The 72089-nt window shown below is 37.2% G+C and overlaps 4 protein-coding genes across 6 annotated transcripts; 3 read left to right on the top strand and 1 right to left on the bottom strand.

Moving 5' to 3' along the window:
* Positions 1-29962: 29962 nt before the first annotated feature.
* On the top strand, positions 29963-35910 carry psmc6 (proteasome 26S subunit, ATPase 6). The gene is made up of 14 exons (XM_084090607.1): positions 29963-30100; positions 30490-30569; positions 30672-30711; positions 30798-30850; positions 31798-31865; positions 32007-32121; positions 32358-32445; positions 32565-32626; positions 32737-32860; positions 32945-33006; positions 33149-33269; positions 33355-33435; positions 33539-33610; positions 35432-35910. Exons 1-14 carry the CDS (start codon positions 30016-30018, stop codon positions 35548-35550), a joined length of 1170 nt encoding a protein of 389 aa, XP_083946733.1. The 5' UTR covers positions 29963-30015; the 3' UTR covers positions 35551-35910.
* cgrrf1 (cell growth regulator with ring finger domain 1) lies at positions 34993-42044 on the bottom strand. The gene is made up of 6 exons (XM_084090608.1): positions 41774-42044; positions 41459-41595; positions 41182-41359; positions 38980-39127; positions 38792-38899; positions 34993-36559 (listed from the first exon to the last, which is right to left on the bottom strand). The coding sequence occupies exons 1-6, from the start codon at positions 41875-41877 to the stop codon at positions 36221-36223; spliced, it is 1014 nt and encodes a 337-aa protein (XP_083946734.1). The 5' UTR covers positions 41878-42044; the 3' UTR covers positions 34993-36220.
* A 1073-nt stretch (positions 42045-43117) lies between these two features.
* ddhd1b (DDHD domain containing 1b) lies at positions 43118-61454 on the top strand. Of its 2 annotated transcripts, none has more exons than XM_084090299.1 (13): positions 43118-44210; positions 45805-46011; positions 46360-46488; positions 48972-49119; positions 49197-49306; positions 49414-49520; positions 49771-50018; positions 52721-52796; positions 52886-53035; positions 54394-54458; positions 54573-54751; positions 57718-57966; positions 59444-61454. In XM_084090299.1, exons 1-13 carry the CDS (start codon positions 43442-43444, stop codon positions 59623-59625), a joined length of 2619 nt encoding a protein of 872 aa, XP_083946425.1. In that variant the 5' UTR covers positions 43118-43441; the 3' UTR covers positions 59626-61454. The 2 variants fall into 2 exon arrangements, with proteins under 2 accessions (XP_083946425.1, XP_083946426.1); XM_084090300.1 differs by having other exon boundaries at positions 43135-44210; positions 45835-46011.
* Positions 61455-63331: 1877 nt separating this feature from the next.
* stxbp6l (syntaxin binding protein 6 (amisyn), like) lies at positions 63332-69968 on the top strand. 2 transcript variants are annotated; one of them, XM_084091924.1, is made up of 7 exons: positions 63332-63651; positions 64375-64542; positions 64662-64792; positions 64867-65110; positions 65205-65303; positions 67655-67851; positions 68446-69968. In XM_084091924.1, exons 2-7 carry the CDS (start codon positions 64386-64388, stop codon positions 68464-68466), a joined length of 849 nt encoding a protein of 282 aa, XP_083948050.1. In that variant the 5' UTR covers positions 63332-63651; positions 64375-64385; the 3' UTR covers positions 68467-69968. The 2 variants fall into 2 exon arrangements, with proteins under 2 accessions (XP_083948050.1, XP_083948049.1); XM_084091923.1 differs by having other exon boundaries at positions 63524-63651; positions 67652-67851.
* The last annotated feature ends 2121 nt before the right edge of the window (positions 69969-72089 follow it).

Below are 72089 nucleotides of genomic sequence, written 5' to 3'. Positions count from 1 at the left end.
TAATGAAAGGGGAGAGCGCGCACTTTATTACAGTTCATTGAGTCGTTTTACGGATATAAAGTTTACCAATTTATCAAGCACCCCCTGAAAAGGTGTGTATATGTTTGTTTACTGTTAGTTGTAACAAGTGTTTTGTGCAATTTTCTGTGTATGTTGATGATAATCAAAGGGAGAGAGAGAGAGAGAGAGAGAGAGAGAGAGAGAGAGAGAGAGGGAGAGGGAGAAAGAGAGAGAGAGAGAGAGAGAGTTTATGGATAAGACTTTAATTTGCACTTCTTATACTGTGTTTATTCAGCTCTTACAGTGATTTTCTGGAGTAAAACTAACGCTTCATCTTTTATGTGATGTACAATAAACTTCATTGAACTTATCAGTATATTTTTGGCCATCAAATAAACACAGCTACTGTTTTGATATTATCATTCCGTGAGTTGAGATTGTCAGACATCCTGGCTCTGAGCGCGAGCTCGTGAGGCTCAGCCCTATGTGCTGGCATGCAGCAGCTCATTTGCATTTAAAGGGATACACACTAAAATGGGGCGTTTTTCTGAGCCCCAAAAAGTGACAATTTAAACATGCTGTAAAAAAATGATCTGTTGGGTATTTTGAGCTACAATTTCACATACACACTCTGGGGACATCAAGAGACTTATTTTACATCTTGTGAAAAGGGGCATAATAGGTGCCTTTTAACAGTGCTTATGCACAGCCAACACCAGAAAAAAGACAAATTAACTGATGGCAATATATACACAGATAACTTTTGATTTAAACAAGGAAAAGGTGGATGAAATCAATGAAACAATGAGTCACCAAGACAATAAATGAAGACATACTCACCAAGACAACCAAGGAAACACAAAGGAAAAACAGGAAACAAACTAAAAATCAATGAAAATTAAACTGAAACAACAACTGAAGGTGGCATTCGATTGAAAATAATTTAATTAAATCCAGTTCCAAGTTGAGTTGATACTAGTAAATCTCAGTTCTTTCTTATGCATATCATATAATGATATATTCAAACAATTCTCACAAATATAAAAAAAATATATTTTCATGCATCACAGTTTTCAATTTTCAATGAATTTCTCTATTTTTTAATAAATAAAAAGGGTTAAATGTAGTAATAATGTGTTAACACATTATGTTTTAACACAGCCAAGGTCCAGGAACTAGTGATGTTACATTTGACACTGAAGCAGAACAGGAAATTACATAAAAGACAGGAGATAAACAGGGGAACACAGGCTGGGATCATGACAATAACAGTTTTGTTAACAGTGGCGGAGCCAGGATTTTTTCATAGGGGTGGCCAGGCAAGGGCCAGCAACCAGTTTGGGGTGGCACAGAAATCTTAATTATTTTTTCATAAAAAATAATTTGACTATAATGTATTGGACTGTTTTAGTGCCTAGTGCCTACACAACTGAATAAAGTTAATTTGTACTTAATTGTACTTGAGTTAGTAGTGAATTAGGAATCATGGAATACTGAGTGAATTTTATATATTTTTTATTACCCACCACCTCATATTAAAATTAATTAAATAGTAATAAAAGGGCACACACTATAGCTAAAGTTCAACTTGCTCAGTTAGCTTGGTTCTGGTTCTCAAAATCTCCAATAGCTTGTTCTACATTGTTGCATCTTCATGGATGAGATAACATGCAGATAAATACTGTAGTCCAAAGATTATTCAACCTTCAATGCGTTTTTTTATAATCAATGAACTATTCAACCAATTCTGAGTTTGTCAAAAAAAGTTTAACTTTCTATATTAGTTGTCAAAATAAATAATTGCAACAGTTCTATCATACCTAAATTAAAAAGGAAAACAAAAGTTCTCTTTTGAATCCCCATGTGCAAGAATGTGAACAAGGCGGAAGTCAACAGCACATAATGTAAAATGTTATGTTTTTCATAATGTAATGTGAATGTAAAATTAGTTATTTTATGGATTTAAAAATTATCCATTTTTGTTTGTCCTTTACAAATTAACGCAAAATGAATGCATATCTTCTAGTACAAATGCACAGTGCTCACATTTATTTGGACATTAAAACATTACATATCAGTTTGTGCCTTATATTGTGATCTCACATAGCAGAATATTTTAATCCAGACACATGTGACGCATAGTATAACAAATACATGCATGCAGTTTTGACAGCTTTAATCGCCTTTTTGATTCTTACATGAGTTAATTAACGACAACTACGGCTACAGCACGCCGCATTTGCGCGTAATGTGCAAGCACAGTATAACGGCTGTCAGCCGTGTGACAGAAGTTAGTTTTACTGACATTTGGCCTGATAACATCTCATCTTACCGAAGATAGCCAACTGAATAAGGACAACGCCCTTTTCTCAGCATCTGACAGAAGTGTCACAAGCTTTCACACACATCTTCTAAAATAAAAGTAGGATCAGAAAAAAAGAACTACGTTTGTTGTTGACTGCACACTATTCGACTTACTCAAAACGTTCTTGCAACCCACCAGTTGAGAAAGACTGACTCTATATTTACTATGTGCATATCACTGTCTGATGTTCTGCTGAAGCTCATTCTGAGGTGAAGTTGGTGTGCGTCTGAAAAGTCTCACGTTTTTTGTGGTCTTAAAGAGACGGTTCAGCGTTTTAAAAAAACACAATTTTTGTCAATAAAAAAAGAGACAGAAACAGCAGTTGTGAGAGGGGTGGCCAAAGGGGTGGCCAAGCTAAGACCAAGGGTGGCCACGGTCACCCCCTAGCTCCGCCAGTGTTTGTTAACATGAAATTGTGACAATTTGCAAAGACAATATAGTTGTTGTTGTGCTTTCTTACATCTCAGTATTGGATGTACTTTTCAACTTATTGTCAATCAAACTACCAAGATAAAAGATTCCACAACTTAAACAACCTGCCCCTTAGTAATGGTACTCTAAGGAACAGATGGCTTGTCTAAAATCAATGAACATTTTTCATTGTTTAATTACTTTCGACTTTTCATTTCATAAATATGACTTACTGTGTTATTTTTTTACTTTTTGTGTCATATGGTTTTCAAAAGCATGATTCTTTTTTCTTATGTCGCAGAAATGGGCTTCCATATCTATGATATATATATATATATATATGATAAATCAAATGCTAGCTATGAAATTAGCCTGTGCACGACAAAGTCAGCCAATTTATTCCAAAAATGCTTAAAATGTAATTTACGCAGCAGTCATTTCAATCACAGAATTTTATTGGTCAGTTTTTGGGTGTAGAGGGAGGAGGCAAAGTGAAATGAAAAAAGCAAAACAAAAACAAACAAAAAACTACCTGGTTGGGGAAAACACAGTCAGCAGGGCTAGGATATAAAGGGAGCACACACTCCAGAACCATTAGGTAATGATCAGACAAGACGGAGAACACAGGGAGAATAAATGGGGAAGGTAATAAAGAGGGTTACAAGGGAAGACAAGTTTTTGAAAACAATACCGTTATCGTCTCCGTGTAAGCTACAAAAACTTGATTTTGTGAAAACGGTGACGTCATGTGCATGCATTTTACATGTTCAGTCTAATAGGCGCGTAGTGTTTCTTTACAAAGTGACATCACCAACTACTGGCCTGGCATGAATAATACAGCATTTTTGATAGTTTTTGTGGATCCGTATGAGCGGGGATTATTTTGACAATGTTTTCGTCTGTACGTTAATAACACAAAGGAAAAACATTCCAGTCTTTAGTACATTGTTGTCATGTAAACGTACTTTGTAAATAAGACCAACCCGAGACAGTTACTCTTGGGAAAAAAAGTTCTAATAAAACACATAACACATTGTGCTCCTCCTTCATGGCATATTTAATCATTTTGATGACTATTTTGCTGTCATGACCGAAAATACTCACACATTTAGCCACAGATTTCTCAGAGCTCAACACTTTGATCTTTAACACAACCTCAGCATTACTGGATGCACATTGTGGTCATAAATTTGAAAAGTTTGAAGAAACATATGTTGTAATTTATATGAGAAAGAGATAAATGTGAAGGAGATAAACTTTGTTTAGTGAAAAGTGAGAAATAAAAAAATATCTCTCAAGGAGGATACACATTATCATTTGTGTTTCCTGCATGGCTCACCACTGTAAACATGTTCTTTTACTCTCATTGAAACTAATATAAACAGTAGACAACATCCGTAAAAATGCTTTCCAGCAAACATGCTTTCTCGTTTCAAATAGATAAACAAAACACAAGTAGGCCTGTTATTTAGCATTTAATCATACTCATGAGATAAGATAACCTAAATAATAAATAGAGCTTTATGCTTCACATGGTTGTTTGGAAAGGAAGTGTGAAATCTGGAATATGTCAATGGACTCCAGGCCAGTTCTTGCTCAGAATGCTGCCTAAGGTACATTCCTTTAAATGGCTTCATCTTGCAAAGCAATGAACTGTGATTAGCACAGGCATTGCTGATTGTCAGACTGTCTAAACAAAACAAAGCCACACGTTCTTTGAGCCTTAAATCACTGGCACTGCAGGACACAATATTAGGCCTGTTCACACCAATGACAATAACGATAAAGATACAGTGCAATGCATAAGTGAATACACCCATGCTAAAGTTGACTAAAAAGAGGAATAAAAAATCATATTTTGGAAATTGAACTTAATGCCTTCATTTAAAAAATTAGGAAAAATCCAACCTTTTAGGACACCAATTTTCTTTGTGAATGAATAATGTATCATAAATAAATAAATGTTCTTCCTTAAAATACATGGTGCATAAGTGTGTACACCCCTATGTTAAATTCCCATAGAGGCAGGCAGATTTTTATTTTTAAGTTTTTTTTTTATTTATACATTTTTAGGATACTATGCATCCTGATAAAGTTCCCTTGGCCTTTGGAATTAAAATAGCCCCACATCATCACATAGCATTCACCATACCTAGAGATTACTGTGAAAAAAAAAGAAGTTCCTAATGAAAAAGATGTATTATCCGAGTTTTAAATTTTTCCTGTGTTAGATGATGTTTCAGGAATGTTTTTAAGCTCTGGAAAATCCCTGTCTTAATTTTTTTTCAAGTACTGGTAATTTTTTTAATAAAGCTTGTGTTCTGGTTTTTAACAAAAAATTGCTTGACAAGAGGGTTGATACACCATGGCGTAATGTTTTAAAACTATGTGATGATGATAAACCAGAATGGAGATCACTGTATAAGCCACCTTTAAGTAAAAGAGTTGGGGACATACATGCCCTTTTTGTTTAAAGAGAGAAACTGTTTTTCATGCTTATATGGATTGTTTTAGACTAAAACGGTTGTTTAGTTTATTACATAATTTATTTTATAGTTTTAATGAATCTTTTTCTACAGACATATTTATTATTGGTTTTAAATATGTTAGAAGAAATATGCGGAGCCCCTAAAGGGACGTGGTGGTGGAATTTTTTTTAGGATGGGAGATTTTTTTTTATTTTTTTAAATCTTTTGCGTTCCCACGTAAAACTTTTGCGTTCCCTCGCAAAGTTATTTGCGTTCCCACGCAAAACTTTTGCGTTCCCTCGCAAAGATATTTGCGTTCCCACGCAAAACCTGTTTTGAGCTCGGACAGACACTTCCTGTTGTAATGTCCCGCTGGCAGTGTTTCAGAGCTCCGTACGTTAATGGAGCGTTTCATAGTGTTTGAACTTGGACTCAAATATAAAGAAATGCGGTCAGTGCTTATAAGGAGTTCAGTGAAGTTGGCAATATTCACATAGGCTATTCGAACTTCCCTATTCTTGAGCTAAACGTTGTTAAAACACAAACAACACCTATTTACAATCACAGTAACCTAGACAACGAGCTACAACCCAATTCTCATCAAGACGAGCTTTATAGGCTAATATTAATTTCTCTAACCAGACGAATGAGAGACAAGTCCAAATAAGGGGCCGTCTGTAAAGTGCAAATCTCAAAACCCTTCTGCACATTTTATAGCCTATTATTAAACATATTCAGTAGCTTCACTGTGCTTCACTGTGACACACTGTAGGACTGTCAGTACAGTGTGTCACAGTGAAGCTATTGAATATGTTTAATAATATAAAATGTGCAGAATTGTCACCAAATTCAGTTCACACATCACTGCTCTCCTGCTGGTTATACTACATTACTTAGTTTGATAAAAAATGCAGAATTTTTATGATTATTTATTATGAAATAAAAGCAATAACTTCACCCTTTTTAGAAATAAATATTAAATAACTTCACACTGTGTGAAGTGTAGGCTTACATACAGTGTACAGTGTAATGCCATCAAATTCAGTAAGCAAATATAATGCAAAAGCTGCATAGCCTACAGTACCAATATCATTTGTGTAAAGAATAGGCCTACTTATTTTTATGTGCAATTACTTCCCTAACTAACTGTTGCAACATTAGAGCAGTGATGTGTCATGTGTGAACTAAATTTGGTGTGTTACAGTGAAGTTATTGAATTTTTTCATAATATAAAATGTGCAAAAGTAGTGTAGTATGACCAGTGGGCCACCATTGATGTGTAAACTGAATTGGGTGGCACTACAGTTTGTAACATTGAAGTTAATGACTATTTGACTGTGAGTTAAAGCTGTAGTCGTTTTTGGGTTATATTGCATTTTGCAGACGGTCCCTCTCAGCCGCCTGCTCATAGAGATCAATTTAGCCTATTATAAAGCTTGTTTTGATGAGAATCGGGTTGTAGCTCGTTGTCTAGGTTACTGTGATTGTAAATAGGTGTTGTTTGTGTTTTAACAACGTTTAGCTCAAGAATAGGGAAGTTCGAATAGCCCATGTGAATATTGCCAACTTCACTGAACTTCTTATAAGCACTGACCGCATTTCTTTATATTTGAGTCCAAGTTCAAACACTATGAAACGATCCATTAACGTACGGAGCTCTGAAACACTGCCAGCGGGACATTAAACAGGAAGTGTCTGTCCGAGCTCAAAACAGGTTTTGCGTGGGAACGCAAATATCTTTGCGAGGGAACGCAAAAGTTTTGCGTGGGAACGCAAATAACTTTGCGAGGGAACGCAAAGTTTCTCGGGGGAACGCAAAAGATTTAAAAAAAAAAAAATCTCCCAACCTAAAAAAATTTCCACCAACCACGTCCCTTTAGGGGCTCCGTAGTAATAGGTTTATTTGTCAGTGTTTAAATTTTCTTATAGGTCAAGCAAAGCTGGCAATCTATGTGAGTAGAAAAAACAAGATAGAAATGGGTGCAGATCAAGATATTAATATTCTGGTTTTAGCCACAGTTAAGTCCAGAATACTCATTGATTTTCGTTTTTATAGTTCCATGCAGGGACGTCGTTAGGCCTATTTTAGGGGGGCTGAAGCTACCCCAAAATGTTCCTAAGCCCCCCTAAATGATAATAAGAACAACAATAACAATTCGATTTATCAATAACCGTATATTTAGATGCAACAAATGATATATATCTACAAAAACTTTCTCAGCTACAATAGCTACAAAAAATAGCCGAAAAGTCGGAAGTTGGACAGTACAAAGAGTCGTGCTGCCAACTCTCACGCATTCACCGTGAGACACACGCAATTGACACTTTTCACACGCTCTCACGCCACACATCCATTTTCTCACACACAGAAAAATCGCGAAGCAAATGAGGACACGGAGACCGACAGACTAGACAGAGCAGGTTACTTTATGAAAAGAATCTCAGCTCTCAGATTCTGTCACTTTTATTACGAAATTCTAACAATAAATACCGCTTTGGCGCTTGTAAATGTTACATGAACTAGCGCACGTGAACCGATCATCTACTAGTAAAAAAACACGAACACTGTTGAAAGATACAGTAGTAGGCTACAACTTACCGAAATGTACACTGCTCAAAAAAATTAAAGGAACACTTTGAAAACACATCAGATCTCAATGGGGAAAAAAATCATGCTGGATATCTATACTAATATGGACTGGGTAATGTGTTATGAACGAAAGGATGCCACATCGTTTGATGGAAATGAAAATAATCAACCTACAGAGGATTGAATTCAAAGACACCCCGGAAATCTAAGTGAAAAAGGCTTGTCAATTTTGCTGAAATTTCATTGCAGCAACTCAAAATGGTTCTCAGTAGTTTGTATGGCCCCCACGTGCTTGTATGCATGCCTGACAACGTCGGGACATGCTCCTACTGAGACGACGGATGGTGTCCTGGGGTATTTCCTCCCAGATCTGGACCAGCGCATCACTGAGCTCCTGGACAGTCTGAGGTGCAACCAGGTGATGTCAGATGGACCGAAACACAATGTCCCAGAGGTGTTCTATTGGATGTAGGTCAGGTGAGCGTGGTGGCCCTTCAATGGTATCATTCCTTCATCCTCGAGGAACTGCCTGCATGCTCTCGCCACATGAGGCCGGGCATTGTTGTGCACCAGGAGGAACCCAGGACCCACTGCACCAGCATAGGGTCTGACAATGGATCCAAGGATTTCATCCCGATACCTAATGGCAGTCAGGGTGCCATTGTCTAGCCTGCAGAGGTCTGTGCGTCCCTCCATGGATATGCCTCCCCAGACCCTCACTGACCCACCACCAAACCGGTCATGCTGAACGATGTTACAGGCAGCATAACATTCTCCACAGCTTCTCCAGACCCTTTCCTGTCTGTCACGTGCTCAGGGTGAACCTGCTCTCATTTGTGAAAACCACAGGGCACCAGTGGCAGACCTGCCAATTCTGGTGTTCAATGGGAAATGCCAAGCGAGCTCCCTGGTGCTGGGCAGTGAGCAAAGGGCCCACTAGAAGACGTCGGGCCCTCAGGCCACCCTCATGAAGTCTGTTTCTGATTGTTTGGTCAGAGACATTCACACCAGTGGCCTGCTGGAGGTCATTTTGTAGGGTTCTGGCAGTGCTCATCATGTTCCTCCTCGCACAAAGGAGCAGATACCGGTCCTGCTGATGGGTTAAGGACCTTCTACGGCCCTGTCCAGCTCTCCTAGAGTAGCTGTCTGTCTTCCTGGAATCTCCTCCATGCTCTTGAGACTGTGCTGGGAGACACAGCAAACCTTCTGGCAATGGCACGTATTGATGAGCCATCCTGAAGGAGCTGGACTGCCTGCGCAACCTCTGGTAGGGTCCAGGTATCGCCTCATGCTACCAGTAGTGACACTGACCCTAGCCAAATGCAAAACTGGTGAAAAACAGTCTGAAAAGATGAGTAGGGAAAAAATGTCAGTGGCCTCCACCTGTAAAACCATTCCTGTTTTGGGGGTTGTCTCACTGTTGCCCATCTAGTGCACCTGCTGTTAATTTCATTAACACTAAAGCAGTTGAAACTGATTACCAACCCCCTCTGTTACTTAACTGACCAGATCAATATCCCAGGAGTTTAACTGACTTGATGCTATTCTCTGATTAAAAAGTGTTCCCTTTATTTTTTTGAGCAGTGTATATTCCTCATACATAATATCGATCAATTAGTGTTTTTTATAAGCGTGAAGAGGTCAGTAACATAGCTGGAGAACAATTATGTCACATTTACCTCAGGAAAGCCATTTAATGAACATAATATAGGCTATTGCACGTAGTTGGCAAGAATTTTTTTTGCTAAATAGGTGTTCTATATTACATATTTATTATATTTTATATCATTAAATAAAGTTGTTATTATAATAAAAAAAGCATTATATTTAATTTGAGTTATTTTTAACCTTAAATAATACTACCAGCTGATAAGGCTCTCTGCATCTCTGAGTTGTTTTATTCTTGAGAAAAATTAATGCCTATCTTGAAAATCAAATCACAATAATTGAATTGAAATAATAAAAAGGCGTAGCTTACCAGAAATTGTACCATGCACCATAAAATGTACAATAATTTTACACTTATGCTATACTAAAGCCTGAAATGGGCACTTTTTGTGACAGCAACCCTATCATTTTTGATCAAAGATGTGGCTTAACTTCCGAATTTGAACTAAAATCAGTATTCTTATGATTGCTCTGAACATTTCTGACTAAGTTCAACAAACATTAAATTACTTATTCATAAACTTAAAAAAATAATTAATAAAAATGTAGGTGTGACGGGGTTGAGACTATACAGGGTTGAAGATGGTAACGGGGTTGAAGAGACAAATACAGCTAAACATATACATAGTTGTTTTTTTACTCAAATTCACTGTAAGATTTTCTATAAACGCAAGTTACAAATACCCTGGGGGCTAAGCCCCCCCGTCTTCCAATCCTAGTGACGTCCCTGGTTCCATGGATGACGTTGTCACTTTTGAAATGAAATGGTGTAAAAATGAGGCTCTGTGCTCTGTTATTGATGGAAAAATATGTTTTTCTCTTTTGCTAATGTAGACATTTTTTTTTGTGTCTACTTTGGTTTTGTTTTATTTTGGTTTTCTTTGTGGTATAAAAGGTAAATGTAAAATGGTAAATGTTGTTTTGGTGAAAAAATGGTTCATGTGAAAAAATTGTAATAAAGTCTCTTTCAAAATTCAAATTCTCTCTCTCTCTCTCTCTCTCTCTCTCTCTCTCTCTCTCTCTCTCTCAAAAACTCAGTTTATTCTTATATTGCACACAACTGGGAAAAAACAGTCAACAGAAAAATGTCGCTGATGACCCAAGGTGTGTAACAGTGTAAGTATATTTTTTTCTGCATAGCAATAATTGAATCTTTGCTGACTAAATAAGTGCAAATCACCTTTATTCCACAAGGTGGAAAATGTCTGATACACAATGATGAAGTGACGTTTCACTCATAGTTACTGCAGGCAGAAAACAAAAGAATAGGAAGTATCATCAGCAAAAATTCAAATGACGCAATCAAGTAGTGTCACTGTCACTTGATGGTGGATCTGGTGAAGAAACTGTCAGTGATCAAAATATTGATTTTGATGTTGAAAATTATAGTTTTGAGAACATGTTTGAGATGGCGAATATGAGCCAGATGCTGAATGTACTGGGAAATGAGCTCTGACGAGGACAGTGATGATGGTATAAAACATCTGCTCAAACTGAGCCTTTCCAAGCTCCAAAAGATAACAAAATATGCTTTATTTTATTCTTCTGTAATTGTTACTCTAATATCAGGAGAGTTTTATATTATTGGGAAAGGTAGAGATCCATCCGTGTTAGATATAGATCCGGGTCGCTATAAGACCCGAAAATGTAATAACAATTAGCGAAACATTAATGCATTAAGGGTTAATTACAGTATTTTTCTAAATGTCAGGAAGAACATGTCATGTGTTTAATCCCCCATTTATCATCATCTCTGATGCCAGCTTTTCAGCTTCATATACAGTGTGTGCGTCATTTTAATGACCTGCCATAACAAACACAACACAGCACCTTACTCTCTCGGTAGGTTGTAACTCAAAGATAGACTTAAGATCTGATAATGTTGTCTGGCTCATCAATATTGAGACAACATGTAATGTTTCATTCACCAACCTCGCTACCCATAATTGACTCTAACAACAACAACCAAAAATCTACCCATTCTCTCTAAGGAGACTCTTATCTATAAGAAGGCCAGATGTCTTGTCTCTATGTCAGTTGTATAATGTTCCCAGGCTCCTTTGCATGAGCAAGATAATTAATGAGAATTAGGTCAGTTATCTCTTAGCTTTTAGTCCCTATAAACCAACTAAACAATCTACCAAAAAAAAAAGTAGTTCATGCACTTAAACTGATTACATTATAAAAGTTAAGAGGAAGTGAAACTGAGTCAGGATTGGCTGTTGTGACATTCGTGGTGAACTGAATTCAAGTGTTTCCCACTGTACATATTTCCTGGATCTGACGAGGACGTAGACATGGCGTCAGACTTCCCATTAAAAGAATGGTTAATGCTGCTGTCAGTGCAATATTCACTGATATCAAGTAAAATTACTGCAGTATGTCAAGCTGCTGAGATAGCAAAGATTTGAGTCGTGGAGATTTACTGATATTGTCTGTTCAAACAGACCGAGGATTAAATAATAGATTGTAAATCCCCCTTGTGGATGTGGTCTTATTCTTATAAATAAAATAATGCCCCTTTAATTGTATTTTTCATTTGTTTTAGTACACTGAATTTACACTAAATCCATTGTCCACCACAGAATGTTCTTTCAAACCTCTCTGGAACCACAGAGTTCTCGGACATAATCACAGATGGAGCCATGATGACGAAGAATCAACTTTCTGCTGCTTATTGAAGGAAAGGTTGCCCAACAATGAAAATTCTGTCATTATTTACTCATATGCTGTTAGTTAAAAAAAAAAAAAAACACATGTTGTTTTGCCACATGAAAGTTCATAGTGACCACATCTGTCCAGCTTGAAAATAGAACAATATAAAAGATCCATAAAATCGTCCATATAATAATTTTCTGTGAGGTAAATAAATAAATAAAGTCATAATTCAACTGTAATATACATGTTTATGCATATTCTTGAATGTTTCCTAACCATCATGATGATTGCTTTGTGGAAAAGACACGTGAAGATAAAAAAAAAAAAAAGTGTTCCCCAGAAAATAAAAACACAAATGATTGCATGACATGACATTAAGCATAACTGACATTTTTGACAAAGTAATGCTGTAAACAGTTTTTTTTTTCTCTGTGGGGAAAATGGGTCAAATGTTCACCAAAAGGAAGTGATAAAATGCAGAATCGTGGTTTTAAGCCCACATTGAGAACATTTGTCTTTGACATCAACTTTTAGTCACACTGTTTACCAAATTATTTACTTTTTCAGTAATTATTTACATGTACTGCATCCACAAACTCATGTTTTGTTGTGATGTGAGCTAAGTTAAAACTTTTTCTTTTGTTTCTATACAAAATATAAAAGCTCAACATATCCAGATTGTGGGTTCTTTCAAAGTAACTCAAATGCATGAGATTATTATTCACTGTTAGACACAGTTTTCTCTTTCATTTATTTTGAAATATAAATGGCTGTACTGCCACTATGTGGTTAAGCTGCCTTGGTTGCACAAGTTTTACAGGGAGGAGGGAGTCATGGTCAATTAGAGTTGTTGAGCGATGTACAAATATGCATATCCTGGTGCCTCTGAGCAAATATGGAACCAGCTTCAGACACACATCACCAGAAATCTGCAATAATAAAACATACACCTGCAATCCTGAAAGTTATGGATGTGGTCAATGACAAAGAATGAACAACATGATGAGAAGGAAATCCAATAATTCTAATATTTATTTTTAAAGGGAGAAAAAACATTTAGACATTTTCATCAAAAATGTATGTAGTACAGTAGTGGTCCGAATTATTGGCACCTTTGGTAAATATGAGCTGTAAAAATAAATGAGTTGTTTGTCCTTTGATCTTTTATTATAAAAAACAAAAATCACAAAAATCTATTATTACTTCACAAGCTAATTTAATCAGTTCATTGAATCAGTTGTTTGTGATGGACAAATTAAAAGGACCATTTATTGAAAAGGACCCTTTAATAAAACAGTCAACAGGAAACATTTCTACACTAACTTACATACATTAAACACATTTGATTCCATGGGGTCTTTATTTGACAAATATGTGAAATTACATTAAAGTCTGCACACAAACAATAATATATAATAATGATTGTGGACACTTATGTCTAGAGATGTCTTTTATCTGTCTTTAAGTCAAGTCTGACGTCTTTTACCTGGGCTTTAAGCTGGAGTCCGAGTCAAGTCTGAAGTCTTTGAACTAGTCGGTCAAGTCTTAAGTCTTTAAACTGCAGTCTGAGTCAAGTCTGAAGTCTTTGAACTAGTCAGTCAAGTCTTAAGTCTTTAAACTGGAATCTGAGTCAATTCTGAAGTCTTTGAACAGTCAAGTCTGAAGTCTTTAAACTGGAATCTAAGTCAATTCTGAAGTCTTTAAAATAGTCAGTCAAGTCTGAGTCAAGTTTGAAGTCTTTAAACTGAAGTCTGAGACAAGTCTAAAGTCTTTGAACTGAAGTCAAGTCTAAAGTCTTGAAGAGAAAAGTCCAGTGTATTTGGCCTGTACTTGTACTCAATCCTTTGATCGAGATATACTTAAAAGTATAATTAAAGGAATATTTGAATCAATATTTTCAAACAATGTAAGTTTCATAAGACTGTATATGAAAAACTATGAAAAAAAGTATATTTAATAGGCTACTCGATCAAAAGAGTTAACACAACTACAAGCCAAGTATACTTTGAATACTTTTTTTAGGCAAATTTTTGTGTAGGCTAGTCTGGTAGTGGACTAAAGGCTACTTTTCCCCACCATTGACTGAATTTTCCAGCTATCCATGTTTTCACTGTTATACGGTAGGGGGCGCTATATGACATCTTCTAGTATAGAATCTCCGGATCAAAACACAGGAGAAGAAGAAGCTGAAACAAGTGATAGAAGATTGCTCACTCAAATGTAAAATAATGTGATCATCAAACATTAAACAGTGTGTAAATCAAAACTGCTTAATATTACCAAATGAAATGAAGCATAACCCATGAAGAGAAAACGACTGTGAAGCTTTGGGGGGGTTGGACTCGATCTACTCCATCTGTGTTTTGATCATTGTTCTGAATCGGATCAAGGCGTGTGTAGTCTTTGACAAAAATGTTTTCTCAACTTTTTTGTTTAAAATGTTGCCTTTCTTTATGAAACGTTCCAACATTCAAGTGTTGATAAAAAAGGATGCAAATGTTTTTAAAATTAAAGTAGCCTACAGTTAAAGGTATTTTTCAAGTATAAAATATAATATCTACATTTGAACATAGTAGTATACTGCAAGTGCAATATATATATATATATATATATATATATATATATATATATATATATATATAGTCAACTTTATGTTCACTTAAAGAACAATTACAAGTATACTTGCAGTATAGAGCTGGTAAGTCCCGCCCCTTCCGCTAACCCCACTGGACCTCTAGGTTGAAAAATTGTCAATGCAAGTGAAAATAATTATTTTCTGGTCCCGTTTGAATTGTGCCATGAATGTGAACATATGTTGTCTGTGAATTTTTTATATAATTTTTCATGTTACGAGTTTGACAGTATATTGTATGATTCTTTGGCTAGCAGTTGTGGAAAAGACATAACGAGAAAGACTACATGTCGCCTATGTGACGTCACCCCATAACACATTTTCCCTCCACTTGTCAAATCACGGTGCTAATGCTGCGATAATCTATGGAGACGGATCGAGATGTCTGTGTGTTTTGTACTCAAATGTCACCATTCAAACAAAATGGGCTGTTCTTTCTTCAGATTCCCGTCTGATGTAATCGAAAGCAGCGAAGAGTTGTAGTCCACAAAGTGCTCTCACACAAAGTCTAACCGTATCAAACTTCTACCCGCTAAATTGTAGCATTGTTCACACGAAAAATTATATTAAAAATTCACAGACAACATATGTTCACATTCATGGCAAAATTTAAACGGGACCAGAAAATAATCACTTGCATTGACGATTTTTCAACCTAGAGGTCCAGTGGGGTTAGCGGAAGGGGCGGGACTTACTAGCTCTATAAACTACTAAACTAGTAGTTTACTGAGAGTACACTTAAGTGTGTAATTTCATCAACTAAAAAATGTACTACATCAGCTAAGTAGTTTACTACTCTTACACTTATAGTACACTTAAACGTATACATTTATATACTAAAAGTGGGCCAATTTAGTCCCAAGCAGTATTGAAATAGTACACTTACAAGTTTACAAGTACACATTGATATTAGTATACTTACTACATAAAGTATACTTAAAAATATACTTGAACATTACTTCATTAGTCTTTAAACTGGAGTCCAAGTCTTTAAACTGGATTCTGAGTCAAGTCTGAAGTCTTTAAACTGGAGTCCGCGTCAATTCTTTAAACTGGATTCTAAGTCAAGTCTAAAGTCTTTAAACTGAAGTCTGAGTCAAATCTGAAGTCTTGAAACTAGTCAAGTCTACATTCTTTAAACTGGATTCTAAGTCAAGTCTGAAGTCTTTAAACTGGAGTCCAAGTCTTTAAACTGGATTCTGAGTCAAGTCTGAAGTCTTTAAACTGGAGTCTGCGTCAAGTCTTTAAACTGGAGTCTGCGTCAAGTCTTTAAACTGACTTGGTTCTAGTTCTAAAATGGAACCTTTTATCATCATGTTAACATTTTCGTGATGCCTCGACTAAAAGTGTCCCCAAGCAAATTGATAGCCTGATAGCTTTTTTTTTTTTTACCTCTTGTGTTCCTGTCACAGTGCCAGTTCGTTCGTTGTGTTTGATGAGTTTTTGTCTGGTCTCCATTCCCTGTTGTTCTGCCCAGTATTTTGTTTCTCCACAGATCTGGATCACAGACTGTGTTGCAGTGCCTTGAACTGTGGATTTCTTGTCTGTAACCTGTTGCTCGTGGATTCATCATGGACTGTGCGTTCCCGCTTGCAGATACCGAACTGCTTCTCAGTTGTTAATTTTCTTTTGCCTACATGAGTTTGTTCAATAAACATTTTGTTCTCTGCATCTCTCCTTCCTAATTTTCCTAATAGAATGAACTGGTTAATATAAATATGGACCCACCAGAGTTAAGGTATTGATGAGGATCTTCAAAAACAAGGTGAATTGATTGGACATCAACAGACTCAGCTCAATCAGATTTTACACACTTCAAAAAATGTCTGAACAGATAGCCGAATTAACTGGACAATTACATCATTTCAACGTTTGTCCTGATAGCAATCCTACTGACATGACTCAAGTGTCATCAGTTGCTCCCACAGCCAACCTCCCGACTCCTCCACTCAGCAGAGTCTCTGAACCTTGTCTTAATCATCCGGAAGTTTATTTAGGAGAGCCTAAGACTTGTAGTTCATTCCTGTCCCAGTGCTCTCTTTATATGACATTGACCATCTGCATTTCCTAATGATGAGTCAAAGGTTGCTTTTGTTATCTCCCTTCTATCCAGTCGGGCTCGTGAGTCGGGTACTTATGAACCTGGAGGTTTTTGACAGAAGTGCAACAGGTGCTGCAGCGTTCATTAAACTCCCTGATCTACAGCAAGGCAGTTTACTCAGAAAATCCTCCAGCACCAAAACTCCTCTCCATGATAGATTCTGATTGGAAGATTCCCACCACAAGACTTAAGGAATCTATCCTCACTAGTACACTTTGTGGTACTATGTTGACTATGGCTCCTGTGTTACTTACTCAATATAGGACTGCTTAAATTTTGGCATTCACTGAAACATGGCTGAATAAGAAAGATGATGATGAACTGATGTTTTTTTTTTTTTTTTTTTTTTGTGTAAATGCGCACTGGTGCTCAAAGATTGTCATAAGGGAAAAGTTGAGCACCTCTGACATTGAACTTTTGGCCGTGTGTCTACGCCATTTATATCTTTCTAGGGAATTTCCACTTAAGGTTTTTTTTTTTTTTTTTTTTGGTTTATTTTTTATCCCAGAGCACAGCTATAAAGCATATTCTGAACGCCTTAGATAGACTGGAATTCATATTTGCTAAATTTATTTTGGGTGATTTCAACCACTGCTTGGCAGAAACCAACTTTGAAAGGTTTGTTTCAGTATGTCACATGCACTACTTGTTTGAGGAAAATATTAGATAAATGCTATGGCTCAATTCCAGGTGCATATTGATCTGTCGCTTTCCCCCCACTTGGTTCTGCTGATCACCATATGGTATTGTTTGCACCAGTATATTTACCGGTTATAAAGAGGACAGAGAAGGTTGATCAAGTTTTTAAACAGTGAACTAATGACATAATTGACAGGTTACAAGGGATGCTTTGAAACAACTAATTGGAATACGCTCATAGCTTCATCTATAATGAGCAAGTAGACACAGTGACATCGTATATCTCCTTCTGTGTGGACAATATCATTGCTTACAAAAGGGTTACCATCTTTCCCAACAACAAGCCCTGGATGACTATAGAACTCAAGGAAATTTTAAATAAGTTTGAAAAAAGGAGGTCAACAGAGAGCAAGACAAACTTCTAAACTGAAATACAAGAACAAGATTGAGCAAACATTTAAAGCCTCCATACAGCAGTTAATATTGCTCCCACTTCTTGTAAACACAAATTATTTCTACAATAATTTCTGACTCTGCCCTCACCAGAGAAGGTGGTGCGAGTAGTAAGCGGGTGTCAGGCTCTGTTTCAGAACTCTTTGGCCAGTGTTGTAGTCCCTCAGCTGTGGAAACATTCCACAGTTATTCCAATACCAAAAAAAGAGCTCCATCAAAGCCCTAAACGATCTCAGGCCTGTTGCTCCCACCTCTCTTGTGATAAAGGCAATGGAGAGGATTAATAAAACTTATATCACTAAAGTAATTGACCCACAGTTAGACCCACTTCAGTTTGCCTATAGCACAGGCAGAGGGGTCGATGACGCAAAGGTTTTTATCACAGACATTGTTCATGAGAATCTTGAGTCTACTAACTCCACAGCCAGACTTTTGTTTGCTGATTTTTCTTATTCAATACCCTACAATAGGTCGAACTGCAAATGCTTAGGTTGGCTGGAAGGATTTTACAAGACCCTTCAGATGTCATGTTTTCTGAGTGGCTCCCCTCAAGGTGACAGCTGTCCAGCTGTAGGACACAAAGGAGGAAGCCAACCTTTGTTACTACTAAAGGTACTTTGTTACCTTTGTGATGTAGCTTTTAAGTTCCTCTGACCCCATGTTTACCATGCTGTTACTTTTCCCCCAACTTATATTTTTAATTGCCCTCAGTTACAGTATAGTATATTATTCATTCTTTTACATGGTGACTGTTTTGGACAGTTTTTTAGGAATCTGTCTGTAGCAGATTATTTTTGTGAACACTATGTTTTTAGTTAATGTATGGTGCTTCCTATGTATATTGTGTCATTTTACTCTACGTGATCTTGTAAAGTGCCCCCTGGGCAAAAATAAAGTTTTGGAAATTGGAAATTAAAATCCTCCAAGAATGGTAAACATGATGCATTGTCTTGCTCCTTTAAAACCCAGAGCAAAGTCTTGGAGTTCCAAGCTTATAACTCTTTGCCTGTGTCGAAACATTACGCTAAAGGGGTACCCTGTGTGTTAAAAAGTGATGCCGCGTGGGTGCTGACCAAGCGTCAATATGTGTGAGAACGTGTTGGTGTCATCTATGGGCCTATCGCCCCTCCAGTGTTGTTTAGGCTACCGGCACCTTCTGTTTTCCTCCCAAGAACTCTATGCTTTTTTCCGTCCATGCACGCCTTTTTCAAGAGATACCACAGCACCTGGAGGGTCACCAGGGAAGCCTTATTAAGGATTGACGATCGGAACAAGGATTCGGCGGATCGCAATCATTCGAAGCCTCCTCTTTACAGTATGTGTTGGCAGAAGGTTTGATTATCCTGACAGGACCTACTGCTCAAGGTGGTTTGTCAGGTGCAGGTGCGGCTGGCCAATAGAGGGTGCTAGGGCACCCCCCCACCCATGAAATATTAAATGCACCCAGTATATATGAAGAATGTAACGAAACAGTTTGAGTTAAATTTCAAAAGCAAATGTAAAGTTTGTGCAGTATTGTTTTTGTGTAAGAATACCTCAACCTTTTAAGGCCTTTTAGGCCTTGGCATTAAATAATTACTGACTTTTTCACAGAGCACTTGTATCCTGCAGTTTGTGTTAAACTGTGTTTGGGTGGTTATTCATGATAATAATAATAATAATAATAATAATAATCATTTGTATTTATATAGCGCATTTCCAATACCCAAGGTCACTTTACAAAGATAGGTTAGTGGTTCTCAAAATTTTAATTCTACCCCACCTTAAAATAACATTAAAACTGAGTATGTTTTTCTATCAGGTAAAATGCCATAAATGCATGACATCCGATCAAATTACCTCATCTTTTACAGTCAAAACTGACTGCATTAACACAAGCAGTGTGTACACAGTATTGTACACTTTTAACACAGTATTGTCAGTATTTTTTGCAACAAAATAATAGCTCCAACGAAAGCCACAGCAGAACTGCAGCACACAGCAGTGTTGATGAACGAATCTGCAGCTTTGAACGAATCGTGATAGTCAATGATTCATTCATAAAGACAGCCACTTCGTTGCTGTATGAATGAATGAATGACTCGATGACTCGCTCATAAAGTGGCGGTTTTAATTTAATATTTCAAAGAATCAATTTTTACCATCATTGCATATTTCTCAATTTATTTATTTTTATTTAAAGCATTATTTATTTAAAAAGGTATTTGTAAAGGTAAAAAATGCACTGGAAAATTTGATTTAAGGGGGCAAATATTGCCCTTTACTGGTAAAGGTGTGACTGCAGAGAGGGGGTAGGCTACACAGAAGGATGTTAAAAGCCTCAGGGAGTGCGCCACTCTAAAAAGTTTGAGGACCACTGGGAAAACAGTAATTTTTTTGTGTTTTCATTAAAAAAAAAAAAAAAAAAAAAAAAAAAGAATTCAGGTCTTGATGGGAATGTAACGCCCCTTTCCTCTGATTTGTCAGCCGAAGATCAAACTGTTCCGTAATCAGTTCTTTCTCAGATTCACACAGCAGAATAATAGTCCTGGCTGCTGCTGCAGTTTACGGATTCAGATTCTCAAAGCGTTCAGTGCAACTACATTTCACACACAAAATCCGTACCGGGGAAGAGCCTAGACAGGGCTTTCTTCTGTGTAGACCAGCAGTCCTCAAGTGCCAGGTTCCGTGAAATAATTTGCTATAAACTACCGTATTTTCCGGACTGTAATTAAAGTCACGTTTCCCTTAGAAAGGGAACTTGCACTGCATCGATGACGCTTTGGGGAACGCCTCTGGCGTGACAGGTGTCACTATCACTATCAAATCATGGCAATCATATTGACCGGCGACAGCCGCTGTCCGCTGACTTCATTAACGTGCGACCCGGAAGGATAAAAGGGAGCCTTGCAAACATAGCAATCACCTTTTTCATCTTTAAGGACTGTTCTGTTATTAGGGTCCTGAAGTCTCCCTATTAGGTGACTAGAACGATAGAGAGAAGCACCAGTTATATGGGCTTCATGTGTGAGTATATGATGGCCTTCCCTTTTTGTGAATTCACAGGGTGTGCCACTGCTCATTCCAGATGTAAACTATGTTAACAGCTAGGCTTCCTCTCATTATGAGAGCATTTTGAGGCTGCCGCTCATTTCTACTGGAATGTTAGCGGAGAACTACTGTAAGTAGCAGAACACTATTTAAAAAAAGAATGGAAACATTGAATGCTGCCGCTTGGTTTGTTGTCTAAATACACTCCCTTGAGCTCTATTTGGGTTTTTCATACAGGCTTAGTGGTTTTTACAGCCTCTCATAGGAGAAATCTTTCCTTTGAGGCTGTTGCTCCTCCGAGCCTCAGGTAGATCTATGCTTATAGGCTGGCCTTCACCAGGCCCCCTCAATAGCTGGTCTAGGCTATACTAGGGATAGTGGAGGCGGTCTGCTGAAGCATTTCTGTCTCTGGCCTTTCACTATGTGAGTTTAGGCTGTTTTAGCATCCCTAGATGACAGCCTCTTCCCAATATAGAGTCATTCGGCCAAGGCCTGCCCCCTTCTCTGCATTCGGGGGTGAGAAGAGTAATGCAGGTTGGTGCAGAGGCATGATTGATAAAGACCGAGGATTAGGCCTCCAATAAGGCCTCCCCAGTACAATGGGTCTTTCTGGGCAGGGTTAGACTATCTTTCACTCTGCGAAGAGATTGTTTTTGGTTTGGGGGCCCTGCCTTGCAGAGCTAGCATATGGATTTGGGCAGTGCTTAATTTGTAAAGTGGGAGGTCCCGGAGCGCAGAGGGGGGGTGGATCCGGCGACTCAAAACGGGGGTTGGAGGTAACGGAACAACAACAAAAAATTACACTGCCTACGTGGCGCCAAAGAATTTTTAACGCATGTGCTGAGGGGGTTGTGTTTTCTCTGACAGTGTCGACTTGGCGAAGTTGACGATCGCCATCTCCGTGTGAACGCGCCTATAGAGAGAAATGCACATAAATAGGCCTAATGGATTACATAATCAGAGAGTAGCCTTTTTCTTTTTTCATTTTGAATTATTTCGTTTAAAGACATTTCAAGCTTTGTGTATTTGATGTATTTTTCATGTCTGTGTGAGGCATACACTGAGTTTCGTTAAGTTAGGATAAGATGCGCTCCTGTTCACGAGCAATGCAAGTGACCGCGCGGGCGCCTCCATGATTGTCTGTTATATTTGCTTCTTATTCATTAAATCCAGGCTTATTCATTAAATTATTTTTTTAATAATTTTTTTTTATTAAAATTAAGATTCAATTTATACAAAACGAAATTCACTTTAAAGAAAGGCTTTCTACAAAACACCTTGATGAAGTGGTCAAAATCATGTCTGACCCGCTCCATGTCTCATATTGCGCATCCTATCTTACTCGGTCGTGCTGTTCACTTTTCATAAATCAACATAAATGGAAAAAACATTTTTTTTATAATATTTTAACAAATATGAAACTAAATGCGCTTTTTTAATGGCTACAACAGTATAGTAGGCCTACATACTCTCTATTTGTACAAATTGCTGCACATTCATTTAATTCTGAATTTTGCACACACAAGTTGAAAGGCATTTGTTCAAATCAAGTTCACGGATAATTGTGCATGCATTTATTAATCATTATGATACTAAAATCATAACAAAGTAGGCTATGCTATGTACAAAAAATCAGATGAGCCCAGAATATGAACGCAATTACACGTTAAGCATTTTCCTCCCATAGAAAACCATTATAAGAACGCTTAATGTGGCTTAATGCAGATTAGAATGTCCCCTTATTTTGTCGAAATAACGAGATATTATGTCGATACTAGGCTACTGCTGTGTCCACCGTGGTCTCCTTCTTGATCAGCGGAAACGATTTTTGCTTGTTTGGGATCTGACTGGCCAGCGTATTTGAAAAAGTTAAGCAAACTTTTCTGTCTTTTTGACATTTTTCCCCTGAGTGAAACGATCGAGGCTAACAGCAATCTCAACTAGTACAACAAGTGCGCAAGTCATGTGTCACAAACATTGAACACTACACAAACAGTAATTTTATTTTTTTTCATTTAGGCAATTAATTTTAGTGACACAGGAGGTGCTGGATCCAATAAAAAAGGTTCCGGATCCAATGTCGGAGGTGACGGAACATGTTCCGGCGTGTTCCGGCTCAAATTAAGCCCTGGATTTGGGCCTCCAGAGTAGGCTCCACTCAGCTCGCTGAGCCACTGCTCAAGTGATAGGTTGAAGGTGGTTGGCTTGCAAGCAAGCCCCACTCCCCTAGGCTGGGCGCAGAAAAAATTCTGTCATCTCTAGAGCCACTGGCAGGCTCGCACCGTGTTAAATTCTCAGGGGGAGGTGAGTATCATTCTACCTCACACCACTATGGCTCGGGTCGAGCGGAAAGTTCTAACCTTCACTTTATTTTGGTTTTTGAAGTACGCTCCCTTGAAGCCAGATCATTGCCATGAGCTGACGCCAATGCGTACAGATGATAGGCCCCTCAATCTGGGGCCTCCTTTGAGGCAGGATGGTGTATGTTGTACTTCCCTTGCTTAAAGGGTGTTGTGTTTTTGCTGAGTACACTGCCATGGGCAATGTGGTTAGGTACCAGGATACTGTGGGCGCTGTGTAAACAGCTTATCTGCCAACGAAGGCTGCTCTGTCAAGTAGTAGGCCTCAGCAGGCCTCCTTGACGGGCAGACCCCAAAAAGGGCTCTTTAGGCCAGCTTGCCTCAGGTGGTTGGCCTTAGTAGTTCGGGTAGTAGACTCACTGATGGGTAGTAGGCCTTAACAGGCCTCCTTGGAAGAGAGTCCCAACGTTGAGGGACATACATTAAAGCTGCGACCAGGTATCCTGTGGGTGGCCCCAATATTTGAGTTGGTGTAATATGGTTCCCAACGGTGTTGTGTTCGTAGCAGAATAGACTTGCTATCAGCTAGTAGGCCCTACCATGCCTCCCTGAAAGCGAGTCCCCAGCAGTATGGATAGTTGGCTGACAGCACTGGCGTGCCTCAGGCCGAGTAGGCCTCCCATGAGTTTTCGAGTGATGGGGTACACAGCCAGCAGATAGGGTGCTTGGCTGTTAAATTCACTGGCCAATCAGACAATTGGCTTCAGTGGGCCTCTCTGGAGGCGAGCCCCGATCATGATCAGCCAAATAAGATTTGCCAATGTATGGTTGGCTGTTTAGGCCTCCAAGAAGACAATCCCCCCCAACAGTGTGGGTCATTTTTGCCAGCTAGTAAGACCACTGTCAGGCGGTTGGCCTTTTCAGGCCTCCTCGGTGCTTTGAAACACAAGCGCTGGGTAGATTTGCGGATCGAGCACAGAAACTCCCCTCGCTGGCAAGGTTTGTAAGTGATATGCTGAGTGATGCTCTCCTGGATACCCCGTCTCTGAGATCCGGGCCGAGTGGTTCACTGTCAGCTTCGTAGCTTCGCCTATCTAAAGGCACATGTCCAGAGGCTCTGTCTTCAGACAGGCAGGAAGTTGGCCAGACTGTCCAATGTAAGTGACGCCAGGTCAGGCCTTCCTGGTGGCATTTCGGGAGAGTATGTTCCCCTGAATAGTGATTGGCTGGGGCTCCTTCGGGTTCCCTAGCCACATTCCCTAGAATGGACCCCTTCTAATTTAAAGCTGTGGTCCTAGGCCCTTGAGCAGGCCCAGGTAGGCCTTTCATTAAACAAAGTTTATGGAGGTTTTCCTGTAAAACATATTGCTTGGGCTATGACCATAGGGAATGCTGTCACTGACAGCCCAGTGTTACCTGAGGGTGAGTGGTTCTGGCATTTCATTTGAATTTTGCTGGTTCTGACAGTTGTCAGGCACTCCCCTTAGCATGGTGGCGTTGGTATTTCGTTCCCCAAAGCGTCATTGACGCCGTGCGAGTTCCCTTTCAAAAGGGAATGTCTAGGTTACAGGGAACAGGGAACGAGACACTGTGTCTTTTCGCCATGCCTCGGGGCCTGCCTGCCAAACAGTCCCTTCAGACGAAAAGGTGATTATCATGTTTTCAAGGCGCCCTTTTATACTTCCGGGTTGCACATTAATGAAGTCAGCGGCTGTCGCTGGTCAATATGATTGCCGTGATTTGATAGTGATTTCAGACACCTGTCACTCCTGAGGCGTTCCCTAAAGCATTACCGACGCAGTGTCTCGTTCCCTGTTCTCAGGGGACAGAGGTTACAGTCGTAACCTAGACGTTTTTTTTATCATAAAACACACTGTGATTTATTACAGAGAGACTTAAACTAGGCCTATATAATCCATGTATAACTTTCAAAACAAGTAGGCGTGCAAAGAAGGCTATTCACTATCAAGGAGACCAAGACGCGCTAAAGCAGCGCATCATGTTGTTTTCTTTATTTTTCAAAGGCATGACATTTTGTATTCATTTTGAATGTACACAAATAAAAATATACATTTTACTGTTTCAAATGATGTCATATTATCTGTATGACTATAAATGACATGGAGAATAAATGAATGGAGACTCTCTGTCTCGGTCATACATTCAGTCACATTAACTTTACATATATTAACATACACAGACATATATTAAGAATACGTATCGACACCACATTAATCTAATTACCATCATATTTCTAAGATTCTATGAATATAATTAAATGCAAACATAATAGAACATTATATTTCTTTAAGTGTCATTACATCACACTTATACTCTTCATCTCTGATTTTTGTATAAATGATCACTCTCTTAAACTTGTGAAATAAGGTTTTTAAAATAAGAAAGCTTAGGCTGTTTTTTTTTAATAGGGATAGTCCCTTAAGTAGCAAGTAAAAACTTTATCTGAAGCCGGGCTAAATGAATAAGCACTGTTATTACACTCCTGACCTAGATCAGACCCTCAGTCACTTCAGTATAAACAAGAAATAGTATAGATTTTCATAGTAGGGAAAGAAAAAAATAAATAAATCAATTAATACATTTCACTGTAACTTCCGCTGTCTGTGTCATCATCAAATTTCATTTGTTTTGGACATACATCATTAAATTGATCCATTAGACATTCAAAGCATTTGGTATGAGATTGTTTTTGTCACCAGTCTCATTACCAAAGCAGAAATACATTGCATTACACATGGTAGGCAAATCAACCATTGTTGTCCAGCTGTACATAGAAGTTCCTTTTCTCCATTGATAAATCGATGCTGCTTCACGCTCCACTTGTGCCTGTTCTTGCACACTGATTACTTCAGAATTGTTGGTTGTCACTCCTTCGATCCTTCTCCTGGCTCTGTAGCTGGAACCTTTCTGCAATGGCTGGCGTGGACCCATGTCGCCCTCTCTGCTACTTTCACCGCTGTGTGCGTTGTTAGCAGCACTTGGAACAGACCAAGCCACCTCTTTGCCTTCCAGCTCTTTCTCCTCAGATCCTTTATCACCACAAAGTCTCCTGGTTTGAGGTCATGCAGTTGTCTATCAGCTGCTTTTCCTTGAGCTGCTTTTACCTGCATACAAATGTTTGATAACAGACAATACATTTCTTTACAATAGTTCAACATGTTATGTTCACACAATTCAGTTGATGGCACTCGCTGTTTAACCCCATACCCATAAATGGAGGCTTCCCAAACATTATCTCTTAAGGGCTTAGATTTGATATAGGCCTTTGTCTCATCCTCATATACATCAGGACTATAATTGGTAGGGCCTTTACCCAATTGAGCCCAGTTTCCTCACAGCATTTTGCCAATTTGTTTTTTATTGTCACGTTCTGAAGTTCCGCAGCGCCTGCTGACGCTGGTTTGTAGGCACAGTGTCGTTTCCTATCAATACCTAAAATTTTTCCCATACCTGTGTGATTGCTTCATTCACAAAGTGTGTTCCATTGTCTGATCTAATTTTTCTTGGGATTCCCCATCTCGTCACTATTTCAGTCAACAGTGCTTTTGCTACTGCTGCTGCATCTTGTTTTTATGTTGGGAAAACCTCCACCCATTTAGACCACATGTCCACAATAACCAAGAAATACTGCTTCCCTTCACAAGGATTCAGTTCTATAAAATCAATCATCAGATGATCAAATGCTCCCTCTGGTGGTGGATGAGATGCCTGGGGCATTTTTATCCCTTTTCCCACATTGTGTGTGTTACAAATAACACATCGTTTACAAAAATGTTCAGCATATGTTGTGAACCCCTTTGTAAACCAGACTTTTGTTAATTGTGTCACCATCCCCCCGCATGGTCAAACCTGTGCATCAACTAACACATTGTTTAGATTTGTCTATCATATTTAATTACACCCTTGAATGGAGACTCTCTGTCTCGGTCATACATTCAGTCACATTAACTTTTGTCAGGTCCATACAGGTATAATTTCTTAATTTTGCACTATTATTTTTGTGTTATTTTATTGTTTATTGTTAATTTATCTGTGCACCTTTTAAATGTTTATTATTATTATTATTATTATGTAGCAGTATTTCAATTTATTTTTTTATTACATTTTTTTCAGTTCCTTATCTCCAAGTAAACCAAAATTGGATAAAGATGATAATTCTGATGGTGATGATGGTGATAATACTGATTATGATGAGGAGGATGGTGACGATGAACCAAGTAAACCAGCGCCGAATCTGAGAGAGCATGGTAATACAGTACATCTGACAGACAGACAGATAGACAGATAGACATAGACAGACAGATAGACAGATAGATAGATAGATAGATAGATAGATAGATAGATAGATAGATAGATAGATAGATAGATAGATAGATAGACAAGATAGATAGATAGACATATTTTTTAAAATGTTTTAAGGCATTAAAATATTACCATAGTAGCCTACAATAAAATTCAAAGAACGGTGCAGAGAATAGACAGTATGATTACATATCAGGAAGATGTTCAAAACTATTAAGTACAAATGTCATTTTGTTTTGTCGTTAACAGGAACAAAGAGGAGTTGATGTTGGTATTCGCATTTTTATTTTATTTATTTATTGTATTTTATGTATTTTTTTGGTTGCACTAAATGCCTGTACGCCCTGGACAAAAGGACATAGGCTACATCTATTATGAGTTATAGACAAATGAAGCACATCAAGGTCTGTTCTTTTTTGCCCATTAATCAGTGTATTTGCTCCAATTGAAGCCTTTATCGTTGTTTGGTCATGAATTCAAATTTAAAAAATTGTTTTCTTGATTTCTTTATAAAACAGCTGCACTTTGGGTTCACCAAACATCCATTACCTTCCCAACTATTATTCAACTTTACATATGCCTGGACTAGCAATATATCCAACAGAGAAGACCTACCAAATTATACATGCTTATGTATGGTTATGCCATGTGATTTGTGGAGGATAATAACTTATGAAAACAGATGAAATTGACAGCATTCATGCTTATTCCTCAAACTCCAAAAAAAGAGAGGATGTAAAAGGAAAAAATGTTCTTAAGATAGCTTTTACTTTCAGTATTGCATGTGACTGATAATAGATTGCCACAGTCCCAATGCCAAATCTGTTCTTTATAAAGGTTCAAGTAACAAAACATATCGGGTAAAAAGGTTATATATTTTTATTTTTATATTATTTTCTAAATATTTTAATGGTTCCAAAAATGAGATCACAACAATTTATCGATTGCGGTTTAGAGTAAAGGGCGGGACTTGATTTTTTTCAGTCGAGAATTGATTGGATGGTTGTGGTTTGCTATTGGTTGATCTCATGTGAGTGACAGGTTGTCCCACCCTCATGCCAGTAAACACATCATCAGAGAAGAAAAAAGTGGATGCTGCAAAAGGGAGGGGAACTAGGCTATTTTGATTAAATACCAGGGGGGCACATGAATTAAAAAAAAAAGATGTGTAAGAATAATTTATTTATTTATAATAAATAGCCCTATACTGCAATATTCCATAAAATGGAATTGTGAATATTGATTTCATGGTCACTTTTAACCTTTTCATGAATTATGATAAACTCAGTCAGGATTTTTTCCCTATGTGTTTTTAGGGAATGAAAAACAAGATTTGAAATGTTTTTTTTTGTTTTTTTGTTTTTAAACATATTTTCATCTTGAGTGGACAGCATGTGTTTATGGGTTAAAGTGAAGAGATACTGTATTAAACATAATGTGTGTATTTAACAAACCAATCAAGAAAATGATTTAAATCATGTGAAAACTGTAACATATATAGGCTAAAAAATATATAGAAATGCAAAATATTGCAAAGGCAAGTTGAACTTCGCGTATCTTTGATATCAGAACATGAGGACGAGATTCCATCAGAGATCTCTACAACCTGTCAAGGTACATCTGTGGAAACCCAACTCAGATGCTCCCTCCAGTGTACCAGAGTATGTCAATTTACCCTTATTAGCTGATAATTCTGATTATGTTCAAGATGGACACATTTCTAACATAGCTAGAAAACCTAGGGATCCAGTGTTTTCAATCTCATCTGAAATTAACAGTGTTGGGGGTAACACGTTACAAGTAACATGCATAACACAATCAGATTACTTTTTGATTCAACAAGTAATTCAACAAGTAATGTGCATTTTGTAATCAGATTACTTTTTGATCTAACGAGTAAAGTAATGCATTACAAGCACCAGTGTTCACTGTAGATGTTAATGTGCAACTATGCCATCAAAACCCATGTAACTGCAAGAAAATGCTTTTTGAAAAGCTGTCCACTATAGTGACCTCTATGCATGAAAGGGTTAAAGGCCATAATTCACACCGCACAGTCAAACACCAACAAACAAGTTGGCTGCCTGTTGGATTTAGAATTTTATGGAAAAAAAAATGCCATGTTCACACTGTCCTCAACAGACACTGACAAACGAGAACATGGTCAGTCGGGTGAAAACAAACCCCAACCAACACCAACAGACGCCGATAATAGACGCCAATGATCTTACAAAAAAACAACAACAAACGTGTTTGTTTGTCCGTGCGCGAGCGCTCTGTTCCTCCAGTAGGGGCGGTAATGCGCGTCACATGCTTTTGCCAACCGCTGATATTAAACAGCACGAAGAAGAAGCGACAGAGCGGAGCGGCAGTGAACATGGCGGATACCAGGGAGAAAGGTTTACAAGACTACAGAAAAAAATTACTGGAGCATAAAGAGATTGACGGGCGTCTGAAAGAGTGTGAGTAAGATGTCTTTCTGTCCACGCCAGACTGTTATTTACCAGTTTGACACCGTCTCCGGCTGTTGTTTGTTTTAATTCGACAGTCTGCTGTAAGTCGCTTTGTCATGCAGTGCTGAAATGAATTAGCGGCTAATGGTAACAGCTAAGATTACCGACAGATATCATTCACATTATTAAATTAATGTACACAGCATGTTTTTAAGCGTTCTTTCTATATTTAATAACCTGTACAATGAAAATTAGTAATTTCTCACTCACTTATTCTCCTTGAGGAAACACTCACCAATGGACATTTAGCATCTCTGATACATGAAGAAAATGGAACTTTGATCACATGTTTTTACATGTAAATAAACACTTTATATCGCTTCATTGGCCCGTTTCAGTGAGAGAGCAGCTGAAGGAACTCACTAAACAGTATGAGAAGTCTGAGAATGATCTGAAAGCTTTACAGAGTGTGGGACAGGTAAGGTCGAAGCTAAATCTGCTGCAGTGTTTTATTATACCAACATGAAATGAGCCGGGGATCTGCTTTTCTGATGGTCTGATCCGTTCATTGTCTTTGTAGATTGTTGGTGAGGTACTGAAACAACTGACCGAGGAGAAATGTAAGTGCAGAACACCTTTATTCTGGTGTAACTGTTAGTTGATGTCTAATGTTGCTCTATTCCTTAATTTCTTCTTTTTTTTGCAGTTATCGTCAAAGCAACCAATGGCCCACGCTATGTTGTTGGATGTCGCAGACAGGTGATTGTATTGACATTAATGAATCAATTTTTTTTTTTTACATTTATTTAAATGAAACAGAATTGAACCTTGGTGTGTTTGTGTGTGGGTATATTTGTGTGTGTATATATATATATATATATATATATATATATGTATGGACATGCACACACGTACATTTATGTCTGTCATTGTGCATTGCATTGCATTCTGGGTAGTGGATGTCATATTTTAGGAACCATTCAGGAGCATACAATGAGGACAACTTACAAAGCACCATAGAAAAACAACTGTACTTATGTTAATACTTTTTATGAATGCAAAATAAACTGACTAATATTTGAATCTCTTACGTACATTCGAGCACTCAGTCGTACGGCCAAGACACTGCCCATATTCATCACATTTCATACAGAAATCATATGGCTGCCACACACAAGACCAAGTTAATTTCTCTAATCTCTTTAATCACATGGCATTCTCTAATGAATCTGTAATACATAGTAAATATACAAGTACAAATTATAAAGCCAATGAACTTCTATGCTATGGCAGTTCATAAGACAGCAAGCGTTCACCATTATAATGTTTTAACTGTATAGTATAAATTTTAACATCAGATCTACCTCCACTATGCCTCATGTCTCTTCTTGTCTGTGTCATAAAGTCCCATATTGCATTGCGTGGCTGACTTCACATTCCCGTTCTCTATATGAAGTTTAAACTCGAGGAGGAAAAAACACCTGTTCCAAAAATATGCAATTTACTGCAGTTGATAACATTTATATAGCCAAAAAGAAAGTTGAAATTATGATTGCTTGTAAATCAATGAGCTCTTATAACAGTATAGCAGACTACTTGCATAGTTTTCAATCTATATCTCCCAATAATATGTCTTAGGAAAGATGATATTTAAATGGTCAAAGCTCATGTCCTTTATGTTATCTGGTCATATGTTGTTGTCTTAGCTGGATAAAAGCAAGCTTAAACCAGGCACTAGAGTGGCTCTGGACATGACGACTCTCACTATCATGAGGTAAGAGGTTCAGTCTCTCTGCTTGTGCTCTTAGCTGCCAGTCTAGTTTCATTTGTGCATATAAAATAGTATTTTTAATATTCAGCTGGTACGTTTTACCAGAACCCTGTTTTCTAAATACTTTTTTTTTTTTTTTTAAAGGTATTTGCCTCGGGAGGTGGATCCTCTAGTGTACAACATGTCCCATGAAGATCCTGGCAGCGTTTCTTACTCCGAGATCGGTGGATTGTCCGAGCAGATCCGTGAGCTGAGAGAGGTCAGAAAGACACTGATATATCATTGTCATCTGATGAAATGTTCACCAAGGCTGCATTTATTTGATTAACAATACAGTAAAAACAGTGGTATTGTGAAATATTAGTACATTTTTAAATAACTGTTTCTATTTTAATATTTTTTTCAATTTAATTTATTTCTGTGATGGCAAAGCTGAAATTTTAGCATCTACACTGAACTTGTTGAACGGTTTTAATAATGGATTCTCTGTTGTAGGTAATTGAGCTTCCTCTGACCAATCCTGAGCTGTTCCAGAGAGTGGGCATCATCCCTCCCAAGGGCTGCCTCCTGTACGGACCTCCAGGTCAGTCACCCTGTTGTGGTTTGGTGGACACTTGTTATTGAGCTAGTTATTGAGATGTGCAAATATGAAACAAATGTTGTTTTCACAAAAATATTTTATTTGTTTTGTTTTTTTTAAAGGCACTGGAAAGACCCTTCTTGCCAGAGCTGTGGCCAGTCAGCTGGACTGCAACTTCCTGAAGGTATGTTGGTTTAGATGCAGTAAATTAACTATTTAGCTGGAGTTTAACTTGGCACAAGTCAACTGTTATGGTTAAGGTCATAGTGTTGAATAAAACATGTTGTTTATCAGGTCGTGTCCAGCTCTATTGTTGACAAGTACATTGGTGAGAGCGCCAGACTCATCAGAGAGATGTTCAACTATGCCAGGGACCATCAGCCCTGCATTATCTTCATGGACGAGATCGACGCTATTGGTAATGCTCTTCTCCACATCATATTCAAGCCATGGGAATTGTGCATTTGTTCTGAATTTATATTAACACACTTTGTTTTTGAAGGTGGACGTCGGTTTTCTGAAGGAACATCTGCAGATAGAGAGATCCAAAGGACACTTATGGAGGTTTCAAAATTTGTCAATTGGAATTTTTCTTTATTTACTAAACTTTTATCTTGTCTATTAATGCCTAACTTAATTGAAGACAAAATGTACATGACAAAAACCACGTTAATCGCATGATTAAATGTTTTTGTCTCTATACCAGCTGTTGAATCAGATGGATGGATTTGATACTCTGCACAGAGTCAAGATGATCATGGCCACTAACCGGCCGGACACTTTAGACCCTGCGTTACTGCGTCCTGGCCGACTGGACAGAAAAATCCGTACGTTTGTGTTTCAGTATCCTCCCTCTTTACACATTCAGTGACTGTACTTGGAAACTTTAACTTTTCTTTCCCCACTGTACAGACATTGAGTTGCCCAATGAACAGGCTCGACTGGACATCCTGAAGATCCATTCTGGGCCCATCACCAAGCATGGAGATATAGGTGCGCCTCCATAACTTTCCGGTCACTTTTTTTTACAGCTGTGACTCTTTTTCTTTGGGAGTATTTCCTTTTCCTCTCTCATCACATTTCCTTTTGTTTTCAGATTATGAAGCCATCGTCAAGCTTTCAGACGGTTTCAATGGAGCAGATCTAAGGAATGTGTGCACTGAAGCTGGTAGGAAATGTCACACTGAAAAGTGCAATTCAAGGATTTTGTTTTAAAGAAAAATGAACTGTATTTGCCATGCTCTAGCATGTATATACAAACTAAGGAGGAGACAAAATCCAGTCATATTTGGGAACAGGAAAGATCTGGTGATTTAAAAAAAAAAAAAAAAGTACACCATGCTAATATAATTAGAGCTGCAATGAACAATTACACAGAGACGATAATGGTATCATATTCAAAAACTTGTACTTTGAAACCCATTTTCAAAAGTTTGCATTTTCAGGCCTCCAAAACGCCGTTGCTGTGTAAATGATTGGCCAAAATGCACAAGTTTTCTGTTTTTTAGTGTCGTGTAAATGCCTCCATATTTTCGTTTTTTTATTTTAAAATGTTTTTCTACATCCTGCCCAATGTTGCGCTCCAAACAATAGGGCTTTTCACTGTGTTTAACCCAGGGTTATCGTCATTCTAAACCCCACTTTTAACCGTTGTAATTTAGTAGCATCGCTTTTTACCCGGGGTTATGAAACCCAGGGTCAGCACCACTAAAATAAAAAGTCAAAATGGTGACCAAAAATGTGATTACTAGATTGAAGAGGAGACAGTTTAATTATTACCTTTGATAGTCGGAAAAGTCTATTCTGGATAAGCATGACAGTATAGTCTGCAATATATAATTCAAGGATGCCAAATGCTAGAGCCTTTATGAAAACAATTTGCGTGTGGGCGTTGTCCAATCAGTGACAACGCAAATATGTACAGTGTGAAACGTCATCTTATGAAAACTCAGAATTAATTGTTAACCCCGGGTAAATCATGAGCAATGTGAAGCAAGATAACCCAGGGTTATATATATATATATATATATATATATATATATATATATATATATATATATATATATAAATAAATAATGTTTGTGTATATGTATGTTAACTATTATAAGGGTGAAAATCCCTAATGTCTAAATCGAAGGCTATAAAAAAGGGTTGTATGTATCTATGTAGACTGTAATTTATGGGCGAAATAGGTTAAAATATAAACATTACATTCTAAAGCCCACCGTAATAAAGAAAAACAAAAGCACCAACTAAATGCCTGAAGTGTGTGAAGTTTAAAGGTGCAGTATGTAAGCAAGTATGGAAGATCGTTGTTTCTCCCTCCACAAACTCGACAGCGCTCACTCGGGTTGGCAGTTTGAGCACACACAACAGAAACGAGCACAATGGACAATGAAAATTGGCAACGTGCAGCATCACAGACCAAAATAATAACAAACATTCCAGCCTGGAAACGCACGTTTCAAAGCAAAATATCTGGCTGTAGAAGTGTTTTTCAGATAAACGAGTATGTGAACTTAGCATGTTTCCTAAATATCTGCAAACATATTATGGTGTTATGCTTTATTAGAGTGAAAAAGTTACATACAGCACCTTTAACAGTTGCTTTCTTGACTTTCTAGCATTCACAGAGAAACTATTTAATGCAAGTTATGCACTGGGTAAAATGTCAAACGCTAGAGCACCTGATAGGGCAAGCTGTGTTAAATGCTTACGAGTTTGAAGCGATCTTATGTTTATGACAACTTGGGTCATGCACTTCTGCAGCAGCAGCTCAGTCTGTGCCCTCCAATACTTTTCAGATTCTTTTGTCCATAGAAATGTGGACATAAAAAATAATGAAACCATTTTGAATTATGTTGCTTGTCAACTTTTGTTTTTTAACAGCTGTTAGTGAAGTAGTTTTTTTTTGTGTGTGTAATGCTAACCTTGAACTTTTGATTGAGTCTCTCCAGTGTATGACCTCCTCCTCCGTTTTGTCCCACAGGTATGTTTGCCATTCGTGCCGACCATGATTATGTGACTCAGGAGGATTTCATGAAAGCTGTGAGGAAGGTGGCAGACTCCAAGAAGCTGGAGTCCAAACTGGACTATAAACCTGTATAAAACCACATTTTTGTGCAAAGTATAAACGTGAGGGGTTAGTGGGATATCAACACTGTCCATGGACACAACACTTTTTTTTGTTAAAGTTACTGCAATAGATTTTGTGTCAACATTTGAAAACATTTCCATTGCTACCATCAAGTGACTTCAGTTGTTCAGTTATTGCATTGTTTAACCCCAATTTAATACAAATCTTTACCTGTTGGCCGAGTATGTAGACCTGAAAAGTTATACGGCTCTTTATAATTCTGTGTGATCAGTTATATAAAATGTGTGCCTGGCCTGCTTCCTTCCACATCATTAAAGTCAATGATAAAAGAAAGAAATAATAAAATATACTCCCATGGTTTTTCCACAGTATCGCTGTACATCAATCTCCAAAAGAAAAACTCCACAATGAGTCATTCTGAATCACGTATTTGTTAGTTCAACCAATATATTGGAAAAATAAATAAATATCCTATTCAACTTAAAATCTCTATATTAAACACATTTTACAAGCACATCCAACTTCAAAAGCCCAAAATTGAAATAATTCTAGAAGTGTCCATATGTGGGGTTAAAGGTCAGCTGCCTGCATCTCTTAACCTTGAAGATGCTACAATGTTTCCTTTTCAGGTTTAGCCTTTCCAGCAAAGGCTTGCCTTTAATACTGAATACTTAAATAGGTTTAGTCTTCCATTAAGTGCTCCTCTTCAATATCATGAGCTGGTTGGTTTGACAGCGCAAAGGATTCAAGGACAAAAGCTCTGCAGATCGGACAGTGCTGGAAGCGGCACACGCAGCCGTCACATACGCACGCATGTCGGCATGGCAGAAGCACTCTGTTTGTCGGTGCATTCTGACACACCACACAGTCCTTGCCTTGAGTATCAGGCCACTCCCCCTCTGAATCAGACTCCTCCCCCTTTGCACATGGCGTCTCAGGTTGCGGCTCCGCATCTTGAGTGCTAGTCGAAGGCTCTGTGGATCCAGACAAGTTGCTGTTGTCTGCTGACATGAAGAGAGGCTGTGAAGAAAGGAACAAGTTTTAACCACACGAGACAAAATTAACGCTCGCTAACTTAATTAACGGCACTGTGCCATTTTGCTTCAGGCACGCTAGGGGACGAAGGTTAAATGTGATCAAAATAAGCATACAAAACATGACTGCACCAAGAACAGTAAAAAAAAAAAAAAAGACAAAATGTTGTAAATACACAACCAGTCAAAAGTTTTGGATCGGTAAGATTTTTTATGTTTTTACCCGTTCACCAAGGCTACATTTATTTGATTAAAAATACAAAAAACAACAACAATAGTAATATTGTAGGGCTGGGCGATATATCGCATGACATTGTTAGGTGCATCTCGTCAGTAAAGCCGGTTCCTTGATTAGTAGTAAATCGCCATCACCTGCTTTCAGATGGAGCGATAATTAATGCGATATGGCTCAGCTTGTCAGTTAAAGGACAAATCAAGTGAAAAATGAACCTAGGGGTAATTAACACATGGTTACTGAGTCGATCGTTCCCTGCGATGCGTTTTCATGAAAATCGAATGTATAGAGTTTTATCTTTAAAAACAGATTAGCTCATAACACTAGTATATGGGGCACAGAGTAAGTAAAAGTAAATCGCTAGTTAATACCACTAACAAGGCTCAAAATAGCCTCAGACTAACACGGTAGTCTATTTATATTCTATTTGTTTATTTATATATTTTGAAAATTTGATCTGACGTTTTCGGAGTTGTGAGATCCAGGCAATCGGACGCTCGGCGCTCATGTACCCCGCCGAGAACAGCCTTTCCTCGGTTAGTGCTGCTGACTGCCGCTGGCTCGGATGTCTCTAGTCTAGTGGTCTAACATGACTCAAATCGTCTTGTGTATATCTAACGGGCGATTTATTTATTTCCTTTATTTGTCTCATTAATCTATAATTTGTTCCCTGGCAAAACGTTAAGCTGAGGGCAAAGTGAAGTTTCATAGCTTTATTTAGTCTATTTAACTTTAACATTGTAGCCTAGAGAGCTGACTTATGTTTGACTGAATCGTTTGCTTTATTATTCTATAGCTTCTTATACCTTTTAGGCTACTTATACTTTTATAATGGCTATTATTGATCATTAAAACTGACATTTAACAAAAAAGGTTGTCATTTTATTTTATATATTTAAAACATAAAACATTTTATTATACATGTTGCACATTCTCTTCACTGTATGTACATATATAATAAAATAAAATGACACAACCCTCTCTTTTTGCTAAATGTTAGTTTTAATGATCAATATTATAATGTTTTTTATTTATCATATTTTTAAAATGAAAACAAAAAGAGTCAGGGTTGTGCTTTATATTTTGTGTTGTTATAAATATGCAGTGAAGATAATCAATTGCGTTGCCTGAACCACATTTGTGTGGCCATTATGTTAAAGATTTTTTTAAATGAAAATGAAAAGAGGCAGAGTGGTGGTTTATAACATATTTTGTTTTATTTGTAGCCTAGATATACATAAAGAGATAACCGGAGTAGCCAGAGCGAGCTGAGTGACGCTATCAAGTACGCCGCTGTTCCATTTCAGAATTATCGGACTTGCATCCTCCCGTCCTCGGGAGTTCGTTCTCCTGAGTCGAACTTGTCAAGTCCGAACTACCAAGGACTCAAGTCCGAACTTTGCGTACTTGGTATTGAGAAACGGCTGTTGTAAATGCCGCTCCATCTGAAAGCAGGTGATGGCGATTTACTACTAATCAAGGAACCGGCTTTACTGATGAGATGCGCCTAACAATGTCATGCGATATATTGCCCAGCCCTATAATACTGTGAAATATTATCACAATTTAAAATAGCAATTTAGAATATATTGTAAAATGTAAGTTTATTCCTGTGATCAAAAGATTCTATTTAAAAAAAAAAATAATTCTTTCGAACTTTCTATTCATTAAAGAATCCTGAAAAAAATTGTACACAACTGTTTTCTACATTGATGATTATAATAATGTTTTTTGAGCATCAAATTTGGATTTTAGAATGATTTCTGAAGGATCATGTGACGCTGAAGACTGGAGTAAATTAAATTACATTTTAAAATATATTAAAATAGAAAACATTTATTTTAAATTGGCAAAATATTTAACAATATTATTTTTTTTTTTTATCAAATAAATGTAGCCTTGGTGAGCAGAAGATACCTCTTTTAAAAACATTAAACATCTTACCAATCCATAAATTTTGACTGGTAGTGTACATTTTGATACCTTCAGATCGTAAAAGTTTCCATGCGCCGTGAGAAGATACTGGAACAAGATTCTGGCAGAGAGTCTGTATTTGACATCAGGAATGTGGAGGACTGTCACACTGGCCACCTAGAAAACAACAGGCTATTAACACACTTCACCTGTTCCCATCAAACAAATCTGATAATGAAAGACTCTCAGCTGCTTACGATATTGTAGTCGTCCCTGGTTTCCATATTGGCCAGTGTCAGCACAGCTACCAAGGGGTATCGGTCCCGGGGGAGCAACCCAAAATCGGTTACTCCGAGATCTGGTGGCATCTGGGTGAAGTATTTGACTTTTTCTTCTTTCTGTATACTTGTATTATGTTAAGGACAAAACATGCCATTGTGTTCCATCTATGAATTTAAAAAGTTGGAGTGGTGTAAGATCTGTTTGTCACGTCACATGACTCTTCTTCAGGAAGGCACACTATACAGATGCATTATTAGGCCCTGTCCCAAATGGCACCCTAAACACTTGCGGTCTTCTGTGGAAGTGTGCCATTTGGGACAAGGTCTTACTACAAATTCTAAAACACTTCATTCACATTTCAAATCATACTGCTGCTCTACAAATAATAATTATCCGTCAATTTGACTCAATGAGAAGTACAATTTCCTTCATGTTCTATTTTCAGACGTCAGGAGAATAGCGTAAAGCTTGGTATTTTAAAGGATAATTCCGGTATTTAGCACTTTGAGTCTCTTTTCTGGTTTGTTTTTGGTGGACAGATTAATTTTGACGATGGGTCCTGTCTCGACTTTTTGACTCGTTTAGAATCGCCTTTGACCGCTTCAGAGTGGCTGGCTACGGGCATGCACGAACATGTCCTTAAAACAACCCTTAACGTTCGTTTTCAAAACTGTGCAACTCACCGAGTGGTTAGTGATGTTCGTTGATGTTCCAAAACAAGTAACGTTAGCGTAGCGAAATACAGTTTCTGTCGTGTTTTATTTGGCGTTTTGTAAAATCCCATTGATTTCTGTTGGAGGACTCATTGCTCGTTGATATTACTGCGCTTCAGACTCAAATATTGAGCAGAAGTTTATACGCGGTTGTGAGGTATCTGAAAAAATAGTTCCACTATAGCAAATAACACGGATTGAAATCATACATTGCGCCGATATATTTGTTTTTAATCATCAAGGAACACCACTAACCACACGGTGAGTTGCACAGTTTTGAAAACGAACGTTAAGGGTTGTTTTAAGGACATGTTCGTGCATGCCCGTAGCCAGCCACTCTGACGCGGTCAAAGGCGATTCTAAACGAGTCAAAAAGTCGAGACAGGACCCATCGTCAAATTTTCTGTGTCAACTACTCTAGTTCATCCAAAACAAACCAAAAAAGAGACTCAAAGTGCTAAATACCGGAATTATCCTTTAATGTGACACGGTATAACACTTTTCAGTCAATGGATTATTTTCCTCCTGACTATTAATTTTTTCCCTTTTATATTCGCTGAATCAGTATGAAAAAAGACAACATGATATACTGCACATTTGTGGTATGTTATCCTGATTTATTCCTGATATTTTCCATGAATAATCACTGGAATGCAGTAAGAATGCATCCCTTTTCACTTCTAATCCATAGCAGTGTTTACTGGAACGTTTTTTTAAAGCAGGTAAATAGAACATTATTATTGTCTGTGAAAATGATGGAAATCACTTTGAAATATCATCACTCAATGTTCCACTAAAAGGGATAGTTCACCCCAAAATTACAATTTTGTCTTCATTTACTCACCCTCATGTTGTTCTAAACCTGTATGAGTTTCTTCCTTCTGCTGAACACAAAATAAGATATTTTGAAGAATGTTGGTAATCAAACAGTTGACGGCACCCATTGACTTCCACAGTAGGACAAAATACTATGGAAGTCAATGGCTACCATCAACTGTCTGGTTACTAACATTCTTCAAAATATCTTCTCTTGTGTTCATTTATACATGTTAGGAGCAACATTAGGGTGAGTAAATGATGACAGAATATTCATTTTTGGGTGAACGATCCCTTTAAGTGGAACATTGATGAATCCACTTAAAAGACAACATTTTTTACTAAGGCAACATATGTTTCATGATACAGGCACATATCTCTACAGTGTGCATTGATCATGATGACATAAGTCTACCCTTAATGTGAGGCAAGTTCTGTCTCTAAAAGTCATTTTTATAGCCTTTTTGATGCAATTTGTTAATTTTTAGTTGATGGCACACACATCCTGAAATAGATTTAGATATTTTCTGTACAGCTCAAGTAAAAAGTGGCACAGCTTACCTCAATTACATATGGATCTGGTGGAAGGACAATGTGGAATGGTAGTACAGAGCTATTACTACTATAAGAGTTAAATTAAAAGGATACTTGAAGCTTTGGTGGTGAAGATAGCTTAACTGCAGAGCCTCTTGAAACCGCTCCGGTGTGTCAAGCCGGAGCCCACGCTGGTGACTCTGAAGGGCCGCCTGGAGCGCCGGGACACCACAGCCCCAGAAACAGCTGAGGACACAGTCTTCAAGACAATACGGCCGCAAGCTCACACCCTCTGACACAACACACACACACACACACACACACACACACACTTATGGACTATGCTTGACTCATTTAAAATGGATTCAACATTGGGTGAGTTGATTCTCACCAGTTACTGTCCCAGCCGGAGAGTCCATCTCCAAAGCGAAGGGATTGGTCACCTGCACCATCTTCCTCTCAGGCACAGGAATTAAAGATTCAGTCTCATCCGAACTGCGTAAAATGACGGGAACATCAAATCCAAACCTTGACAGGAGATACTAAAGTTAGTGAGACAAAGATTAAGAGTGCAACCTATGCTTTGAAAGAGGAACTAACTCACTGGAGATGCACAATTCAGACTGAGATAAATCAACATCGCACATAGTTCACCACTTTAACACTGGCCTAAAATGCTCATTTATCCATATCAAAATTGACTTACCAGCCCAACACGGCAGCCACAGTGATGATGAAACATACTGATATAACAGTAATGTAAAAGAGAGGAGAATACTCATACAACATCACTAAAAACTCCGCGGCCATGCTCAAAGTGTTACATTAATACAATGCGATTAATTGCCTGCACGTATAATAAAATCATTAAAATAATAATAATAATGCGGTTGTCCTGTTCAGGCTGTCCCTGCTGTCACCCTGCAAGACTCATCAACGTAAACTTCCGGTTGTGACAGCCGCTAATACGGTGGCCCAGAGGACCAAATCCGCACATGACACCAATACCGTCACGCATAGGGAGGAGCGTTATGAGCGTTACAGCAAGATAGCGAGGGGAAGTCAGATTAATTCTGTGAATCGGCTCTTTCAAACAAATCGTTGCATGGAATCGGTTCAAAACAGATTCAGTTTTTACGTCATGGCGTAATTGCGGCGTCATCTGGAATTTTTTTTTTTTTTTTTTATAAACATTAACAGTACATTAACTTTATATACAGCTTCAAATATTGAACATCATACAACTGTATATACAAAAATAAATATACAACAGAATAAAGGTGTATATAAAATAAAATTCAAATAATTTTATTCAAATATATATATATATATAATCAAAATAAATATTAAAATAAATTAAAATATTCAAATAAATACTTAATAGTAAAGTTCACAAACTCACAAAGCTTTATCCCACAGTCTCTATGCTGTCTATGGACAGCCTTACATTCCACAAAACAATAAAGTTGGGCTTTATATTAGTATAGGCTAATTACATTTATGAATGTGAAAATTGTTCAGAAATATTTCAGTAAAACAATTAAATAGAACACTTTTCATTCCCTTTAAAATATTCGGTGAAGTTTTTTTTCTCCATAAAACTGAAATTGAACATTTTCATTGATAAATAAATATGTCTGTATCTCACACCACATTATAACTGAATAATGGCAAAATAAACACAAGGTTTCATGATAGTTATTACAGAAAGTACAGAGGCCTATTTACGTGTACTAAATTAACATTTGTACACTTAAACACAAATTGCATATACGCTTAAGGTTTAATAAGGTTGTAATTTGTATCATGCACATAAAAACAGTTATTTAGAATACAGTTTGCATTAAGTAGCATCCTAATAATAGGCCTACTCATATTTCATCAGCCATATTACACAAGGTATATTCCATTCAGCTCTGATTTTTTATTTTTTATTTTTTTTTCGAAAACATTCACGGTTGAACAGTTGATGGATTCGAGAACCGCTCGGACTAGATGAATCGTTTGACGACTCGTTCAGACTGATTCTGTGAACAGCAAGATCCGACTCAACAGAAAGATCCGTTCACTCATCGGACGTCGCTACTGAGCAGAGGGGCTCCACCACTACAGGGAGAAATACAGGCGGCATATTAATGGAAAGTGAACAGGTTGGCGTGTCCGCCCTATAAGTTTAGGACTGTAAGCGTGAATTCGCTTTTAATCAATGGCGTTTCAGGTTCGGCGTCTGTGATTGACGCATCTGTACAGATGCTGGCCGCTTTGGTCGCGCCGGAGGAAGGAGAGGTTTTGACATCGTTAGATTTGTTATCATAATCAGCTGACCGCTGCTGAAATCGCTCCGTTTGCTGTTTTCCAGAAAGCGTTGACAGCGATGAGCGCTTGTCAGGACAACACGTCTTTGAGTTTTTCGGAAAGCAGGGAAAATGTCAGCGGGAATGAATGGGGAAGGATGGATGATTCGTATACGTCTTGCTTTGACGAGCCCACGGGCGACGCGATACACGACGGGATGAATGCGGTGCAGTCGGGCATAGAAGTGCATCTGCCGCTTCCCCTAGGCCAACGCGAACTGATGCTAGGCCTGGTGGAAGAGGGTTTCCCCGTCTATCATGGCCGTCTCGGTTCTGATCCGGACTCGGATTATCTCGACATCCCCAGCGACCCGAACTACAGCGAGAGCGACGGGAACGTCACCACGAAAAAGCGCAACCGCTCCAACAGCTCGCGGCACCGCGGGGAAGTTGTAACGGAACTCGGACCCGAAGAGGTGCGCTGGTTCTACAAAGAGGACAAGAGGACCTGGAAACCGTTTGTTGGACACGATTCTCTGAAAATCGAGTTGGCTTATCGCAAATTCTGCGAGCTTAACCCGAACGAGGTCAAACGGAGGGATGCCAGTGAAGAGGCAGAGGATTTATTCGAGTCTCCGTCAGAATGTGAAGAGCCGGCGGTCCGGAGACAGTCCGCGGCGGCGGCAGCAGCATTGGCGCCGGGACACGAGAGCTCGGATGCGGGATGCTGCTCAACGGACGAGACGGAGCTGGAGTCGGACAGCATCAATGTGGAGGCAGTGTGTGTCCGTGGAGGACTCTACGAGGTGGACATTAAAGGGAAAGACTGTTATCCTGTATACTGGAACCGTGAGTGTTTTTACAATCTTATTGCATTAAAGAAAACAAACAAGATGCCCTAATTCAAACATATTTGTTATGTGGTGTTTGGAAAACAAAGAGAGGTTTTGCCGAATGTTCATGTAGGCTAGTTCTTCTTATACATACAAGTTACAACGATAGTACATCCTACTTTTCGGCTGACAAAGCGCCATAAAAGTATCCTAAAAGTAATTGGAAATACTCCAAATCTTCTCTGAAGCCATACGATAAGAAGCAGTGTTGGGCAAGTTACTCTAAAAAAGTAATTGATACTATAGCTATACATCATCAACAGTTTTATTACTTTTTATTACTATTATCTATAAAGTAGCCTATTGGATTGTATTACTAATTACTTTAGTTAAACAATGCAAGGATAGACATGAAAGTGCACTTTTGATTATTTCTAATAAACAATATTCAACTGCATAAATTATTCTTAAACTGACCAGAGTGTGTAAAGGGAGAAGGTTACATTAAAAACATACATTTTAACCTTACATTTTGATGTTAAATCCACTATTGTTTTATATAGACTTGTTCTAGTCTATACCGTATTTAATGCAATTACATCAGAACAGAAGTAGGCTAACTGTAATTTAAATTACTGAAAGAGTAATTCCTTACTTTACCTTTTCAAGGGAAAAGTAATTTACAGTAATTCAATTAATTAGTAATTTATTACACCCAACACTGGTGAGAAACAAAAACTGAAATTTAAGTCTTTTTTTTTTTTTGCCAAAAATCTTTGCAGTAGCTCTCAAATCAGATTTAAGCTCCATATCCAAACTTGACCCTGGAAGATGAATTGTGCCAGATTTTACGTCAATGTTCGAATGTGGCTTTCAGCAAATAACACATTACGGGTATTATCTAAGTGGACGTTCACACAGAACGCATTTTTTACATTCCAGTGCGTTACTCTTCCATTGTTTTTCAATGTAAACGCACTAGATGGACGTCTTTATCCGAGGCGCTCGCTTTCGCGTGTTTTGCAGCGTCTAGCGCATGACACGACATTCTAAAAACACAAAACCGTGAAACGCAAAAATGTGTTATGTATCCTAATCCTCAAACAAAGGTAAAATTCGCCGAACAAGGGTAAATGTGACCGCATCTTCAAGTCAAGTCATTTATTATTGTCATTACAAGTTACCAAGTAAAATGATAAACTTACTTGAATGCTACTCCACAGACTATAGACAGACCAAATACAATAAACCTCACTTCTATATAAACAAAACTATAGGAATTACCAAATGATTGCTAAACCATATGACAGGCATAGCATGGCGCTTCGCTTCTCGTCTCGACCCGTGAAAGACACCTTTATATTGGTTCTTCAGTGGACATGAGCCGTAAAACAGCTGTAGGAATGTGACCCAAATTTTCTGACACTGCCCGAAATTTGTCTGAGGCTAAGCTTCATCCCAAAGACCATTAAAATCGCCATCTGTGAACATGACACGCTAGGTGAGCAAAGACTCGTGATTTTACCCCACGACAACAGAAATTCTTTAGGAAAAACAATTGTAAACCAAAAACGTACAGTGTGCTTAAGTCAGATGAATTGTTGCTTTAGGACAACAATTCGGACTGCTTGTCTTTACAGAACAGGACCACATCCCGGTCATGAGAGGCCAGTGGTTTACGGACGGTACCTGGTTGCCTCTGGAGGAAGAGGACAGTGACCTCATTGAACTGGACCACCTGGCCCGTTTCCGAGGCCAGCAGATGAAAGACACCTTCGACACGGAATCGGTGGCCATCACGGTGGACAGCAAAGATGGTAACAGTCCATGGAACCAATAGGACTCAGGGTTAGGGAGGCTTTGTACTAGGGGTCAAGCACACAAAAAAGATCGACTTAACATTGAAGCTTAGTTCAGCTGACCCAGAGGCACAGTCATGAATGTGCTACATCCCAAACCCAGACATCCTGTTTGTCCCATAATACATTTGAACTAAGTTAAACTGACTTGTATATAGCCTACTGGTATCGATTTTCAGTTGTGTTTGCAAATACTTAAAATTACCCTTAATTGAAATGAACTGATCTAGTTAGACCACTTAAGATTACTTAACACTCAGGTAATTTGAAACAGACCTGTTTGACTTCTGCTCTTAATTCACTCAGCCATTCACAGTTTGAAACTGAGCCGTAGCCATGTGGACTGGCACAGCGTGGATGAAGTGTACCTTTACAGCGATGCCACCACCTCTAAGATTGCACGAACAGTCACTCAGAAACTGGGGTTCTCAAAAGGTTTGTAACACCCTTGATTAGTAAGTACTTTCTCAGTGGTGTTGTTTTCTTGTAGACCACATGAAATGGCTTGATGAGTTCAGTGTTCTATGTTATGTTTTGTATTTTCTTGGGAAGGACATACTGAAGGCCCGATTTATTAAATAGGCCAAGTGGCTAAACTCGAAATAACATACTGGCATACTATTTACTCTTACTGTTTCTGCAATATAAAAGTGTAGATTCAGTATGATTCACTACTTGCTAGTTCGATTGGACAAAAAGTTGTGTGCAAGATGAGTCATCAATATTTTGAGTCTTTTTTTCTCACATGAAATGAAGAGAAAGACATTAACTTTTTAATTCATGGATCTGCTTAAAGTACATTATTGGAGTACACTAGCATACACATGATTTCAAAACAAATAGACATGGACTAAAAGCCAAAATAAAAACATTTAAAATTGTATGTGGTCTTTAAAGGTTTAGTTCACCCAAAAATGAAAATTATGTCATTAATTACTCACCCTCATGTCCTTCCAAACCCGTAAGACTTTCGTTCTTCTTCGAAGATGTTTTAATGAAATCTGAGAGCTTTCTGTCCCTCCATTGATAGCTACGCAACTAGCAGTTTGACCCTTCAAAAAGTTCATAAAGAGATTATAAAACTAATCCACATGAATTGAGCGGTTTAGTCCAAATTTTCTGAAGAGACACAATCGCTTTATATGATGAACAGATTAATTGAAAGTTGAAAGTTGAAAGGTTTGTTTTTGCGCATCAAGCAGGTTCGGTTAAGCCTCTCTTTATGTTCACTGATCAATGTTTATATGTGAATAAATTAAATCTGTTCATCATATAAAGCGATCTTGTCTCTTCAGAAAATTTGGACTAAACCACTCGATTCATATGGATTAGTTTTACAATCTCTTTATGAACTTTCTGAAGCGTCAAAGTGGTAGTTGCATAGACTGTCAATGAGGGACAGAAATCTCTTAGATTTCATTAAAAATATCCTTACTTGTGTTCTAGGGGTGGAGCGGTACATGTATTCGTATTGAACCGAAACGGTACGGGCGTTGCGGTTCGGTGCATGAATATACACAGAGAATACATGGTATAAAAATAAATAAAACTCGCGTGCAAATTAATTAATGTAATGCGGAACTACTGTCAGATACAAGGGGTTCTTTAGGGACACCTAATCTGTAGCTCCGCCTTAGCTCTGAAGCTCCGTGGCTATAATGAACAGGCTGCGATGTCAAGATTTGCAATGCTGGAATATATGGTGTGTGTGTGTGTGTGTGTGTGTGTGTGTGTGTGTGTGTGTGAGAGAGAGAGAGAGAGAGGCGCGGGCGCGATCGAACAGTGGAAACATAAAAACATACTCCGTCATTTTGTTCATACAGGACATCATTCAAACTGCAAAGTGTTAACTTATATTTGTGTACACTCGCAATAAAACACAACATTGTGCTTTTGTCAAGCTGTAACCTACAACTGTCACCCAACCAAAATCACACACACTTTTTAAAAGCAAAAAATATTTATCCAACCCCATTTAAAAACAGTCTGTGGGTGCCATCTTTTGGACATTCATCATATTGCATTGCTTTTCATTTCTTGTCCTCAAACAGAGCACTAATCCGTTTATTTTTAAGTTACACATTCTACATTGATTAAAAAAGAAAATCAAATGTGTTTTTAATGGTAGTATTATGTTATACATAAATAAATTATTTATAATTCAGAAGAGAATGAAGTTAGTTTTAATTAAAATTTTAAGGAAAACAAATATATTGACCTGAAATATAGCAAATAAATTTTAAATTCATTCAGGTGCAATTACCAAACATATCTCAAGGTCTTTTTATTAATTTAATTAATAAACTAATTATATAAAACTATTGTCAAAGCACTACAAATAAACTGGTTCTATGCCTTTACTTTATTAATAAAACTTATTTAAAAAATACAAGGCTTATTTTCCTTTGGTGGTACAGCCTGAGACATGCACAATAAAAAAAGAATTGCCTTCTACATTTTTGTTTTGCTTTTCCATCCATTGTACCGAACTCGTACCGAACCGTGATGTCTGAACCGAGGTATGAACCGAACCGTGACTTCTGTGTACTGTTCCACCCCTATTGTGTTCTGAACATTAACGAAAGTCTAACGGTTTTGGAACGACATGAGGTAAATGATGAAATCATTTTCAATTTTGAGTGAATTAACCCTTGTGAAAAAGAAGTACACTTCAAAACTTTTAATTCAATATTATTACAAAGTGCACATTTTAAAAATCTCTTTAAAGTACACTTAAGCAGCCTTTTATTTGAATTAATTAATATTATATTATCTGCAAGTATAGTTAAAAAAAAAAAAAAACTTTTAAGATTGTTCATTCAATACAGTTAAGTACGCTTCTTTTTCACAAGGGAATTCACTGTTAAAACTAAAGATAAAATAAAGTGCATGGTTATCAATTTAGCATGTCTGGTTAGCCTCCAGTAGTGGGACGCGTCTCCACCGAGGTTACGTGGAGGAGGCGGCTCTAGAGGACACGCCCCCTGAAACAACGCACATAGTCTTTGTGGTACATGGGATTGGCCAAAAGATGGATCAGGGGCGGATCATTAGAAATACAAGCATGTAAGTCCACAAATCACACAGCTGAGTCTGCAAAAAACATCTAGTCCTGAAACTGATGCATTTCATTGACGGTTTAGGATGCGTGATGCTGCCCGCAAGATGGAGGAGAAGCATTTTTCTGACCGAACAAATGAACACGTTGAGTTCCTTCCTGTGGAATGGCGATCTAAACTCGCCCTTGATGGAGGTATTGCCTATGGTCAATGCTAAAAATATAAAGTGCATTATGTTTGAAAACTATTATCAGTGATAGACATGATTATGGTTTATTTATAATAAAGTCTACTTTTTCAGACACCGTGGACTCCATTACTCCAGACAAAGTGCGAGGTCTGAGAGACATGCTGAACAGCAGTGCAATGGACATTATGTACTACACAAGCCCTTTGTACAGGGATGAGGTGATTTACATCTATAGTTCTCTACACTTTCATTAATTTTGCTCTTTTTTTCAGCTCTCTAACCCACATACAAGATTTTTAAAGCATTATATTTGGGCTCCTGATGTGAAAGCACATAAAAAAAAGTATACTTTAAAGCTCAAAAGACGTCCCACTCATACACAGACGCACACTCTGTCCCACTCTTTTCTAGTGCACAAATAAAGTGTCACACTTGTTCGTTTCACGCTCTCTGCACTTGCATCCTCAGATCACCCGGGGTCTGACCAAAGAGTTGAACCGACTCTACATGCTCTTCTGCGAGCGCAACCCAGAATTTGCAGAGAAAGGAAAGGTGTCCATCGTCTCCCACTCACTCGGCTGTGTCATCACCTTTGACATCATGACAGGGTGGGACCCTGTGCGCTTTGTTCACAAAGACGTGGCAGATGCTGTGGAGGCTGATGTAAGCAGACAAGAGCGTCAGCTACTGGAGGATCTTCGTATGACATGCTTAAGGTTTACAACTAATTATAGTTACACTCTACTCTACACTCTCATGAAATTAAGAAAAGGATGTAAGCAACCATGCAGAGCACTCTAGCATAGTGGTTCCTGCAGGATTTCTACATGGAAAAACAACACTAAAAAGTTCAAAAATTCAATATATGCTCATTAAAAATGCAACTCTGCTAATGTCTAGTATTTATGTAACTATTGTGCACTTTTATAAGACTTGAGACTCTTCAGACTAAATTATCAATGACACTCTGTAGACACATTTTAAATATGTTGAAACACAAAAATGGAAAAATCAACAAAATGGTCCCAGACATCCATCTAGTACATGTTCAGAATAACAGCGCGGGCGGACACAAAAAGTTGCCTTTAGGTTATTTTTTTTGTAGGTGAACATCCACTTCATCCATTGCTGTTTGCTTTCTGTGTTCTCAATACTGTCTGTTTTACTGACTGAGAAACCGCTTTAGATGATTCAGTGAGACAGTGGATGCGAATCAATTCAGACTGTTTTGCAAACCTGTTTGGCCAACTTATTGGAAAGAGAGAACCGACTCAGGTGAATGATTAATTCACAAATGCTTAGCATCGCTGGGTTGGTCAGTCGGCAGAAATACGTCATATGTAAATACTGAAAAAACAAGGAGAAAGTTCTCTGGTATTCACAGTATGTACAGCTGTAGGTGCCTGTAGCATAGCAAAATGTACTCAGAACGCCCTTATAAGACACTAACAACCTCTCAGCAATCGCAAAGCAACAGTTTAACAATAACCATTCAGATGACATGCTAACCACCTCTCACAACACTCTAGCAACACATTCACAATCAGCCAGAACACTCTAGTAATATGCTAACATCCACCCAGAACACACTAGCAAGTAACCCAACAACCACTCAGAACACAGTATCAACATGCTAACATCCACCCAGAACACACTAGCAAGTAACCCAACAACCACTCAGAACACAGTATCAACATGCTAACATCCACCCAGAACACACTAGCAAGTAACCAACAATCACTCAGAACACAGTATTGACATGCTAACATCCACCCAGAACACACTAGCAAGTAACCAATAACCACTCAGAACACCGTATCAACATTGCTAACATCCTCCCAAAATAGACTAGCAAGTAACCCAACAACCACTCAGAACACAGTATCAACATGCTAACATCCACCCAAAATACACTAGCAAGTAACCCAACAACCACTCAGAACAGTATCAACATGCTAACATCCACCCAAAACACACTAGCAAGTAACCAACAACCACTCAGAACAAAGTATCAACATGCTAACATCCACCCAAAACACACTAGCAAGTAACCAACAACCACTCAGAACAGTATCAGCATGCTAACATCCACCCAGAACACACTAGCAAGTAACCAACAATTACTCAGAACAGTAGCAACATGCTAACATCCACCCAGAACACTCTAGCAAGTAACCCAACAACCACTCAAACACAGTAGCAACATGCTAACATCCACCCAGAACACTCTAGCAAGTAACCCAACAACCACTCAGAACACAGTATCAACATGCTAACATCCACCCAGAACACACTAGCAACACACTAACAATCACTACCAACATTGTAGCAACTACATAGCAACATGCTAACATCCACTCAGAGCACAAGGCTTGGCAACTCCGACCCTCAAGATCCACTGTCTTCCAGAGTTTTTGCTCCAACCCTGATCAAAGCCACCTGCCTGTAGCTTTCTAGTAATTCTGAAGACCCTGGCTGCATCCGAAAGCTTAGGCAGCTGACTTGTTGCCTCTCTGTCCTATCAGGCACTGACTTCGCAGGCTGCGTTTGCACACGAAGCTACCTCACGAAAGTGATTTCGGACAGGCTTCTGAGACAGCGTTATGGTTTAATGATCTAGAGCTAAACAGAGAGAGCTTTGATGATAACTAAGCAAATTTTTTTTTTGCTTAGAAATAACATCAAAAGTGATATTGATCAAAATGTTGATCAAAAACGTACATTTACACACAAACTGACAAGCAAATGCAATGTTCAGACACCATCTTTGTTTTTTAGCTTAACTGTCACGAAATGGAACGCACAGGATTGTGGGATATCAAAGGCAGCCTTAAAAATCAATCAGATGATTGTATCTCAGGAGACAGGAAGTGAAGCTAACGTTGGATTCGGACGTGCCTTGATGCATCCTCCGAAGGCTTTTAAGCTTTGGGACGCAGCCCTTGATTAGCTTGTTCAGGTGTGTTTGTTGGTTAGAGCTAAACTCTACTGGAAAGTAAATGTTGTAGGCCAGAGTTTCCCAGCCCTGCCTCAGGATCTGTTTAACAATGTATAATAACCATCCACTCTTGCATTGTGGCCGTCGGTTTTGCACAGGCTAAGACCACTCTTGTTTTCTTCAGAAAATGTAAAAGTCGTTGTTATTGTTATTTTAATTTTAATTTCGGCTTTATGATACACTAACATTTCTAAAGATTATCTTTTACAATCTGTTAGTTCTTAATGTATTATCCATTTGTTCAGTTGCCAGTTGCATTGATTTTACAGTTCTCATGTTGTTTCCGATGCATTCAATGGGTTATGTATTATTTAAAGGTTTTTAGTTTTGTGTGCACTCTACTCCATAATGACCATCCCTCTGTTAATCTGGTGTGTGTACTTTTCCTCTCCAAAAATCTAATTTAATATTCATTTGCAGAATGAGGGATTTGGAAGATAAGCTTCAGCATGTCCAAACCTCATCCTCAAGACCCTCTCCAGCCCTGAAATTCAAGGTACGTTAGTATAAATAACCTTCTCTTCTCCTTCCCACCATCTGTTTGTGTAAGTTTCTTGTAATAAACCATGTGATTTGGGGTTGTAGGTGGAGAACTTCTTCTGCATGGGATCTCCTCTGGCTGTGTTCTTGGCTTTGCGAGGTGTCCGTCCTGGAACCGACGGAACGCAGGACAACATCCTACCTAAATATATCTGCCAGCGGCTTTTCAACATCTTCCATCCCACTGATCCTGTAGTGAGTGATGGTTTTTGGAGTATAAAGATAGCCTAGGATCAGATTTCTCAGTACAGGTCCATATAAATTATGAGCCCATTTAAAAAAAAAAAAATTGTCTTAGAAGTAAAATGATTGGTAACACTTTACAATAAGGTTTCATTTCTTAACATTAGTTAATATGAACTAACAATGAACAATACTTCTACAGCATTTATTAATCTTGGTTAATGTTAAAGGGTTAGTTCACCCAAAAAGAGATTTTGTCAAGAAGTCAAAATTTCCTGAAGAGACTCAATCGCTTTATATGATGAACAGATTTAATTTAGGCTTTTATTCACATTTAAACATTGATCAGCAAACATAAACAGAAGATAAACTGAACCTGCTTGAGAACAAAACTCAGTGGTTCTTGCTGAAGCTCAAACATGCTGCGTAACACAAGAATGAACCTCATTGGTTCTTGTTGAAGCTCAAATGTGCTGCGTAACACGAGAATAAACCTCATTGGTTCTTGCTGAAGCTCAAACGTGCTGCGTAACACGAGAATGAACCTCATTGGTTCCTGCTGAAGCTCAAATGTGCTGCGTGACACGAGAATGAACCTCATTGGTTCTTGCTGAAGCTCAAACGTGCTGCGTAACACAAGAATGAACCTCATTGGTTCTTGCTGAAGCTCAAACGTGCTGCGTAACACAAGAATGAACCTCATTGGTTCTTGCACGTCAAGCGAACATGCTTGGGCTTCCATTTATCATAACTTATGTCTGAGTCGATGAATGTTTATATGTGAATAAAAGCCTAAATCTGTTCAGCATATAAAGCTATCATGTAATGTTCAAAATTAAAAGAAGTTCAAATTTAAAAAAACATGTCTCGAGATTCGAGACTTTGTGCGGCTCTTTGTATTAAACTATTCTGTACATACATGATGCTGTTTTATTCATAATTGTTTATGTATGAAATTATATAAGATTTTTAAATGTTAGTGTATTTATTTATTTTTTATTAACAAGACATAGGTGCTTATACTAAGTAAGAGACCAATGAATTGCATATATATATATATATATATATATATATATATATATATATATATATATATATATATATATACACACACACACACACACACACACACACACACACACACACACACACACACACACACACACACACAAGTACAAATAAAGGAGAGAGAAAAAAGAGAAAATAAAACGGCAAAATATATAGATGTTATTTCATTACTTTGAATAAACAGTTTATTATTTTTTGTAATTAAAGGTGTATAATATCCAAATATCAGTCAGAAAATATGAATAACTTCTAAATATGAAAATATGAATAACATCTAAATAAAAACAAATGGTTTCCTGCAGGCATACAGATTGGAGCCTCTCATCCTGAAGCATTACAGCAATATATCACCTGTCCAGATTCACTGGTGAGTAAAGCAATGCTTTAGCTAAATTGAAATTCTTCCTTTATTTTCACTAATAATCATAAAGGATAAAGTAATCAGTAAGAAATGTTTTTTTTTATCAATTTTTTTTTTTAGGTACAACACCACCAGCCCCACACCGTATGACCAGATCCGTCCCACTTTACTGAATCCGTCAAAGGAAAGTGCTTATGTGTCCGATACGGAGAGCCTCCCGAGCCCATGCACCTCCCCTCCACAGCCCCGCAGACACTATGGCGAGTCTATCACCAATCTGGGCAAGGCCAGCATCATGGGTGAGATGGAGAGGAAGATCGTTAAAGACGACTGGAAGTGTAAAACACTTGCAGGGAGTGCAGGATGTATAGTGTGTGATGTAGGAGTAGAATTACCTCTTTTTACTGTAGCACTTTGAGATTTCGCTGAAATGTAAAGTGCATTATAAATAAAATTTATTATTATTATTAATTACGGTTCCCAAATATCGAGATAATGGCGGTCTGCCTTCAGTTACTTAGCATTTGCAGTTTAAAGCATCTGATTTTAATGTGAAAGCGATAAACAGAAACAACTCGGCAAAGCATCGGATCAATAGAAAGCAATTAGGAAGTGTCGATAATAAATCTTATAAATATTATTTATATATATATATATATATATATATATATATATATATATATATATATATATATATATATATATATGAAGAGTTCAGATGCAAAAGCCTCTAAGTGCCATCTGAAATTTTCTTCTAGAATGATCATTTTTTATCAAGCTTGTATATTTAAGTTCAGTAATTTCACTTAAATGGCAATGAAGATTACCTATTAATTGTCATTTAAGTGAAATTACTGAACTTAAATATACAAGCTTGATAAAAATGATCATTCTAGAAGAAAATTTCAGATGGCACTTAGAGGCTTTTGCATCTGAACTCTTCATATATATATATGCCCTGTCTGAAGTCCTCACTTATAGACCCACTGCAAAAAAAACCCCTACCGTTAAAAGCCTATGGGCAGATTTACTAAACAGGGCAAATTTAGCGTGAGAGCGCAATTCCAAAACAGCGCCGATGGGAGTGGAAAGTTCTGCACGTGATCGACTGACTTTACAAAGAGTCCTTGACACCACCAAGACCAAAGAGCTGATCGTAGACTACAGGAGAAATAAAACAATCATTCAGCCCTTACTCGTTTCTGGGCGTCCGCATTGATTGGAGTGTCAATACCACAGCACTAATAATGAAGGCACAGCAGAGATTTGACCTCCTGAGGATACTCTGGAAGAACCATCTGACTGAAAATCTGCTTGTGTCTTTTTACCGATGCTCCATAGAGAGCATCCTAACATACTGTATTTGTGTAGGGTTTAGTAGCTGGACTGTAGCAGAGAGGAAAGCAATTCAGAGGGTCATCACCTCTGTCCAGAATATCATGGGCTGCCCTCTCCCCCTCCTTGGAACATATGTACAGTTCCCGCTGCCTCAGGAAAGCCTATAACATCCTTAGGGACCCCTCAAACCCTGGTCTCCACAGGACAGTAAAATCACGGACAAACAGACTTAAAAATAGTTTTTACCCCAGAGCCATAGTTGCACTAAATGCTGCTGAGTCTTGAATTTACAAATGGGAAATATCCATTATGTGAAATTAGGGCCATCACGTTATCAGATTTTTCACACCACGGTTATAGAGGCCAAACTAATTCACGGTAACAATATCTATACAAACCTTAGAAAAAAAAATAAAAAAAAATATCTTATTAGTCAAATTCATCTTTACTTTGTTTATTTTTTGTTTTGCTTTCTTTTTTTAGCCAATGAATACAACACTCTACTGTTGCATTGCCCATTGCATACAACATTTACAACAATGGCTTTCTCTGGCTTCTTTGACACTGCCTAAGAAATAACCAGGAGAGAGACAAGTTCATTATTAATAGTTTTTAAACACAACTTATACCTTAACCTGTAAAAAAGAGTCCCCATTTGGAACCCAAATCCAATAAATGGCATACCCAAATTAAAATACATAGTTTATGAAGCCTTCGGACTTCAAATATTGTAAACTCATTTGAAATAAAACATTTGGCACCTTGTTGTCATATTGTCAGAATTAATTAAATGATAAAATTCTGAGATTTATGGAACATTTTTAAGACAATGCTATATGATTTAATTCAGAGGAGACTAAATTGTTAAGCGTTTCAGCTTAGCACAGCATCAAAATACAATTTATTAGAATAACAGCATATTATACTCCAAAATCACTTTATAGCGTCAGCCAAGTGATTGAAATAACTTCCTTCTGTTGTTCCTTCTTCTTCCTTCACATTGAACTGATGTGGCTTCTTATCACAGAATGAGGCGGAAATTATTTTATAGTATTCTATACAGTGATAAACACTGTCTATTAGCATTGCATTATAGATTATTCTGACGACAATAACCAAGATAGCATGAAGAACACAGATAAACCATATTCCATAGTCACAATGGTGTGTTAATTCTCTTCATGTTTAATCAGTCAAAATGCCTCTACCTGCATTTTATTCAGTTAAAGTGATGGCTGGATGTCTTTGTCCATATTAGAGATTTCCTGGAACATCAAAAGTTTAATACTTCTATGTGTTTCTCACTTGTGGACTTTCTGCGCAAATGTGCCCTCCAGTGTTGGGTATGAATGAAACAAATTACATGTGAAAGTTTAGCATTCCATAATGCTGACATCACATTTTGTATGTCACATGACATTTTGGGTAAAAATACCACAAAAATATTCCTCTCTAAAGCTATTTGAAGTAAACCTATGATAATCCGTAAGTTTTTATCCGAATTAGCACACTTTTGGACTAAAAGCCTCAAGGGATGTAAATATAACAACACAGAGAGGCGTCATCAGGCGTCACAGGTTAATGTAACATTTTCCGTTTCTGGACTAGCAAAATAATTGCAACTTACTCTCTGTATAGTGGCGAAATGCGCAGGATGTGGGTGAACAGGTTGCTGGTATTGCCCCCTTTTGTGCTCACAGCTGATCGGCAAGTCCTGCAGAATGGGGTGTCTAAGAAATCATTTTCTGTAATCCAAAAAAACTTGTTCTTTGCAGTTGGATGGCAATGCAACAGTAAAGTATCATTATTAATTGTGTATAGTATATGATGACAAAAAAGATATTCAATTAAATTATAGTTATCACTTTTGGTGTGAACAGGCCTTTAAAATGTAACAGTTACTACATACATGTGTATTTTTCCAAAGGAGCGGCAAGTATAGGTAAAGGCATCGGAGGTATCCTGTTCTCCAGATTTTCCCGCTCGAGTGGACAGGTGGGGGGTGTGGAGGAGGAGCCATCAGACTCAGAAGGTGGGGCATGTGAGAAAGGGGAAGAGGGCAGATCTGTGGAGTTAGACGATAAACCGGAGGAGAAGATTGAGGAGAAAATCGAGGAGAAGGCAGGAGACACCAGCATGTCACAATCAGCCTCTGTCATTATGGATAACTCCTCCTGTAAGTGGCTCAGAAATTGTGCACTGCTGATTTAATAGCTTTCTGATAACGATAGTTTTTATTGATAACCTTTTTATAATAATGGAAGCCTGTTTCTGCCTCTAAATAAAAAAGGCTAATTGTGTGATAGTTTAAAATAAGAAGTAAAGTCAAATTGTCAGATAAAAAGTTGCAATCACGTAACACAAAGGTAAAATCTCGTTGCAAGATACAAAGTCTAAATTGAGATTTAAAGTCAATTTAAATATATAGCCCCATTTTATAAAATAAACTCACAATTTCAAGAAATAAAGTTGCAATTATAAGAAACAAAGTCATGAAATATAGTCAAATTGCCAGATATAAGTCGCAATTATGAAAAACATTGCGAGATGTGAAATTATGTTGCGGATATAAAATTGTAAGATATAAAGTCACAGTTGCCAGAAACAAAATCACAATTGCTAGATATCCAATCATGTTCAAAAATTTACATTATGGAGTTACTGTCACATTACAAGTTGCACTTGCAAATCGCAATTGTTAGTTATAACATCACACTGGAAGATATAGGGCCCTGTTATAACGATCTCAGCGCATTGTCTAATGCGTATGGCGCAAGTGCACTTAGGGCTTGTCCGAATCCACGTTTGCTAGTTTAAAAATGGTCGGCGCGCCCAGCGCATGGTCTAAAAGGGTTGTTCCTATTCTCTTAATGAGTAATGGGTGTGTTTTGGGCGTAACGTGCAATACACCAATCAGAGTCTCATCTCCCATTCCCTTTAAAAGCCAGTTGCGCTCGCGCCATGGCGGATTCGCTATTTACACGGCGGAATTTGTATGCAAAAAAACTGAACGCTTCTCTAGCAAGGAAACAGATCAGCTCGTGCGCGAGGTTAAAGCGCGTGAGTAGACCATCTACGGGACAAAGTGAACGCGCATTGTGGACCCGCCTATAGGCGTACATTACTAACGCACTCTTTAAATGACAAAAAAAAAAAATTGCGCCATTTACTTTAGACCAGGTTTCAGTTGGTCAATGGCGCAGTCTATTTCAGCTGCCTCAAAATAGCAACGCACCAACAATGCATCTGAACACTCCTCATTTTCAGACCAGCACACCCATGGATGCGCAAATAGGCGCAAATGCATTTGCTATTTAAACAACGTGGCAATGGACGTAATGATAAAAAATTATAACGATGTCGGGCTGAAACTAGCAAAAAACACTTGTGTCGCATTGCTCCGGGTGTATGATAGGGCCCATAGTCCCAATTTGGAGAGATACAGTTATAATTTGCTAACTATAAAGTTACAATTTGTGATATAAAGTCAAATTGTTTGATATAAAGTTACGACAAAGTCGCAGTCGCATGAAATAGTTTTTTACTCGGAGGCAGAAACGGCTTCCATAAAGATCTTTGATGATTTGTAAATTCGCTTGTGCAGAGAAATTCATCAGACCCCTAACACGTGTCCTTTTTTTACTGTTTTTCAGTGGAGCTTGAGAAACGCATCGACTTTGAGTTGAGGGAGGGCCTGGTGGAGAGCCGCTATTGGTCAGCGGTGACGTCACACACAGCTTATTGGTGCTCACACGATGTGGCTTTGTTTCTGCTAACGTTCATGTACAGGCCAAATGAAGCGAATGACATGACAGAGGACAACCCTGAATCATAACACACACACACACACACATATGAACTCTCGCACCCTTGATCACTCCCTTAATTTAGTTTAGCAGACCTTGTTCACTGTGCGTCAGGGATCCTTGCCTTGTTTCTCCTTAATTTTAGAAGCACACCCATGGAAGAGACTTACTCTCTCCCCTACATCCGCAAACTAGGATTGTTCTTAACCTCGATCGATGAAATGATGACAATGATCCTACTTGTTTCAGCTTGGACAATTCACACCTTGAAGCTTCCCAAAGTTGCAAACTCTTCATATTGACTGATGTGTATTAACTTAACTTGTGGTTGGATAGTATGACTGACAAGAATCTGCTGAATTGGAGGTTCACAATCAGAAGGGTTTGAGGAATGCATCTGATGTGATCTATTTATTGGCCTAACAATTATACTTTTTAAGATTTTTTATAAATTAAGCATTACTTGTATGTTTACTTTATTTAGATGATAAAAAATAATCTGCATCTCTCCTAAAAGTGGCCAAATATTGAGTTGATAGTTGATGGAAGCAGTGCACATAACCACATCATTATATATTCACCCTCATGTTGTTCCAAATCCATGTGACTACAAAAGGAGATATTTTGAAGAATTGTACTTGTACTCCCTTTTTTTCCATGCTATTACAGTGAATGGAGACCAGTGTTATTTTGGCATAAATGATATACTTTTGTAATATTTTCTGGTTTCATTTCAATTTTAGGTAAACTTTTAGTAATTTTGTTGTTTGTTTTAGTCATTTATATTAGTTTCTTTTTATTTATTTTTTAATGTCTATACAGGTTTTGTAAAATTTACTAAAACTAAAACTTCAGTTCATTTTAGTTAATTTAGTGCTTTGTTAAAGTGAAAATGAGAAATGTTGCCTTTTTATTTTATTTCTGTTGTCTCTTATTTTATTAAGTAACAAGTTTTTTTTTAGTTTTTTTTTTTAATGGTTTTAGTTTTAGCTAACGATAATAACTTTGAAGACTGAAGCTTGAAGACTGGAACAATCTCTTTAAGAAATGATCCATTAGTCTTACATTGAAGAAAGGAAGTCATATGGGTTTGGAATCTCATTGGGGAGAATTATGACAGAATTGGTATTTTTGGGTGAACTATTACTTTAAAGACATTTCCGGTCTTGTTCCCTCTACCTTTTTTCTGATACACCGAGACATTAGTTTCTCCTCTACAATCGCATGATAGACACTGAAATCTACTGCATATTTGAACTGCACCCTTTGCTATGATTATCTCCACCGAATTATAGTTTATTCTTTGACATGCATGAAAGAGAAAGTCCACAGAGGCTTAAATGAAAAAAAAAAAATCCTTAAAACTGGATCTCCTCTTAGTTCTGTCCAGGTTGAAACACTTAACATTTTTCATATATAGCATACTCTTTTATGCCAACAATGTGCAATCGGCATATCAAACACATTACTGTTTTCTAATGTAAAACTGCACTAAAGAACCACACAGTCACAAAGATTTGCCATTTTGAAACCACTATCTTTTTTTGTGTTAAGTTCATGTTTTATGTGTTCATTTTGTATGATTTGTTTACAGTAGTCCTGAAAATCGACACCCCCATGCCTTTACGATGACAAGAGGAAAGCACTTAACATATCTCCTTACCTCACCCTTGAATGTGCCAATAAACTGAACTGTGAGATCTTCATTAGGTCTGTGGTCAGAGGGTACGGTCTGCATTATGTGCATATATATTAGAACTGGACTCCAGCGTGTCTGTTCATGTTTAGCTTCAGTGAACGCCGAGCTGTTCCTCTTTTACGAACCTCGTGATTTTCATTAAAGTTGATATCGACCGCCTGCTCTGTCTCTTTCTGTGAATTACTTTTTAAATCCTGACTCTATAGTTAATATATAGGATCAACTAGTGTTGTTGTGGACCTTGAAGTAAATGGAAAGCAATAGAACTTTATTCATCTCTGAGGGGTCATTTAGTTTTAGCAATACACAATAGACACTAGAGCTGGTGGGTTGTGTGTGTCACAGGTCACCAGTAGCATATACTATACACTTTTAAAATGGAAGGTTAAATGCTTCACATATATTTTGTTGTTAATGTCAAATGCTGTGCATAATATAAAACTCAACTATATTTGAATGTAAATGTCTTTTTTTATTCTTTTTATTCTTTTTATTAGCTAATACTAATATAATATTTTGGGCCAGTGTTTGTTATATGTGTTAAGATGGTAGCCTAAATTGCACTTGAGCGCTTTCTTATACATTTTACATTTCTATTTTCTATTCCACCAATGGCATGCGAATAATTAGAGATATTGTTGTGCCTTTACAGCTGGGCTATGATAATGATGAAAATTATAAAATTGAACCCCTTAACTGTTGATCATAGACGTGAAAATACACTGTCAAAATACAAAACTGAAATGTTTTTAATTCATGAATGCTTTGGAATACAGATCTAAGGTTGGTCTCTTTTTAAAGAAGACACTCAGCAGATTATTGCTACACTTTACTTTTGTATTATATTTTTATTATTATTTTTTTGATTTTATTGTATAGGCTACAGTATTTAATCTACAATTGCTATAAAACCAAAACCATATGTCTAACCAAGTTGTGTTCCAAATTTGAAGTTGATATCACAAAAATTTAAGTTCCCACGAGATTTTGTTTAAGTTTAAGTGTACCAAAAATAGCCACCGGGTGACAGCCACATTCCATTGATTTAAAAATAAAATAAAATTATGCATTCATTCAGTCACAAATTAATACAATTCTGTCACAAAACAATCACCAAACATGGAACCTTGAGTCTCAGACCTCTCCAACGATGTGTTTTGTCAAGATTAGGAAAGGTTTTGATTATAAAATTTTGTCATATGAAACATGACATCGCCACTAATGGGGGAGGAGTCCGCTAAAAAGAATTTAATGGAAACGCAATGTTTGATTTCAAAGTGGTTTTCACGGGATGAATACTGATACTGTAAGCTTTCGAATGATACCGAATTTATGATGATTAATAAAATATGTGGGGGGAAAATGGCAACAAAAAAGAGCGCCACGAGTCCCGCTAGCTGGACGGTGAAAGTTAACATGTAGGCTATGACATAAATTATGAACTTTCTATTAACAAAGTGACAAATATGACAAAGTGAATTTCACATGAATATTAAGCAGCTCAACTGTTTTCAACATTGCTAATAATAAGAAATGTTTCCTGAGCATCAAATCATCATATTAGAATGATTTCTGAAGGATCATGTGACACTGAATTCAGCTTTGATCACAGGAATAAATTAATAATATTTTAAAAATAAAACAAGCTGTTTTAAATTGTTATAATATTTCGCAATATTAATGTTTTACTGTATTTTTAATCAAGCATGGTGAGCATTATAGACTTTAAAATACATAAAACATCGTGTCGAAGCCAATTTTGAACGGTAATATTTGATTATATTATTAGGAACCAACTGTGATCAAACAAGAATATAGAATCAATTCAATGCCTATTTAACAGGTCATTCAAATGCACAATGAATTTATGAAGAGTTCAGTTTACTTAAAAAACTTTTTCTTTTTTTTTTTTTTACAGTTTTTTATAAAGTCAATACATGTATATTGACTTCATAAACAAACTAAAATTCGTTTTTCCATTAAAATATTTTCTAATAAAAAATATCGGTCCAATCAATCCTTACCACGTGACCTTTAGCGAGTTTCCAGTGTGTTTGAGTGACTCTGTCTCAAATCCAAGCCGTTACTCTAGTCTGCATGTTTGAGCTCAGCTGACTCAAACTCTTCTGAGTTCGCCCTGAAGCGCTCCCTCAGTAGGCACTAGGCAGCTCACTGGGATAGAGGACACAGCCTGTGGGTTTTCTCCGGGACTCCCCACACGCCCTGCAGTTTCTCAGTAGAACACATGCGGGATAAAGATGGCTTGAACAGCAGAAACAGACTGGGCTTCTGGAAACTTCTCACTGCTCTTTAAGGCTCGAGGGAGGAAGAAAGCCTCAGGAAGATCAAGCAGAAGGTCTGTTGTTTTATCAGTTTATTCAAGGATTTGTGTGGTTTTACTAATGAATAAAGTTCAGTGTTTGGAAACCTTTTAGAGCATCAGGTGAGCTAACAAGAGTTCTGTCAATTATTCACTTTTAAACAAAACATTTAACATTCATACGTTAATAGTTTTAAAAATCTCAATTAAAATGTAGCCTATAATAAGATAACTTTTTGACCGTATTTAATGAATATGTTGTGAATATTTTTAAATAGGCTAACGTTACCTTAGCAGTTGTATGTGCTGGTAAATTAGCCTACTTTCATATTGTAGTCAGTTAGCCTACTGATTGCAATTTACATGACACAAATTTAGTAATGTAATCTAGATTACTCATTTTAGGTAATGTATTCGGACTACTTTTGGACTACTTTTTGGATTACTTTTTAGATTACTTTTGACTTAACTAATTATCACGTTAATTTGAATAGGATAATCTTGTACCATATTGATAAAAATACAGAGAAAAAGGAAATATTTTCCATTTTATTATTTTCAACAACATTAAATATTACATTACAACAGGGTTTCCCAGACTGGGGTTTGTGAGTTTAATGAAAAGCTATTAAGTAAAAACATCATACAAAATTTTACATTAAAATATCTCATTTAAAAATAAAAACAATCAAAATAAAACATTTCCTGTTGGGTGCAAAAATACATTTATTGTTCATCCATTGTGGAAATATTTTCAAGGCATTTTGAAGATGAACATTCAGTCAGCAATCAGCCGTGAGATCTTTGTCCCAAAAGATGAAAAGCTACTGGTAGCCATTGAGGTGAGGAGAAGGATGAAGAGGAAAGGACTGTCGTTCCTCAATGCAAGTCGCAAGAGGGACTACTCAACTTTTCTCTGCTTGTCAGGTAATGTGTCTTTATATTGTGTCTTTAAGTATCTCAGCGAGTGAGTTTGATAAATAAGTTTGAGCTATCAGAAGTCTTGAAGTTTAATGGAGACATCATTGACCCATGTTTCCATGTAGTTACCAACAGTCAACCAGCTCAAGTCCTCATCACTAAAGTTAAGAGGTATCCGGGCACACGACAGTTTGCTAAAAGATCTCAATGGTCTGTGGAGCAGCTTCGCCAGGTCAATGGCATCAACCCTGATAAGGTGACCATTCTTCTAAACGCAGCTTTTTATTCCCAGTGCATTCCATTATTCTGACTCCTCTGAATATTTTTTAGGACACTCCTGAGTTCGACCTAGTGTTCGATCGCACCTCTGATCAATGGGTGGCCGGCTCAGCTGCAGAGAAATGCATGTTTGTGCAAGTTCTTTATCATGCTTGTCAGAACTACTGGGAGGCAAAGCTTGGCAAACCTTCGACCCCTGGAGAACAGAAGATACCAGGAGCTCCGGAGAACAAGAAGAGCCCTGATGCTCCATGCCAAACTAACTTTGTCAACTGTCAGCAAAAGCTAATGGGAGGTGAGTGCGTTCAGGAAGCCAGATCGCTGTATTGACCTTTGTATGGAAAGCCTGAGATATGTAACAAAACAAAATGTATGTTTCCATATTTTAGATGCTTGTTCTGTTAATATGGTCATCTACCGCTGCAAGATTTTTTTGAATAGAATGAAGAACAGTATGACTGCAAACCAGGGTCGGCTTCAGCGTGAAGGTTAGTAGGATTTGTGTGTGTGTGTGTGTGTGTGTGTGTGTGTGTGTGTGTGTGTGTGTGTGTGTTTCCAAATTCATTGAGATCACGTTAGTGTCATTGTTTTGAAAATAATTTATACATTAAAAAAAATCTAATTGAATGATGGTGGTGCAACCATCAAGTAAAAATATTTTTTTAATACCATTAAATCATGGACAATATGGGTACACATTTATAAATATTTACTTGTATAATAATACTTATTATTGTTATTTTTAATTTAAATATTTATTTTCATTTTTTCAAGAACATTTATTATTGTTATTATATTTGTTGTTGTTTTTATTTCTATTATTACTAATGTTATTATTATTATTATTATTATTATTTAAATATTTATTTTCAAGAGTGCTTGTTTTTTAATAATAATAAATCCTTTTCAAATTGTTCAAGAATGCTTATTTTTCTAAATAATAATAACAGTAATTATTATTTTTATTATTTTAAGATTTCTCAAGATTTGTTTTTCTAGAATGTTTATTTTATATAATAATAATAATTTATTTTCAAGAATGCTTATTTTTTAATAATAATAATAAATCCTATTCAAATATGTTCAGAAATATTATTTTTTAACTTATTATTTCTAGATTTCTCAAGATTTTTTTTTTCGAGAATATTTATTTTATGTAATAATAATAATAATAATAATAATAATAATAATTTATTTTCAAGAATGCTCATTTTTAATAATAATAATAATAAATTCTTTTCAAATATGTTCACAAATATTATTTTTTAACTATTATTATTTCTAGATTTCTCAAGATTTTTTTCAAGAATGCTTATTTTTTATAATAATTATAATTATAATAATTTATTATTATTAATATTGTTGTCATTAAATGGCTTCTTTTCAGTCATTTCATCCTTTTAATGAGGCTTTTTTTTCTCTCCATTATTAGATCAGGATAGCTGTCACCTTGAAATTTTTGACTTTAGTAAAAATTTAAAATTCAGAAATGAAAAACAGCATGGCCATCATTGAAGAGGTGTATTCAAGTCATTGTGTGTGTATATATGAATAGCATTTTCATTTACTAGAAAAAAAAAGAACATCATTGACCCCTAAAGTAGACAATGTATCACAAATGCATCTTTTGGGCAGTTCCATTGGTTTCCATCCGTTCCTGTCTGTGGAGTTGTGTGGGTCAGATCAGTCAGAGTCCAGGCAGGAAGAGAGGGCGCTTTGTCGGCTGGTTGTTTGTAGTGTTGTGATAGATCTCTCGGCAGTGGCAGAGAATGGTTCCATTGCAAAGAGGGCCCGATTAGTTCAGAGGCCACTTTGTTCAGATGAAGGCATGCACAGGGACACAAAGACAGGCGTTGAGGAGGGGGAGAGGAGCGGAGATGAGTATAGTGGCACCAGCCTTCACAGCGGATCATGGATGAATGGTGTGTAATGAATGGGAGAGGTGCCAAGCTGCCCTGGAGGCACAAAATGCAACGTCCCAGTCCACACACCTCAGCTATAATCATATGCTGCCATGTCTGTTTCTTTTTGCAGTTAATAAGATTAGTTAATGGCATTTCAGAATTACATTCCAAGTGTAGATGATTCCGACATATAGAATAAACAAGTGTGTTATTTATAACTTCACACACCATACAAATCACACAGACTAATCACGAGTTACATAATCAGATTTCTTTTTTTCAAATAACTACTAAAGTAATGCATTACTTTTAAATGAACACAGTATTTGACTGACTTTGAATTTGATCAGAGCTGCGCCCTCTGCTGTACAGGAGTGCATTTGCATTTCCTTCAGCCTGAGGCTTATTCATTTCACCTTTGGTGTGAAAGGGCCTTTATATTTGCCAAAAATACAACCTTTTTTTGTTGTTATTAAAAAACAAGCAAGCCCAGCCCAGGTGAGAAAAAGTAACGCAAGAGTAACATAACACATTACTTTCCATAAAACATAACTAAGTAACACAATTAGTTACTTTTTTAAGGATTAACGCAATATTGTAATGCATTACTTTTAAAATTAACTTCCCTCAACACTGATTAAAGTTATTGGCTATGATCTCACAATCAGGATTCTTTCATGAATAGATTTGATCAATCTTTTGTAATATTATAAATATTTTAAATTGTATATTTACTTTTAATGTGTCCTTGCTGAATAAAAGTATTAATTTCTTTCCAAAAACAAAAAACAATTCCAGAGCAGAATTCCACTAATACTTAAGTCTTCCACATTAAATGTAAGTCTATTTAGTATCTAATACAGTAAGTGTGTAAAATAAGGGTTTTTGGAACTTGACTTAATGCTCATATGTGTTTGTGCTTGTGTCCTCAGCAGCAGCGGCTGTTAAAGCATCCAGGAGCAGGAGTAGGAGTAGGAGTAGCCCGTCCCCTCCGGCCGGGAGGAAGATGGGGAATGTAATGCGGAGGGCCAGTCAGGTTCTGAGTGAGCGCGGGGAGCGTCTGATGAGGGCGGAGGAGAAGACCGGACACTTCTTCCACGGAGCCAAGCAGTTCGCAGAAGCAGCTCAGAAGGTGAGCTGATCACAAGACCCATTCACTCTGATTCACTGCTTAAGTTCATGAAACTGCGCACTGTCATATGAACAACCAGTCAGTGATACACAGTTGTGTTTATATATATATATATATATAGAGAGAGAGAGAGAGAGAGAGAGAGAGAGAGAGATATATATATATATATATATATATATATATATATATATATATATATATATATATATATAGAGATATATATAGATATATATATATATATATATATATATATATATATATATATATATATATATAGATATAGATAAATAATTTTAATTAAAATATTTAATGTTTAAACTATTAAAATGTATCAGAACAGTTTTTGTATCAGGGACAAGTTACTTTTTATCATTTTAATGCATCCTTGCTCTTCCTTCAAAAAAAAAAAAGAAAAAAAAAAAATCTTACTGACCCTAAACTTTTGAACAGTAGTGTAAAGAACAAGTCAGAAACAATTATGAACCATTTGAAGAAGAAAAAACCCCCAGCATTCTGTATAAACTAGTAGCCATTTCAGTGAATTATATTTAATATGAATAATATTAAGCATCACATTTTCCTTTATTCCCTCAGCTGGCTCTGAAGCAGATTTAGACGTGTTCTGGATGACCTGCCAATAAACTTTCTTTAAACATAGCTTTTAATCCTCTGGTCTCTGGATATTATACAGTACAGATTTCTCATCTAACTCAGATTTTGATTTTGAGTGTAAGGCAATTGTTTCTCCTCGCCTGCAGACTGGACTTTTTATTTATTTTATTTTATCAATGTATTATTTTTTTTGCAAGCCACTGAGCATTTCAAGCAGCTGTGATGTGGTCTATCATGCTGTTCTGTCTCACCTGCAGATCTGTTAATTTTTTTACCTTTTCTACAGTAGCAGGTGGCTGATCCTCTTCTGCTGAGATGCGTTATTCCGCGAGACGATTTGTCTTTTTTTTAAATGTCAGGAGTCTTAAAGGGATAGTTCACCCAAAAATGAAAATTCTGTCATTATTTGCTCACCATAAAGTTCCTTTTTCTGTTGAACAGAAGATGAATGTTGGTAACCAAACAGTTGGTTACCAACATTCTTCAAAATATATTCTTGTTTGTTCAGCAGAAGAAATAAACTCATTCATGAACTGAAAGGAGAAATGCTGCACTTGTGTTGACTAATGATTTAAAATCTCTCTGTAGTCTCATCTAAGTGGATTCATTTTTATTCTGCCAGCTACACCCTCATATTACTGTTTCATATTGTAACACTGCTACTTTTTGTATCTACACAGTGTGAATATATATATTTTTTTTTTCTCACATAGATTGCCACTTATGAGGTTGAGGTTCACTTTTGTGTACTAATTTAATGCACGTTTTGCACTATTTCTTTTCTGAAGCTTTAACGACTTTGTAGTTTTTTATTTTATTATTTATTATTTTTCAGCACTGAAAGTATAATGGTATTATTTAATATTTGACATTTAAGGGGGTTTCAGACAGATTCTTACAGATGATACTGGTTGCCTTAACAGAGGTATGTTACTTCAATATTTGTGCAACATTAGTTATGCGTATAACACATTGAGATGATATCCTCATGAATGACGGTACCGTCCCTCTGATGTTCAGTTCTGCTCTGATCACATGAGGAGCCTGCTTTTATCTGCTTTTTAGATTTAAGTTCATTAGAGATGCTGCAAGCTGTTTTATAATTACAGCTATTCACTATGAACTCAATGTTCATCTATTTGAATGTGAATGTGTGTGGATAACACATTTTTGTTCTTCTGTCTTTGTCTCCTGATTCTGTGTAATGTTATAACAGTCAGTCCGCCTTGTTTGTGATTGTGATCATCAGTAGCAGGAGCAACATGTCATGAGAAGCCAGAGGGTGTTTTCCGCACAGAGTCGGACACCTTTCATGTATGTGTGATGCATCCTGCTTTCTGCTGTTCTCCTTGTGCTGTCTTCGGTTTTATATTCCATAATATGTGTGTAACAGAGAATTTTATCTGTCCTTGTCTTTGACTGCTCTTGTCTGCATTTAAGAACATGTTAAATATGTAAACGCCCATCAGTTGCACAATAAATGAAATGGGACCAACTTCGGAAAAGCCTATTATTACACAAAATATATGTGGTGGTTGTCTGTGCGCCTTCACACCACAAGAGAGCGCTCACACACAACCAGTTCAACATGCTGCAGACAAGCATCTTCCAGTGGACTTAGATGTGTGTGTGTGTGTGTGTGTGTGTGTGTGTGTGTGTGTGTATGTATGTATATATTTGTAATGTATGTATATGTGTGTGTATGTTTTTTTTTGTGTTTGTGTGTGTCCTAATGTCTGAGACCACTCTGAGAATCTGTTATTCAGTCTAAAACCTGGAATTAATTTTAATAAAATGCTAAGTTTTACTCATCTAAAACTTTCAAAGCATATATAACGGGGGGAAAATATAGAAGACAAATCTAAGATTCTTCAATATTTCTATGGCAGTAATGGAATAAGCAATTTGTGAAGCAGTTGAATGTTCTGACGGACAGATGTTCTTGATTCCATTCCAGCTTGTGTGCTGTTTTTAACAAAAGAGGGACAAATGTCATAAAATGCCATTCTGAAATTAATTTTTTTCATTGTATATTGTTTTAATTAAGCATTTCACGTAAACTCAAATTAAGCAGATAATACATTTAAAAAACAAACAAACAAACAAACAAAAAAAAAACATTTATTTAACTATAATATGTTTATATGTCAACACAAGATCTTGACCAAAAATTAATGCACCTCTTGATGGAAATAAATGTTGTGATGTTATTCCCATCAAAAAGTACATACATTTTTGGTCAATATCTTGTATTGGCAATGCAAAAGTCAACTCCAGCACATCCCAAAGACTTTTAATGAATTTAATGACTCAGAGGTGCCAATTTATGTGTGAAAATGATTATTCATGCTCCCTCCCAACCATTCTTTCACAATTTGGGCCTGATGAATCTTGACATTGTCATCCTGGTTGTTTAAGAAATGAAAAGCTACACACTCCATCGAATAGGATGAGATGAACTGTGGCCAAACATTTAACATGCTAGAAACATAATAATCAGTGCATCCAATCATAGACTCTTAAGCATTTGACTATTAAAATCCAAACAGCAATTTTTTAAAAAGTATTATTATTATTATTATTTTGGCTACATTTATGTGTGTGAATGTATACACCAATTATTCCGAATATTCACCTGTGGTCTTTTGGACTTTTTCATATTTCTAGTTAATACCAGATGTACACATACACATATTGATGTTGACTGATGCATTTGTGTTGCCATTTACATTTTGGCAAAGTGTTGGCACGTGAAGAGCGTGATGAACAGGCACAGTGTGCAGCCGGTGACCTGCACGGTTGAAGCGCTGCATTGCTGGATCAGCATCTACTGCATGCAGCATCCTGCAGGATTATGTCCTTGTGCTGTGACCAAATGAAGGTCAAGACTCACCGTTTGACTCCAGGATTGATGACTTGTAGGACTGTGCATGACACTGCACGATTTAATTCTCTCTTATTTCATAATCTGATGTGCCATAGATTATACCGTAATCTGCCCCTCTGAAAAGCATCATGGTGATCAATCGATATGATTTAGCATTCTCGATGTGCACTGGTGGTGTGATATTGACCCGGAAGATATATTTCCAGAAGCACGAAGCCAGAGGTGCAGGTCGTGACTTTCTGACGATGAGACGGGAATTGAACATCAATCGTGTATCGACTGGCACAGGATTGTCCCTCTTGAGTTTTAATGTTGGACCGGATCTTCAAATGACAACCAAATGGCCTTTAATGAATTTTGAATGGTAATTGACCTTAGAACTGTTTTGTAATTGGCTACTTCAGAGAGCATGTAATACAATGGACTTGATTTTTCTTAAACAGATAGTTCACCAAAAAAGCGTATATTCGGACATCATTTACTCAACCTCATGTTCCAAAGTTTGTTCCAAACTTGTATGACCTTTGTTAATGCTAAAAATGTTCATGTTAGTTTACAGTGCATTAATTAATGTTAACATAAACAACTTGCAATCTTAAAATTATATTAGGTCTAGTAAATGTTGCAATTAACAAATTAGATTAATAAACAGTGTTGGGGAAAGTTACTTTTAAAAGTTATGAACTGCAAAATTACAATACTCCCTGAAACAGGAACAAATTGCATTACTTAGGGTCGA

Source organism: Abramis brama, assembly GCF_963993115.1.
Source record: "Abramis brama genome assembly, chromosome: 18".
Classification (NCBI taxonomy): Eukaryota; Metazoa; Chordata; class Actinopteri; order Cypriniformes; family Leuciscidae; genus Abramis; species Abramis brama.
The sequence above is the reverse complement of the archived record's forward strand: the minus strand, read 5'-3'. Positions and strand labels throughout refer to the sequence as shown.

Bases quoted from the DNA above. Each gene is read 5' to 3' on its own strand.
- psmc6 (XM_084090607.1), top strand. From the start codon at position 30,016: ATGGCGGATACCAGGGAGAAAGGTTTACAAGACTACAGAAAAAAATTA. The intron at 30,570-30,671 runs GTAAGGTCGAAG...TTGTCTTTGTAG, and splicing joins CTTTACAGAGTGTGGGACAG to ATTGTTGGTGAGGTACTGAA. The intron at 30,851-31,797 runs GTGATTGTATTG...TTGTTGTCTTAG, and splicing joins TTGTTGGATGTCGCAGACAG to CTGGATAAAAGCAAGCTTAA.
- cgrrf1 (XM_084090608.1), bottom strand. From the start codon at position 41,877: ATGGCCGCGGAGTTTTTAGTGATGTTGTATGAGTATTCTCCTCTCTTT. The intron at 41,596-41,773 runs GTAAGTCAATTT...TCTCCTGTCAAG, and splicing joins GTGGCTGCCGTGTTGGGCTG to GTTTGGATTTGATGTTCCCG. The intron at 41,360-41,458 runs GTGAGAATCAAC...GTGTTGTGTCAG, and splicing joins TCCGGCTGGGACAGTAACTG to AGGGTGTGAGCTTGCGGCCG.
- ddhd1b (XM_084090299.1), top strand. From the start codon at position 43,442: ATGAGCGCTTGTCAGGACAACACGTCTTTGAGTTTTTCGGAAAGCAGG. The intron at 50,019-52,720 runs GTTTACAACTAA...ATTCATTTGCAG, and splicing joins CTTCGTATGACATGCTTAAG to AATGAGGGATTTGGAAGATA. The intron at 53,036-54,393 runs GTGAGTGATGGT...GGTTTCCTGCAG, and splicing joins TCCATCCCACTGATCCTGTA to GCATACAGATTGGAGCCTCT.
- stxbp6l (XM_084091923.1), top strand. From the start codon at position 64,386: ATGAACATTCAGTCAGCAATCAGCCGTGAGATCTTTGTCCCAAAAGAT. The intron at 64,793-64,866 runs GTGACCATTCTT...AATATTTTTTAG, and splicing joins ATGGCATCAACCCTGATAAG to GACACTCCTGAGTTCGACCT. The intron at 65,304-67,651 runs GTTAGTAGGATT...TTGTGTCCTCAG, and splicing joins GGGTCGGCTTCAGCGTGAAG to CAGCAGCGGCTGTTAAAGCA.